The 72,089-nt window shown below is 34.4% G+C and overlaps 1 protein-coding gene across 4 annotated transcripts; it reads right to left on the minus strand.

Annotated features, from left to right (window-relative positions):
- Window positions 1-11,018: 11,018 nt before the first annotated feature.
- Window positions 11,019-39,918, minus strand: LOC101245038 (protein ESMERALDA 1-like). Of its 4 annotated transcripts, none has more exons than XM_004235040.5 (10): window positions 39,512-39,916; window positions 36,125-36,194; window positions 34,880-34,947; window positions 34,660-34,748; window positions 26,437-26,634; window positions 13,127-13,331; window positions 12,854-13,021; window positions 12,422-12,589; window positions 12,155-12,345; window positions 11,019-11,757 (listed from the first exon to the last, which is right to left on the minus strand). In XM_004235040.5, exons 1-10 carry the CDS (start codon window positions 39,848-39,850, stop codon window positions 11,595-11,597), a joined length of 1,659 nt encoding a protein of 552 aa, XP_004235088.1. In that variant the 5' UTR covers window positions 39,851-39,916; the 3' UTR covers window positions 11,019-11,594. The 4 variants fall into 4 exon arrangements, 3 of the variants coding, with proteins under 3 accessions (XP_004235088.1, XP_069151075.1, XP_019068435.1); XM_069294974.1 differs by having other exon boundaries at window positions 39,445-39,579; XR_003246000.2 differs by having other exon boundaries at window positions 11,286-11,757; window positions 12,155-12,331; window positions 39,512-39,918.
- Between the last annotated feature and the right edge of the window lie 32,171 nt (window positions 39,919-72,089).

The raw sequence follows: 72,089 nt of genomic DNA on the forward strand, positions 1-72,089 counted from the left end.
CATACACGTTTACTTTTTTAGGCAGACGTTTTGTACATTCGTTCCAACTCACTCTTCAGTTAGTTACTTTATTTGTTTGCATTTAATTATTATTTTTATTATTTAGTGAGTAATTAGTCTTTAGTGTCTACTTATTTAGTTATTTATTTGCTTCCATTACATTTTCTTATTATATATAATTTACTCATTTTCATATTTTAATATGAATTTCGATTAATAAAAGGTGGGCAAAGGTACAACAACTATATATGATTTGGTCACTAATTTATTTACCTCAAATTCCAAGAAAAAAAAATTAGTAACTCTTTTAAATCTAAAAATAGATAAGTTGCACAAGCAAGAATAAATACGAAAGTTTTAACGCATGTTGATGAAACTGTTTTTAATATTGATAGTAAAATTAGATTAGATCCTTATCATGAATCTTTACAAAGAAGGTTTGGTAATTTTGATGAAGAAGTAGAACATCATAATGTTAATGATGATATTGATACTCTTGATTATGATTATGAAGAAATAAATCCAACTACGACTATTATTCTAACTCCCACTCCTAGTCCCGCTCTCAATCCCGCTCCTAATTTTGTCCCTTTCGTTGTCCTATTCCTGTTTCTCATGTACAACCTAGGCCTAAGGTAGAACGTGCTAAAAATCAGTTGTGCGACAATTTATGACTCAAAGTGAAAATAAAACACAAGCTATTTGTAATAAATATAAGCATAGAATGAATCATAAAACTGTGAAAAAACAAGGTAAGACGGGGCTTTGAGTAATTATTTAATGGAATGTTGTAAAAATCAATTTTTGCATGCTAAAGATGTAGCAGAAACTAAAAAGAATTGTATCACCCTTCCAAGTGCGGTTGTAGAAGTAGGGTGCTCTAATATGGTCAACGCAATTAAATCCTTCTAATGTTCTGGCCCTAGTAAACAACACACATATAGTAGAGAAAAAGATCTTGAAAATTAGATAAAATGAATATTGTTATTGGCTTGCCTTTTAGTTTTGCTGAAAATCCCAATTTTATTAATTATATTCAAATTATGCATAATCCACATTTTAAAGGGTTTACAAGAAACTCAATTAAGAAGGCTATCTTCGATTATCAAGCTCAACATTTCAATATCTTCACTTTTTATTTTACTATAATACTTGTAAAAATAGTTATTACTTTTGATATGGATCGTAGTTTAAATGGTAATTATTATTCCACTATTACTGCGCATTGCATTGATGAAAAATTGAATTATGCAAAAAAAAAAGTTTAGGTTAAAAATATTGTGAGATGCAAAAAATCAGTAGTTACAATAACTAATATTATTGTAGATGTTTTACAAAACTATGAAATTTGCGATTAAATAATTAGCGTCACCTTAGATAATGCTTCAATAATACATATGTTGTTGAAATACTAAAATCGACTCTTTGCCCTATTTATATTGATGGTTTTCATAGTAGTTGTATTGCACACATATACAATTTGATTATTAGAGATGCTATAGTAATGTATAATGATGGTTACATAAGATGTGAAATCGTATGTCATTTTATTTTTCAATGTCAAAGTAAGTCTAGACATAGACAACTGAAAATCTTTGTCAAGAATTTAATCTTTCACCTACAAAATTTTAAAAATCAATATACTTGATGAAATTCTCTATTTGAAATGCTTCAAGTTGTTTATGAATATAGAAACCTTACAAATGGTTGGAATGTTCATAATTCAAATGTGAACTATAGACTTGATGCAAATGATTGGAATGATGTAAAAGCACTTATAGAATTCTTAAAAGTTTTTTAGCTACAAGATAAATTTCTGGACTTTATAATCCAACTATTTGCTTTGTTTTACCAAATACTTGTGCTATTTGTAGTGAATTTTGTGAATTCAAAAATAAAACAAGATTTAAAGATTATGTTAAGAAGATGATAGAAAAACTTTAAAAATATTTTTTAATTTCTCAAATTTATTTAACCGCTTGTTTGTTAAACTCATTTTTACAAAAATGTAGGTGCATCACGAATGGTTAAAAAAATATATTTCAATATAGATATTCAAGATTTTGAAACACCTAGTTGTCAAGAAGTTAATGATAGTATAAAAACTGAAGCTAGAAAATTTTATGACTTGTATAATTCTAATAGAAGAAATGTAGTACGTAATGAAGAGTTGAAAAGTTCTAGGTGTAGATATAATGAAGATGATCTTGATGATATGTTCGATGATTATCGTGAACTTTATCATAATAATAAAAATGATTTTGATGCATATATTAATGAAAATACGATACTATTAAGCATTCACAAGGTTTAACTAATCTTCTAGATTGGTAGAGCAATCGCAGTAAGGGATTTCCAAAACTTCAATCGATGGTTCGAGATGTGTTAGCTATTCAAGCATCTTCAGTAGCTTCGAAATGTATTGTTAGTGCAACAAAGTTTCAAATTAGAGAGCATAGATATTCATTAGCAACAGATAGCTCGAAAATATCAGTACTATTTAGAGATTAGATTATGGCGAGAGAAGGAGTTATGGGCTTCCAAGTTTTCCTACAAAATTTGAAAATGATATTTTATGAAATGATGCAAGATTTTAGTGACAACGACATTGATGCATTGGAGGAACTAGCCGATCAATCAACTCCAGATCATATTATTAGAGAAATGTTAAATGATTTAAGAAAAGAATTGGTAGCATAAACTATCAGCATGAGTATGATAATTCAAGGTCTAATTAAACAAAATCCTTCCAAGAAGGTGGTTGTGTAGATTAAGGTCCTCTAATACTCTACTAATATTTTATAACTCAAATTGTACCCTTTTATTAATATTAGTAAAACTATAGGCTATTCAATTTTTAATTTTATTATTGTCTTCAATTTTAATACAAAATTTTTTTTAATTATATTTTAAATTTTCAAATGAAAAAGTTATAAAACATAAACTTTTAAACTTCTAAAGTTTGATATTTGAACTTTTAACTTTTAAAGTTTGAAATTTAAACTATTAAAGGTTGAAATTTAAAATTTTAACTTTTAAAGTTTGAAATTTGAATTCTTGAACTTTTAAAGTGTGAATTAAAATTTTATATTTTGAAATTTAATCTTTTAAAGTTGACATTTAAATTTTAAACTTTAAATGTTCAAATATAAACTTTTAATTTAAATTTTAAACTTTAAAATTATAAATGTTTTAATAATTGATTAGTGTTCCTAATGTTTCAATTTTGATAATTAAATTTTATTTTTTAAAAATTAGCAGTAATCTTGTTTACCGGTTCGGGACGGAATACACATATTTTTTCAAAACTATCGGTTCTGGTCCTTTTCTGCCAATTGGACCCCGGTTCCAGTCTGATTTTGGTCAATGTTAGTCCAGTAGGTCCGTTACTGGCATCGCTACCAGACTTAGGTATTTATGATCCCTAAGGTATATTTTAATCTTTTTTATACATAAATTGTTTTTTTTACTTTTTTTAATAGGGGGACTTTCACATATAGTCACGCAAAAATTGCTTAATTACGCTCCATACCTGTAGTTTGATAATTATAATTTTTAGCTATATATTACGGGAAGAAAACTTGTAATGACCCGGGAGTACCCCCTAGGAGTTACATGACGTACTTGACCTCTTGGAGGTCTTATACAAGCCTCTTAGCTTTTACTCATCACATAGGTATGAAAAGTAGTGCGGAATTAAAAATTTTCACAATAACAAGGAAAACTCTATAATAAAAAGAAGAACTAAGTCTCATCATCACAAGTCATCTTAGACACATCTTATTCTCATAGGGTCACGGTCCTTACATAGAAAAGAAACTCATGTCTAATACAAAATCTTTAGTAGAAAAAGTTAGAAATAACATCCACATCCTCGAACATATGAGGACGTAGCAAGAGCTTGAGAGACAATCTACTTCCCAAGCTTCAACTCTAAGATCCTCACTTCCTTCCACCTAAACTTGTAGAAATAGAGAAGAATATGGAGTTAGTAAAATTAAGCACTAAATATGGTGATTATGCAAAAACATGCTTTAAAAATGGCATTTTAGTTGAAATATGCATTTCATGCTATTTTGTCAAATCTTCATGAACCAAGTGTAAAGAGATTACAAGTCAATCATTAATCATACAAGGTAATACTGCCATAATTGTCAACATAATACCATATTCATTAAGTAACTTATTAACCATTTAGACCCTCTATCCAAAGTTATCCTAAGACCAACCTAGGTAAGACATGAAGAGACCACTCATAGAACCTCTTCAAACACACCTAAGTGTTCCTTAAGACTACCAAAGATAAGGATATTTCCTTTCCATCACAACTCAACAGAACAACATTCATTCCTAGAGATACTAGAGGAAACATTCATGCATTTAAGAATTTCACATAAAGACCATCCCCTGGGATAACTCCAAGTTACACTAGTACAATATGAAAGTAGCATTTCATCCTACTACTCCCACTTAGTGCTCCTTTGGAACCACCCTAGACTAGGCATATCACATTCAACAAGTCACATAACCTTCATTAACATAAGACATAAGACTCACATGCTTCATCAACATTAGACATAAATTCAGCTTACTTCATTAACATCACATAGAAACTCAATCATTCATTGACATTACAAGAACACACCAAAACTCCCTCCAAATGTGTACTTGTGCAACGCATAGAGAGTGTATCATTCCACCATCTAACCTAAGTAGTACACTTAGGAAGACCTAGTTCATTATATTCATTTGTGGGTGCTAGCTTTAATTGACATAGACCATGGATCTTAACATGGAATATGGTCATTAACCCTTACCGGATGAGGGATCCCCACTTGCTAAGGTAGGGATATTCTTTTATCCTTTACATAGATCACCACTGGCTAGTCCTATGCGGGCGCATAGTTAAGGGATAAGGAGATTGCTTCTAAGTACTACATCTCAAGAGGTTACTTTTGGATACTACATCTCTACTCACGAAGATTATCCACCCCTTTCTCAAATAATCTCGATGCTAAGAATTAATCGCCACGGAGTTTTTGACTTTCATTATATTCATTAGCTATAGGTTAAAGAATTAAGAGTAAGTACTACATCTCAACTCACGAAGAGTACTCATCCCAATCTATCATTCATTTTGAAATTTCTTAGAAATATTGATGTTGTTAATAGACACTATATCTCTACTCACGAAGGGTGTTCACCCTCTCCCCCCCCCCCCCCCCTTCCCCGTTCATTTATTGGAGTTCTATTGAGAAAACCTTTCAATAGACTCACATTCATTACATTTTCATTAGATTCATTCACTCATTGTGTGTGTACATGTGATAAAGTATTACATAACCACTATCATTCAAGACATTGTAATCTAAACATGATCATACTTCATTCATCCACACACAATCATACTTCTCATTCACATCATACTTCAATTATTCATACTATCTTCAAGACTCACATGCATAACTTCATATCACATCTCTATACATAAGCATGATGAAATTACTTTACTTCACATTCGATGCCTTGAAAGTCATAACCACAATACACATACATCTTCATATACATAAGCTAAACAACACCACCATAAGTGGACCATACCACACAAGATCAATTCAATAAGACTTAGAACAATTAGGTATTTTACCCTTCATCCAAGTCATGATCACTTTTTCTCAATTCTCCAACAATTCGTCATAATTGGGCAATAATGATAGATAACCATAATACAACATAGTATAAACACAATTCTAACAATATTCAATCACATTCATGAAATCAACTTCATAAGCTAATTCAGAGAATTAGGATGATCATGGATCTATGAATTTTTATCATAAAACCATCAATTAATATTGAAAATATCATAATTCATCTATTTAAACATTTTAATGCAAGAACCCATGATTAGAATTCGAATAGGAATTTTAGGATTTTTGATTTCCTTTGAAAAGCCTTTGAATTGGCTACTTAAATGATAGAAGAATCAAGTATGAAATCATCATACCTTATTCGTAAAGAGCCCATGAAAATTAGGATTGAAAAATTGAAGAATTGACCTTGAGCTTCAATGTTTATCAATACAGGTTTTGGAGAGAGATAATGAAGAGATTTTGGTTTTCAACTTGAGGGTTTTGTTTTGATTGATGAAGTGGAGTAAAAGTGACTAAAAAAATTTATAATAAATTTCCAAAGTACCCAAAACACCCCTACACAATTTGTACTTCTTTAATTAAGTCTAACTTGACTTTAAAATGACGCGACCAAATCTGAGACGTGGTTGCGCATCGCGGAAACACTTCCAATTATTGCTTCTAGAATTTAATTTGAGGCAGAACGGTTTGTGAAAATCCCGCATCGCAATGAAACTTTTTTCCTTTTAAGTGTTGGAGACGCGACGCGATATGGGCCTCAAAAACCGACTGCCTGCACGCTGCCTTGGCAACCCACTTTCCCAAGGCTTGGGTTCTCCTCAAAGACCTTTTTGTTGGTCCTTGAGGAGTCGTGCCCACATGTTTTGACCGTAAACTCAATTATTAAGACACTAGAGTCACCTCCACTGATGTTAGACTCTAAACGACACATAAAAACACATAGAGCATATAAGGACACACTAGCACATAGAAGTAGTTTTCGGACATCTTGGTCGTCCTTTGACGTTTGACTAGGAAACTCTTTGAAACTGACTTCAAAGGTTGAATTTCATTATTTTAACAAGTTATTAACTCAAGGAACTCATGTGAAGCTCTATCTTGTCCTATTTAATTTTTAGTATGTAACAAAAGTAGCGAGCGAGATTGGAGAGGGAGGAGAGAAGCGAGCAAGAAAGGGCAAAGAGTGGAGAAAGACGAATTGTATATGTATATATGTCGAATTATATATGTATATCTGTCAAATAATTATATATATGTAACTAGTATACATATGTATTGTATATCTGGAGAATGAAATTAAGAGAGGGAGGAGAGAGACGAGAGGACAAAGAGCGAAAAGAAACGAAATGTATATGTATATCTGTCAGATTATTGTGTGTGAGCATGCGCAAGAGCGTGTGTGTGTGTGTGTGTGTGCAAGAGCGTGCGTGTGTGTGCCCGCGCATGTGTGTGCGCATGTGTTAAAGATGACAACTGACGTAATTAAAGCTAAAATCAAGTTGCGGGATGTAATTAATTCTAACTATAACTATATTAGCTTATTAACTACTATATGTTTGCTTTTCCGCATAATTTTTCCTTTTTATTATCATTATTTGAGTTTCTTATTTTTCTTTTTTGTCTTTCTTTAAAAGAAAAGATTCAAAAGTAACTTTTTCATAACTATATTATAATTTAAAACATCTTTTTCGGTTATACTATAATTTACTTCTTGTATTTATAAAAAAATGGGGCATTTATAATAAATCATACAAGAAAATTAGCGAACATAAAGAATTTGATCATCAAAATAATAAAGTTAAATTAGTCTTTGTAACAAAAAAGTAAAAAAAAAAAAAAGAAGATAAATCACATAAATATACTATATTATAAAAAAATTTACGATTTATATCAATATAATTTTTAATTAAATATAAAAAAAATTTAAGAATTAGAAAATTTGTACATTTAATCTTCCTTCTCTCTTTCTCTAACCTTTTTCTCTTTCTCCTCTTGTTTCTTTCTATCTCAATCTCTCTTCCTCCTCTCTTTTATAATTCTTTTTCTTTCTTTTTTTAAATAGTTATTTTTAAATTAATTTTCTCATATTTCACTATTTTTATTCAAAAACACGACAAGAAAAGGAATAGAAAAAATAGAAAATTGTACAATATCATGTTCTCAAATAGGAATTTTAAAATTTTAAAATTATAGAAAAAAGAGTTCGTCATCGATGGTCATTATAAAGATTCAATTTTACGAATTTGTGATTAGTTTGGATAGGTTGTTCCTATAAATAAGTGAAATATCGTTTGGAGTTTATATATCAATTTTTAGAGTGTTTGGTTAAGTTTATGATTGATTTTAGGAGAAAAATAAGATTGAAACTCGAAAAAGGTGAATTGTATGGAATGGTATCGCGATTGTATTAATGTTGTATTAGATATATTTCATAACTGTATTAAAATTATATTAAAATCATGAGCAATACATTTGTAATACATACTACAAACTTCAATCCTTTTTTAGTGATCTCAACCAAAATAAATCAACACATTTGTAATACAGTTGTAATGCACATTGCAAACATCACTCATGTTCTTAGTGATACAAATTAAAATAATTTATAAGACACATAATACATGTTTTATTCGTGAATAATACAAGTTTAGTTCATATATAGATTATTGTCTTATCTTTCATTAGTTACGTTTTTCATTTATTATTATTTTTCTCTTCTAATTCAATTTTAATATTGTGTAATACACCATTAATGCAAATTTAATTCATTTTGTAGTTTATTATTTATTATTTCTAGATTACTTGTTTAATTCATTATTGGTATAAGTTTAATTCACTCTATAGGTCATTGTCTTGTGTTTCGTTAGTTACATTTTTTTTTATCTATGCTTAGTTCAACTTTAATTTAATATTCATGTATGGACCTTTTAATACAAGTTAATTCATTTTGCAGTTTATTAATTGATTTGTTATGATTGAATTACGTCTTTAATATATTATTGATACAAGTTTTATTCAATTTACAAATCACATAATGCTCTTTCTTTTGCTATATTTTGCATTCGTGTTTGATTCGTTTCTAATTCAACTTTGATATGTGTGTAATACATTTTTTTATTTCAAGTTTAATTCATTTAAAAATTTATTATGTTCCTTCATTTGTTACAATAAGATTGAGTAATTTCCCTAGATAGTCACCCATGTTTGGAAAATTACCTAGGAATATCACTTATGTTTGTTTTAGGACGATAATATCACCCAACTTTGCCTATTTTCCTCAAAATATACTTGACACAAGAAAATACATTATTTCTCTCTTACTAGGATGTCATGTCACATTTTTAAATTTATTACTAATATTTTTCTAATTCTTTTAAAGAACCGGAGAAAGCCACATATTTTCTTGAGGAATCAGAGGAGCTCATATGACAGTCTTAATGTAACTTTTTTTACTGGGTATAATATGTGAGTTTGTCTATTTTTATTTTTTTTTAAAAAGAAGTTATATATACTCTATATATAATAGGAGAAGTAAAAAGTGTCACATGTCAGCACCACAAATATTCAAGAATTTTAATTTTTCAAAAAGCATTTTAAATATGTTCTAAAAATACAATTAAAAAAACAGGAATTTTAAATAGAAAATATAAGTTCTTTTGTTAGAAAAAACTGTAACGGCAAAAAATTGATGATTTTTAAATGCCTCTAATTTCAATTTTAAAGGAAAAAATGAAGTTGAACTATTTTTATATAAAAACAGTTATGACTATTACGGGAAAAAATGAAATATTTTTAAATGCTTCAAATTTCAATTTTTAAGGTAAAAAATTTAAGCTGAAAGTTGAATTATTTTATAAAAAAAAATTGTAATTTTTATTTATATTTATCATACTTTCACTGATTTTAGAGAATGCTCCAATAAGATGGAATGTAGAAATATCTATCTAAGTAGGAGAAGAAAAAGTGCACAATAAAAAAACTATAAGTATTATTTAAAAAATAAATGAAAAAACTTATAGCAAAAAATAATAATTATCATTAAACTTTTAAAAACTTTTTTAAAAAATAGTTAAACAGTTCATTAGTAATTAGTTATAAAAATAGGATACTTTTTTTCATTCATTTTTAAAATTTATCTTTATATATCTAAAAACAAAACATTTTCAAAAAAATATAAATAGAAAACAATTGTTTTTTAAAAAAAAAAACATATACATAACATTTAAATAGGTTTAAAGCATATTTTTTAAATAATAAATAAATAAATAATGTGACATGGCATCCTAATAAGAGAGAGATAATGTATTTTATGTCAAATATAATTTGATAAAATTAGGTAAGATCGGTTGATATTGTAGTCCTAAAACATGCATAAGTGATATTCTTATATAATTTCCCAAACATGGGTAACTATCTAGATTAATTACTCCAATAAGATTACATGTCTAATTAATTAGTTATCTTAGTGATAAAAGCAAACATAATCTATAAGATACATATGATATAAGTTTTATTCATGGATAATATGAGTTTAATTTAGTTTATAGATCGTTATCTTGTCTTTTGTTAGTTACAATTTTCATTCGTTCTAAACTCTCTTCTAATTCAACTTTAATATTGTGTAATACAATTTTAAAACAATTTAATTTATTTTACAATTTTTTTGATTTGTTTATTAATATTGGATTACTTATTGAATTCATTATTAAATACATGTTTAATTTATTCTATAGATCATTGTGTGTAATACATTTTTTATTCAATTTTAATGTGTGAAATACATTTTTAATTCAAGTTTAATTCATTTTTCAATTTAGTATGTCTCTTCATTTGTTACGATTAAGTTATTTAATTAATTAATTATTGATACTAATTTTATTCATTCTACGAATTATTGACTACTCTACAAAAGAAAGTAAATAAAGAAATAGAAGGAAAAAAGTAACAGAAAGAGGGGGAGTGCGCATCAAAAAGAAAGCAAAACAGAAAAAAAAAAGTAAGAGGGGAAGAGCAACAAAAAGAAAAGTACGAGAGAGAATAATTAAAAAGTTGGCAGAGAAAAAAGAGAAAGAGAGAGAGAAATATAATTATAAAATATATAATATTATTTTATATTGCTATAAATGATAAATAATTAAAGAGTATATCTAATATAAGTAATTATTTTTAAAAAAAGGATTCGCTCAAATAATTAAACCAAAAAAATACATGTAAAGAAGATTGAATATACCCATATTGTATAAAAATAATTGACTCTCGTTAGAGAAGAAGGACGTATATGATTCATTTATATAACAGTAGCAATATATATAAATCACGTTCATAACGAGAAATATATTTACTCTAAATGATGAAATTCAGAAGTATGTCAAATCATTTTTGCAAAAATAAATAATCATCTAATAAGAAAATTCAAGATTGATTTTGTTTTAATATACAGATTTCATCTCAAGGTGTTGTGGGGGTGGTCATAAATGTCGCAAAAAGTGGAGATAAATATCAAGAGAGAGACTTGACTAATGTTTGCAAAGAAAGGTATCCAAAATTAAAAATTGGAAAACCCGCCTTTTCTCTATTTCATCCTGTTGCGTTACTCTAATACTACAGCCTCTCAACTAATATACAACATCCTTTCTCATAAAACTAGTCTTGAATTAATATGTATCCAGTATCAAACCCAGCAATCAATATCATTTCTTTCCTTTACTCGGATTATCATGTACAATGTCACTCTAACTGGTATCCAGAAAATCAAAAATTGACGAGCAATTGAAGAAAATCTCTCAACAAGGCTTGCTCTAGGATCCAGTATGGGGCCTTCTCCAGTGTTGGGGGGGTGGGGTGGGGTGGGGGGGGTGTGTGAACATAGAATGGCAAGGTTAGGAGCTTAAAACCATACAGACAATGTGAACTGAAACACCACCGAATATATTCCCAGAATCATGTCGCTAAGGATGATTTCAGAACTTCCGTCTTGTTACTGCGGCGCATGCAATCTGGGCAAGGGACTGAATATAGAGAATCAGATGGTCTTTTGATCTCAATTCCTTTTGAATCACTATGTGCTCGTACATTTAGCATTTGCCGCTTGAAGCTTTTCCACCTAGAAACAGCAGCAAGGGTAAATAAGTCAACAAAATCAAATAAAACCAGCAACAAAGACTGCTGTCCACAAAAAGAACAGCCTAATGTGACTCACTGGCATCCGGCATGTAGAACAAAATGAGCTTTTCAATGAGAGGACACAGAGCAAACCAAAGCGATTAAATGGAAACTGTATCTCTCAAAATCAAACTAAAACAACTGACAGTAGTGTTTCGATTGAATCAACAAATAAAAACTACAAGAGTTACAGTTTCCCTGCTCAAGGAGCTTTAATACTCTAATAAACTCTTTTACAACCCAAATGAAATTCAGAAACACATTCAATTTTCTTTATAGACAGTCCAAATGACAAGTATTATCTTAATAAGAATCATGGAAATATATCAAAGACTTACCCAATATTTGGGTTATCATATAACAAAGCTAACTTCCTCTTGTCTGGCCTAATTGTCCTCGAGTGTCCACCATACAAGAATCTTCTATGACCCAACAAAAAGTGGGGGAAATTTCCTCCTTGAGTTGTCACAAATACTTCACTATGAAGACAAACAGTATAGTCTATAGCAGCCATCCTGGAAGAGTAATTCTAGAAGCAATAACTTGAGTCAATTGAGAAAAAAGTAAAACTGAACACAGGGAGAAGGCAGTCAAACAATTTAGACCTGAAATGGGGCGAGTTCTTCGTAGGATGTTAGCATCTCCTTCGTTTGTAAAAGTGGAAACATCTCTAATAGTGGTTTCATGTGGCGCTCAGAGTCGTAGATCTTTCCAGAAGCTAAATAAATGGATGTGCTTTTACCAAACCCCATCCCTCTTAACATCAATCCAACCTAACAGAAGTGTGGGAAGAAACTTAGCCACAAAAAGATGAGGCACCAAGGAAAGGAAAGCTTGACACATGAAATGAAAGAGCTAATCGGAGAATGATTAAAGCTGGAACAATCTAGTATAAGTATGCAAGTCATATGTTCCTCTAATTATGTAGAATATCAAACTTCCCCCCTATGTGAAGAGTTTAGTCAACTGAGTTATCAATAGGAAACAGAATAAGGAAGTCAACTGAATATCTAGCGAATGAGACAAAAAAATATTACCTCTAATGGTGTTAAGGGACACTTTCCATTGATCCTGATTGCTCCAGGATGAATCACTTTACCACGTTTTGTGAATTTTCCCCTCCATCCTCTCTCTCTTGCAGCATCCATATCTATTTTTTCTTTATCTCCACCATCATATATACAACAAGAGAAAGCAACCATATCCTGCACGAAAAAGTGATCAAGACAAATTACCCTTGGAAGTCTTTGCTATCAGATGAACTACATAAAGTATGCATACTCATCAGTTTGCACTACTTGAAAACTAACCTCCTCAAAGCGAAGATGCACAGATATATACTTCCCACTATTATTTGCACTTCGTTCTTTCATTCTTGCAACCAATGTTTGTCCTAAACTCAAAATGGGGTTTGAAAATCTAAGGGCTTCATAGTTTGCCAGACACCTAAGCCGCTGAACTGCTGGAGGAGCATCGAATGACAAACGATTAGCAAACGGGGATATCCTGATGATCCTGCACTTAACACAAACAAAACATTCAATCAAAGAAAAAAAAAAGAGAAATAATGGAGTGGTGGTCACCCAAACAAGGCTTGAAATAGATGTGACAGAATCTAGTAAAATACAAATTAAATAATGTAGTGCATGAGTAACAACTAAACTATATTTAGAAAGGTGAAACTTGGAACGACGGACGACCAAGGGCAAACATTTAAATATACTCATTATTCAAGGGTAAACTGAATCATGTATGACTGATTTTTTAGCAAACCATGAAGTCCTATTTCCTTCCCATTCCAGATTGTTCTCTGTATCTGTCTCTTCCCTCTTCTTCTTCGCCAATATCTCCAAACCCCAACTTCTAATCATGGATCCAAACATCAACAAGTACCCTCTCAAGAGTGAACCAAGAATGATCGAGAACTTACTAATTTCACTTGATAATATTCCAATTGCAATCATAACCCTACAAGTATCCATTATCTCTTGCTTACGACTAAAGCCGTCTCTTTCATTCATAGAGCTTTCAGAATATCAAGAAATACTCACTTTTCTTCATCCTTTCAAATGTCATACAAGTACAGGCATCCTCCTCTCTTTTTTCTCCTAAATATTCCTTTTTTTTTCACTTTACATCTTCTGCATTATTTTATTTACTATTTATTGCCTTTTCAACTTCTCTTTAAAACTCTCATTTTTTGTGGCCGAATTTCATGGTTGTTGAAGTTGAAGGATACATTAAACAATTAGCTAAAACAGATAATGGTTGTAATTCCACTTGCTTTAGAATTGTTTTTCAAATTTTAAAATCTGTCATTCAGATTTCTGTCCGTGTCCAATTTGATTGCTTTGTTGTTTTTTTTCATTTTCAGCCACAAAAAAAAAAACACTACTCGTTTCCGTTCTAGTCAATTTCTTCCATGTCCATTATTTGGAAATCGGACCTATTTGTGAAATGTGGAGGTATATTCTAGTAATTTGGTGTTATTACTTGAGTTCTTGAATTAATTTTAATGTCGACTCATTAATAAGTTCAGTGAGAGCTATGTTCAGCAATAGGCCAATGCCTAATGTCAATTGCCTTTTCATTATTCATTAAAATTCTTTAACTGTGCTCACTCCACGCGTGACCTAGAAACATCCTTTCTTCTCCAAAACAGAAGTAGAATCTTCGGCTATTCTCCAAAGCAGAACCTTCTAATCTCCTTCTTCAACTTTCAAGAATACATAGGAACTATGTTGCTCGGACTCTTCACAAATGTCAACGGGTGCATGTTGGATTCTCCAAAAATAGTGTATTTTTGGAGAATCCGAAATGGGTGCGGCATCGAAGTGAAGAGTCCGGGCAACTTAGCTTAGGAATGACCTCTTTCTGCACCAACATAACTGTGAGCTCTAATTGATACGTGGTAGCTCAGAATCGGGTTACGCAAAGCATCCATGTTTCCAATCTACCAATTTGACTCACAAGGACGATTCAATATTGCAGCCCTTCCAATATTGATTCAATGCACAAGGTAAGTAGTTTAATCTGTTGGTTGATTATAGTATGTTACATGCTATGTCTAACGTATTAAACCTATGTCTAGAAACATAGACTCTCATCTCTTTTCCCTCTTTTAGATCTCCTTATTCACTTTCTATTTCACCACTCTAAATGAGTATTGTCTTAGCGGAGTGAAATAAAGATCAAATTTAGTAGCTAGAATTAATGATTTTTTTATGATGAAGTAGCCAAATTTATCTTCTTTGGAAGTAGCTGATTTTAAACTTACCTACGTATCACAAATACTCATTTGTATTTCACATAACAAGGTTAAGCAAAAGCTATTGTTTTAGGTATTGTTCCTCAATTCAAGGTAATCAATCTAGAAATTTGTTTGTTTTTTTTTTGTTAAATTATAGTTATATTAAGTTGCAATGGCTAATTTGAGTAAATCTCGGCTTGTAGAATAGGATGTCACATAGTAAATTTACATGTGGTGGGCCAGGAGAAAATTTTGTAGAAGAAACAATAAGAATTTGTTTATTTAAAAAAAAATATGGCATAGGAAGTTTCTATTCAAGATTTCATTTTTCATGAAGAGTTAACTATGCAATAAACTCTCTATTGATCGTAAAAAAAAACAACAGATCCACTGTAATCCAATGAGTGGAGTCTAGAGGGTAGTGTAATTCAAACTAATAGTAATTCCACAATTCAATATCCAGGGGCCTTTTATTTGATGTGTTGTAGAACTCATAATTAGTAAGATCCGGAGCACCTATTATGTAGAGTGAGGTAGCAACCAAGGTAGGTATGAAAAAACTTCCTGTCATTCTTGTCGTATTAGATTAAAAATCAGAACCATCACGAGGCATCAACTTATAGAACGATGGCTAGGGTGATGATGTTGGATGAGTCGGGAATTTTAACTCATTTAGGGGTTGTTGCTTAATCAATTAGTGTCCTCAATGCTTATTTTGAGTTCATAACTGATGTTAAATTGTTTATATGCAGCCATGGAGGCTTAAGAACAAGGCAGGGACACTACACTGTGCAAAGAAGCGAAAAAGTTGGAAAAGCTGAAGAAAAGCAAGGCTGGAGCTCGCAAAAGTCACTCGGCGACTCACTAAGTGAGCTTCTAACTCGCCAAAAGATCCAGCCGAACCAAAGTGCAGCTTGGCGATGCGCCGAATGGAACGGAGAGCTTGATCCAACTCGCGTAAATGATCAGAACAATTGGAGAATGAAGTCAAGTCCATTCAGCAACATCTATCGGTTCACCAACTGAGAAGTCAAGAATTCGAAAGCTGAAGCAGTTGTTTGGCGGTGAAGCTTGCCCATCGGCGGGTCGCCGAGTATTCCAAAGGTCATGATTAGTCTAGTCGATGGAGCCATGACATGGCATTTTGGAAGTTTTTGGCAACATATAAATTGGTTTTTGGAGAGAGAAAAGAGGATCTTACACAGATTTTTTCCAGATTTTACATATTTTACAGTACTGAACATTCTTGGAGAGGGTTTTGAACTTAGATATTGAGGTTTTAAAGTTTTAGTCTTAATTTTGGAATGAGCATTGGAGATTTTGAAAATCCTATGGATTATCTTTCTGGTAACTATTTCATGCTTTTTTGTTATGCTTGGCTAAACCCTTTCCCTTAGGGCTGTGACTATGTAATCGAATACACAAATTAGCTTTTCGGAATTGTTAATAGTTTGATTTAATGTTGCTTTGAAATGGGTTCAGTTATTTACTCGCATTTTCATTTATGAACTGAGATAGCAAATTTAGTTCTAGCTTTAGCTCTCTATGCTTGCTTGTGAAAGTTGTTTAGAGTGGAGTTTATGATTGATAGTTGTATTGGCTCTTATCTTTACAACCCGATAAAGTGGGTTAAATTAAGGCTTTGGGTTGCTTTGCATTGTTAAGTTTGTCAAGGTTGGAAAGAACTTGCTTGAAACATAATAGCTAACTAGTAAAATTACCCGCGCTTCACGCACGAATTTAACATCACAAAATTTATAAAATAATACTTTAAATATATCAGTCAATAAAACTAAAGCACTATATTATCTTATATACAAGATTACGCGGTAACAAACATTAATAATGTAACAGAAAATGAAACTTATTATCTCATCATTTTTTTAGACAAGGGTAACTTATCTTTATCATTTATCCTTAATAACATAAGTATAAATTAATGACAGTAAAAACACACACCAAGATCTGTAACATAAGCAATAGTGTCAGTGAGCTACTCAACAGGAACAAAGTACACAAATATTTAGTTGTGAAGAAGAAGAAGAAGAAGAAGAAGAAAGGTTAAGAATTTTCGTTATTTTAAAATGAGAGGAAATCTTTCTATTTATAGACAAAAAAAGGTAGCTAACACAAATGTTTATTATGCCTTATCGGAAAGGTTACAACTATTTGAAAAGGTTGCAACCCTTCGTAAAGATCACAAGCTTTCATAAAAGTCAAAAATTTTCATAAAAGTTGCAACTCTTCATTAAAGTTGAAACTTTTCATGATAGTCGCAACTCTTCATAAGAATCGCAACTCTTCACAAAAGTCGCAACTTTTCGCAAAAGTCCGAACTTTTCGTAAAAGTCATAACCCTTCATTAAAGTCACAAATTTCCATAAAAGTCACAACTTTTCATGAAAGGGGAAGACTAGTTTCGGAAATAAATAAATTTAAAAGGGACATCTGATTTGTGGGGGCGCCATATAGGTTGACCTAAGTTTCTCTTTTATATATATATGATTGAAAAATGGTTGTCACAATTACAACACAACCTACCCATTGAGATTCAACAATTTAAAGTGATTAGTTATTATCCATCAAGCGAAATTAGTAATCGATTGTGCATAATTCTAGGTCTCCTCTCTATTTGTTAAAACCCGCGTTAGTTGTCCTCATTAACAATTAAACTCTCTTGATATTGATAATTGAAGCCTATCGATTTACATTATGTTATGTGTTATTTAATTCCATTCTACAAGAAGTTAGAGCACTTCCATACTTCACATTTGGATTCTCTTCAGTATCATTCATCGTGGAATCGGCCCCAACTCACCAGCGGGTTTATACTTGTTAGCAACTGCCTACACTTTGAATTATAAGGGCTGTAGTTGGGCGTTATCAAATTTCCTTTGTGATATGATGAGAAATAATGAAGACACATGTAATGCTAACTTTGAAGGAATTAATATGTCTTCTATAGAATGTTTCACCTAGTCAATTACCTCATGAACAAATAATATTAGGCTTATATTGGTGCATTCAAAATCATTACGACTGTGTTATCAAAGGCGTGCTTAAGCCCTGAAGCGAGGCTCAAAACGCGTTGAGCGCTTCCCCTCGCTTTATGTGAGCTTCAATGTCCTCATCAAAGGTTCTATGACAAGCTTTCCTTGCCAATGAGCCTTTTATGAAGAAGTAAAACTAAATAATTGATATTTCACTTAACCATAATTTTTTTCTCAATTTCTTTGGTAATATATCTGTCATTCATGTTTATAATTATTAGTCTTGGACTAAACATATATATTTGTTTTCTTTTCTCTCTTTGCGCCTTATTTCATTAAAGCCCACACTTTATTTGTGCTCAAAGCCCCCATGGACCTTAGAGCTTTTTTGTGCTTTTCGCCTTTGATGACACTGATTAGAGCTATGTTCACATAGAATTTTAACTCTATGTTGATATAGAAACTTACGTGGCAATTTGAGATTACAACGACAACATATAGAGTGTAATCCACCAGTGGAAAAGAATAAGTCTATAACTCAATATTTTTTTATAGGCCATTGTCTTAAAGAGACTAATATGGTAGCAAATAATCTTTACTAACTTGGGCATTCATAACGTATCAAAATCTTATTCTAATGGACCAGTTTCCTCGCCTAAAGATACTAGAATTCCATTTATAATGACAAATTGGACCTACCATTTTTCAGAATTTGACGAAAAATAAAGAACACTTTTGCTTGGATAATAATTAGAATATCGATGTTGTAAATATGTTTTTGTACAATCTTATGCCTTATGATGTGGAGGAGTCCTCCTGACTCCATTTTGCCATTCAAGTATAAACTATGCCTTGGTAGATATTTGTGTTGATTTACTCACTTTTGGGAGATTCAAAGTAAAAAGAGGTAAATCTGTTTGATATTCACGTAGGGTTGAGATGTTGCATGCAATATTACTATGCACAAGATGTATTATGTATATGTTGTCTCTGAAGTGTGGCCATAATCTTCTAATGGTCATCCAAACACTGCATCCAAAAGTGCCCAAAAACCTCTTCAGTTGTCCATTGATTAAATAAACCATATTTGCCTGCAATAAATCTTCTCCATAAGGCACTGTCTTCAGTACAGAATTTCCATAACCATTTTTCAAGTAGACAACTGTTCTCGAGATTCAAGTTCTTCAGACCTAAGCGTCCTCGGATTCTATTGAGTGTGAGTGTATCCCACTTTACCAGGTTATAGCCTCCTATTTCCTTGTTATCCTGACATAGAAAAGTTCTCCTTAGTCTTAATTTTCTTCTCAACGTTCTTGGGGACTGGCATAAGTTCATCATGTAAGTAGGCAGGTGCTGTCTAGTTTCTCACGTCTCTTCAACACCACATTTAACACTTCGAGCTCTTTGTTTTTTGCTCCCAAAGGCAGTCCCCAGGTATTTTGTTGGTAGTGCATCTACTAGGCTACCCAATGCTTCAGCTAGCCCAAACATATTGTCAACATTATTGATAGGGAAGAGATGACTCTTCAACCAGATGACATGGAGGCCTGAAATACCCTGAAATATAGAGAGTATAGCTCTTAAATGTATATATTCGTCTCCTCTGCCTCACAGAATATACGAGCATCATCAGCATAAAATAAGTGTGTGATCTCTCCAGTTCCTCCCCTCTCCCTGCCTGTGCACTAAAACCTCTCCTCATCCATTTGTCTTTGCCTTCCTGAACATATGATTCAGTCCCTCCATGGCTATTAAGAATAGAAATGGAGACATAGGATCTCCCTGTCCGAGACCCCTTTGGGACTGAAAGAAACCTTCAACGTTGCCATTTATGATGAGGGAAAAATTCACCTTCAGTTGTATTATTTATGTACTATATTAGTGGTCAGATTATTGATATAAATGGCATTGCCTTTGTAATTAAAAAGTTCTTCATATCATTAGAAGTATTTGCTTTCTAAGTTTTCAATAAACTAGACCATTTTTAAAGGACAAGTAAAATAAAGATGCAGTAGCTTATATTACAGCTATAAAGTTCAATTTTCTACACGAAAGTTGATTTCAGTATAGTTATTAAATCATAAATGGATGAAAATTATGTGTTATTAGTAGAGCATTGCTCGAATGAACTGAAGTTGAAAAGATGTCTTCACAAAAGCTCAACTACTGACAATCATGTTGCAATAACTATTCATTCCAATAGGATTAGAAGCATCATGGTTATTGTGCCAATAACATGAACATCATTGATATTAACCGACTGCTATATGCTTTCATTTATCATCTTATCGATTGTATTCAAGTTTACTAGCTAAATTCAAATACATTGGTATTAAGCTGGAAGCATTTTGAAAATTAGATGGAAGTGTCCATCCTATTTTTCAGCTTTTTCTATGTCACATACATTGTAAGTTTAACACCCTGAAAATTTCTAAGTCAAGAATCGGACCATTCTCCGTTGTGTACCAAGTGATCCTAAATTTTCTTAGGTATTAAGGGCATTAGCCAATAGGTGTAACACCTCGAGTTTCAAAAAGGACTAAAGAGAATAAGTTGTTTGAGTCACCCATCTGTTTCTAGTTTTGAGTCAACTTCAATCGACCATATCTTTTAGCACATAAAGAGTTAGGTAGTCAATGACCTATCAAATTTAAGGTCTTCGGGTCCTCTTTCCAATGCCACCAAGTTTGCCTCAATCAGAGTTCTTAGTAAAAAGTTATGACTGATTTACTAGACGTTCTAACCTGACAGCAGTTCCGCGATGGCTCTGCATTACGGAGTGAATACAGACCTCACTGGCCGCTGGAAAAAATCCCAACTTCCAACTCTTTTTATTTATTTCTTTAAGGGTATTTTAGTCCTAAAACCCTTAGGAAGTCATCTAAATTACCCTAAACGTGTAGAGAATCAGCTTTCATAACCAAACCCTCTCATTCACTCCTAAATTTCTAGCCTTAAGAACTTCAAGAAACACTAAGGCTAGGGTTCATCCAAGATATTCCTTCAATTTTCTTCAAGAACATTATTCCTCCAGGTATGTAAGCTTCTCATAGTGTTGGGTTTGTTTGCCCTCATGCCAATAATGAAATTTCATTCGTGAATTCGTTCTTGAAATCTTTTGTTTTGAGATTCTTGAGAAGTTCTAAAGTTTTAGCTTCTATTCTTTAACAAATGGATGTTTTGAGTTCTTGAGGTAAGGGTCTTGCGAATGAGTGGTGCTTTTTGTAGAATTAGAGTGAGATTTCAATGAAATTGCATTGGGTTTATGAATTAAAGTGAGTTTGGGTGAAGAAGAAAAAAAAGACGGTCAAATATTTGCGTCCAGCTCCGCGTCACAGAGACGCTTGAAAGTTCCATCTTCAGTCGAACACCCCCTCTCCGCGTCCAGAGAGGATACGGAGCCTTCTGTCTTGAAAGACTTTTTGCAAGCAAAAATTTAATGACCTCCACGTCACGTCAATGATCCTTTGAATCGTATCTTCTTTCTCTTCTTGATATTAACTCTTAAAGTCTTGTTGATCCTTGAGAGATCCTACTTATCCTAATCACATCTCGTAATTTACATTTCAAATTAAAGTAAAGTTAAGATATAAGTTCAAGAGGTCCTTTTGAGTCATTTTTAGAAGTCTTTTGCATTGAACTATAGATTTGAGCGAAGTCTTGAGTAAATGAGTATGAAAATGAGAAGAGTTGTATTCATGAGTTTTTATATTGTAATTGAGATCCTTGGGTTGAGTCGTTCATGTTCATGATTTCGCATGAACCCTATGAATTGAGTATTCTTGAGACGAGTAGTATCATTGAGTTCTTGAGTCCTGAGTTTTCTATAATGTTTTTGAGATCCTTGAGTCGATTCGTTCATATTTATATTTGAAAGCCAATCATTGTGTTTTAAAGTAAGTTTTGAGAAAAAGTTTAAAGCAACAGTTTTGATTAAAGTTTAAGGGAACTAAGTATTCCCAATCAATTTTACATTGAGAAAAGAGAAATTTTGATTTCTAAAAAGAGTTTATGAGTTCAAAGATATTTTAGAGCAGTTACCTCTTTAAAAAGGATAGTTTGAGCAATTATCTCAAACTAGAGAAAGTGTATGTTTTACAAATTTGAGCATGAGTATATATTATTGCGAGTAGTATTTAAACCGACATGGGGATGAGTTTAGACAACAAGTTCCTCATAAACCATGTATGCTAACATGGTACAAGATCATACTTTTTAGATGAATCCAAAGTGCCTTCCGGCAGAGCTTAGTGGATCCACTTAGTTGAGGTGTTTTATACCCCCGAGAAGGTATTAACCGTTCTGACAGACTGGGTGAAACGTTATATTATCACATTTCTCATAATGATAGTTGTTGGTTAGAGAATCTCCCAAATAAGAGTATATAGTATGTCATTGCATTTTTATACATTTTAAGTTGGTATCTACTGTTTTGAGTTTATTGCATTTTATATACATCCTTGCGTTAGTATTTGTTTATTTTGAAGCTTTAAACATTTTATCTTTTGTTATTGCTTTCATATTGGAGTTGAGTTGAGGTGAATATGGTCCTTCCCATGATATCACTTCAGTTACCTATGTTTCAATTTCTCCTGATATACTCGTATATTCAATGTACTGATGTCATTCGACCTACATCCTTTTATACTGCAAATTCAGGTGTTCAAAATTACCAACAGGTGCATTCATTGAGATCATTCTACATGCCATTTAGCTTTTGGTGAGCCTCGTTTGTTCTGGAGGACTTCACATTTACTTTCAGTTTAGTTGTTTTGAGATGTCATGGCTCTTGTCTAATAACCATGTGTAATAGTACAAGCTCCATAGATAGTTAAGTTGAAGAGTCTTTCAATATGATTTTTTTAGTTGTTTTACAAACTTTAAGTAATTCTATTGAGTATTTTCCAGCCTTTCTGAAGTTGAGTATTTGAGTTTAATGAATTTGATTCAGCTTTAAATCTTTTATTGTTCGAATTAGCTTTCCGCTCAGAGTAAGCCAGGATGAGGATTCGCTTGGGACCAACAATGGTTCTTGATTGTCGGTCATGTCCGGGTGTAGGCTCGAGTCATGTGGTATTAGAGCATAGAGTTTAAGTGTCCTAGGGTGTACGAAGTCGTGTCTATATGGTCTTGTTTATGGTTGTGAGGGTCCCACTTCTATAAATGAGGTATTGCAGACATATAAGAAAAGTTTTCCTTTTCCATACTCTAAATCGTACAATAGAATTATGTCATAAGGAACTTATTCTACTCTTGCATTCGTATATCCATTCGACTATCCCTCATACAAAGGTGGTGGTAAAGCAAAGTCAGATCCTTATCGACGAGACTGAAGAGAGGCCTAAGAGAAGCTTGTAATGAGCCTAAGTGTTGAGATTCAAAAGAATACACTCTTATTCATATGAATTGTGCGTTCGAGCTAAAAGCAAGATGTACTCCTAGACTCTATTCTCTAAACCTTGTTTCAACTACCCTCATGAGAAAGTGTGTTTTAGAGCTTAGGTAGTACTTTCACCCGAAAAGATAATATGAGTTACGATGTCATAAGCAGCAGAAGTAAAAGTGCCCAGAGTTAGAAAACTTCATGTAGAGGTATCGTAATCTAAGAAAAGGAGATAGCGATGAGGCAAATTATGTTGTTGCAGTCATGCAACCAATAAGTTATTAATGAGGAGTTTTCTTTTATGGGTAGACTAAGTGATGAGTTTGTGTAGATTTCATGATAAAGGGTGAGTAAGAGTTACTAGTATGGATGAGTTAAGAGTACTTTAACTAGAATGGAGTTTATGATGAGGTGTCATTGTGTTAGTAACAACCAAGTGTACGTGTTGAATAGAAGAGCAGGAGTATTCATGAGGTGATAGCTCTAAGCTAGACTTATGATTTTCAAAAAGAGAGCCCCATAGTATTTAGAGGATTATCGAACCAATTAAGAAATGTTGTATAGTAAGTGAGTAAATAGTATTTAAGTTGTGAAGTGGAATGTGACAGTAATATGTAAGTATGTAGACCGAGAGATAAAGATTTACTACTCATCATGAGGTCTTAGTGGGTGAGTCTCTTAATTTAATCTAGTGGCCGGAAGTAAGTACAGTATGTGAGCAATTATATTGATATTTGTCTTTAGTACTAGACAATAAGCTTGAATTTAAGATGAGTGTCATGATAAAAATGATGGCAACATGAGGGTGATGAAGTAAGTCTTGAGGTCTGATTTGGTAGACTCGACATAGTGTAGGTGAGGGAGTAAGATGTAACCTGCAATGAATAGGATTGGTACAAGTGTGAGATTCTGACTTTTAGATGAGAGAAATGAAGTATGACAAAGTCACTGGATTAACAAGAGTATAAGAGGTGTACCCGAGATTGTAAGTAGTCAGATGAGGTTATAATTAAGTTTATTGTTTTCATGTATGCCTAGATAGCATAATTGAGTTGTTAATATGGAATATGCTAACGCATTATTTTTTTCCTTAGGAGTTAGATGACGTGGCCTTATAAGCCAATGAAAAGAAGTTAAAGAGAAGCATCTTAGAAAGGGGTCGTAGAAGGAACATCAGCACCTGCATATGGAGAGTTCAGTCGACATGGAATCAGCCTTTCTTGAGTGTTAAGAGTAAATTGAATGTACACTACTTTAGAGATGATGGAATAGATTCATAGCTTTAAAGTATCGGCTTCATACCTAAGGGGGAGATGATAAGATGAGAAATCAGGTCAAGTGTTGAGAATGAGATAGTGATGTCTTCGGAAAGAGTTAAAGTGGCATGTTGAGAATCAGCCTTACCGATTGTTGTTGGATTTGGCTTTGCCTATTGAGGGTTATGGTAAGACGCCATCATGATCCGATTTCGGACTGTGACACGGATGCACCATAATTGATGACCCAATGACTGATAGAAGAAGATTGAGAAACACAAGCAACAGTGTTACTGGTCTGAACAACATAAGCTCTCTCAGAGGATGTCTACTTACGTATCTTATGCCAAAGGAACTTAATATATTCAGGTACAGAAACCATCCAACCATTCAAAGTACTGGATCAAATTTTCTCGAAGTTATTCAAGAGAATCAACATAAGTAATCAAGAGCAAGGAACCCAGGAACTGCTTATTTTAATGGACAGAAGAGGGAAGAAATTTTAAAGCTGAATCCGGTGAACCATACGCTTCAGTTGAACCCCAAGTGTAAGGAAGAGGTGTCGCCAGAAAATCTAGATTGATTGAAATAGTGACTTGGTCGCACCGAGTTCACATAAAATACCTGGGGTGGACTCCAAAAAGATAAAAGACTCAAAGGACAGAATCTGAAGTCCAGAGAGTGCCAAATGAGGGAAATATGCTGGAAGAGACAATTGAAATCGCCAAAGTAGGATTCCGGTGAACTGAAATCACATAAAATTATACTGGTGGGATTGGTATAATTGGCCGATCCCCAAGGAGATCTGCTTCAAAGGGTGGCTAGAAAAGGCATCATGCGCCCAGCACGCATCTCTAATGCATCACCGGGGTCTATACTGCTAATGATGTGTGGTGGCTCCCATATGGACTTGGATGGTCTGGCTTTGCTCGCCGGAGTATCGGGGACATAGTGGTGGTGCTGAACTTTGCACAGAACTCATGAAGATAATGATGTGACCTGACAGTAGACGGAGGGCAACTTTCACAATGGTAAATGCATAGTGACGATATTCTCTTTTGTGAAGTTGCTGGTAAATTTGCAGTGAGCAATCACCACGAACTCTGATACCATGTGAAAGAATAAGAAAGGAAGAAAAACTTGGTTTTCTTCCCTTCAATACAATGGGTGTTTCAATAGCAACCTTTACATATCTTAAACCGAAAGACGAATCAATAATTTCCTAACAACAAGAAAATCAGCGTAAAGTTGATGCAGGAGTGGAAATCAAGGGGGGGGGGGGTTACCAAAAAAAGAGGCACACAGTTCATTATAATTAGACTAACTAGTTTGGCAAACTAATTATGTGACAATTTCCAAAATTGATGCCAAGCCATATAACCTTTTATTTTTGGTGTAACAATGTACTCCCCATAATGGTGGAGGATATTACTCACTTTGGAGATAGCTTAGGATGAGTATAGGTAATAGATGTTTTTGGTTTTGATAACTTTAAACTCCTGATGTAATTACTACTGAAATACACTAGTGGTGTATTTTGTCTATAAAATGTTAACTTTCTAAAAATTTCCAAACTAGGAATTATAACGAGTTTTAGGTATTTAGCACTGACAGCTTTTACCACGGAGAAGTGATCTCTTGTAGGTGTGAGTTATTTGTTAGTACTATTACTTAATGGAAGCAGTTCAAACAAGGAGGGAATAGGAGAGACAAAGAAAGCAAAAGAGATAGAGAAGCTCACTGTTCTTCAACCATCTTAGGAAGAACTGTCCCCCGGTAGTACGAAATAGAGGACAATGCCTTGATCCTGAAGTTGTACACATTGGTCATATTGTGATCAAACCGTTCCATAATAAGACCAGGAACCTTGTCTACCACCCTTACATCATTTGCTAGGGTTTTAACAAAAAATTCTTCATCATAAATATCGCTGAATTTGCTGCACAGACAAAATAAAACATTTTAATTTTTGGTAATAAAAAAAGGAAAAGGTATGATCCCCCACGCCAAACAAACAAAAAAAGGCTAAAGCATTCTAGGGATAATTTTGAAGACCTCACTTTAGGTTTTTCATTCCGTGACACTGACATTCCTTGTGGTTGACAAAATTATGTGTACCTCCCTTATTTTAATATTTTGTAACAATTTGTTTAACCTATTTATGTTTATTGTTAAAAGAAATACTATGTCCTCTTTACCATTTTAACATAATATTCTTCTAAGTAATCAATATTATAAAAATAACTTAGTTAGCTAAGTCTATAAGAGATTCCCGTCCATAAATTTACCAACTCATATTTTCTGGCAATAACCAGAATGATTTATCATCCCTCAATTCTTATTCTCTAGAAATCACACTGTAAGAAACGACAAAAACAATATGATCAATAAAACACAATGAGTTTTTCAAAATTGAAAGGACCAATAGAAGATTAAATGATAGGCATATAAATTACATAGAATTGAACTTTGGGTCATGACACCTACATGGAACAACCAGTTCCACTAATCATCCGAGAAACCTAAATATCCATTAATAGTTTAGCTGCTGCTTTGTATCACCTGGTTGATATGGGTCAAGAGATCTCAGGTCCTTATCCTGTACAGTATATATAGTGTAACGTTCTAGGACAAACACAAAACAAATGCTTTTCTTCAGCCAGCTCTTCTGCGAGGAAGGATAAGCTGGTGTTCCAGCATATGGCCATACTGCTTTTAGTGTTATTGTGTGAGATATTGAAAGAAGGATGAGCTGGTGTTCAAGCATATGGCTGATAAGGTTTTGGGTAATAGGTTGTCGTAGCTAGAGACTTGTTATGCTACCAGAAGTACATGTTATATTTGTAAATACTTTCCCCAAATACATTTATGACTCCACTCATGTCACTTTACTAAGATAAGTGTAGGTAAGTGAGAATTGCGCTTTTGAGGAAGTTGCCATAACTATCTACTACGGAAGACTACATAAGAGTACAAGTGGGACATGCATGGTGAGAGTTCATATTTTGACAGTTCAAAAAGTTATGGCCACGTTTGCGAACGAACGTTATTTTAATTGGGGGAGAATGTAATAACCCATATATTAAGGGTTATTTGATAATTTATATATAAGAAAAAGAATTAAGAAGGAAAAAGAAAGTAGGCTAAGCCCGGAATGGGGGAAGGAAAAAAAGAAGATATGGAGCTATAAATAATAAATGTGAGAAAATCAGAAATTGGCATAAGCAGAACGCAGGAAAAGATAAAGAAGAAAACGCAAGTAGGATGTTAGAAAAGGCCAAACATCTACATTGGCTAGAGATTTATGGTGAACAATGGTTCTAGTCGAACAATTTCCATATCACATCTCTTGTTTGCTGACAACACACTGATCTTCTGTGAAGCTGAGAAATCCCAAGTGCGGTACCTTAAACTCACTCTTATGCTTTTTGAAGCCATGTCAAGACTCCACATTAACATCTCTAAAAGCATTAACTACCCTGTTAATGAGGTCCCTAACATGGAGAATTTTGCAGCATCATGTGTTGCTCAATGGGATCTTTCTCCACAACTTATTTGGGGTTACCATTGGGTGCTAGTTACAAATCAGTTGGGGCTTGGAGTGGTATTGTGGAAAAGTTTGAAAGAAGATTGGCTTCCTGGCAGCAACAATATCTCTCACTAAGGGGCAGGGTAACACTCATCAACAGTGTCTTGGATAGTGTTCCCACATATTTTATGTCCCTCTTCCTCGTGCCAGCTAAGGTGCAAAATCATCTTGACAAGACTAGGAGAGACTTCCTCTGGGAAGCTAATAGTAAGGACCACAAATTCCACCTTGTGAAATGGGCCAAAGTCACCATGCCAAAGCAGTTTGGAGGCTTTGGGATTAAAGACCTGGCATTACATAACAAGTGTATCCTTATGAAGTGGCACTGGAGGTACAATCAGGAGACAACTGGTCTATGGAAGGAGGTGATCCAACCAAAATTTGGTAGCACTTGTCACTGGTGCTCTAATGAAGTCACAACTCCTTATGGTACAGGGGTCCGGAAAGCTATAAGGAAGTTGTGGGAGGTCTTCTAAAGCAATGTTGCTTTCAAGGTGGGAAGTGGGGAGCACATCCAGTTTTGGAAAGACACTTGGTTGGGAAACATCCTCATATGAACGTATTCCAAGAATATTTCAGATTGCCTCCAATCCAGACTCAACCATCTCTCAGTGGTGGGAAGATAATACTTGGAATATGACTGAGGAGAAATCTAAATGACTGGGAGTTGGAAGAATTCATGGCACTCATGACCTACATCCAGACCAGCTCAGTCCACAGCCAAAGCAAGGATAGACTCACTTGGGGAAGCAACAAAGATGGCTCCTATTCAGTCAGAGAAGGCTACGTACATCTAAGTTTAAGGAAGACACTTATTGATCTGTGGCCCTGGAAACTTATCTTGAGAACTATGATGCCACCAAAAGTGATATGTTTCAGCTGGATTAGTCTTATAGTTCTTGCTTGACACAAGATAATCTTATGAGGAGGAAATTTTGTTTAGCCAACAGATGCTACATGTGCTCATGCAACCCAGAATCTACCACTCACTTGTTTCTTCGTTGCATTGTTGCCACAGATCTTTGGAACATGTTCTTTTCTCTCTTTGGTATGACTTGGGCCATGCCAGGCACTTTGAGAGAGGCTTTTGTGAGTTGGAGTTCCTGGAAAGTAGGGAAGTCCATCAAAAAGATCTGGTCCTTGGTTCCCACTTGTATTTTGTGGTGTTTATGGATAGAGAGGAACAAAACATGTTTTGATTGCATCCCAACTCCCATTTCCTCTCTCAAGGCTAGTTGTTTGATTAGTCTTTTTAGTTGGGTAAACTACTCCTCTGTAATTACTGTTGATTCTTCCCTAGAATTTATTAGCTCCATAGATGTATGTTGATAGTTGTGATAGCTTTTTTGCCTTCCTGGAAGCTGATAATCTCTTTGTAATGCTCGCATCTTCTTGATGCTTATTGCTGATGATATCCTTCTTATTTCAAAAAAAAAAAACCACAAGTAAGAGAAAAGAAAAGAAAGGGAGAAAAATAGGGATTTTCGACTCAACACATAAAGGTAATGATCCAATCTATTAGATAAGTTTATTGTGTGATTATGAGTAGATTGTTTAGGTAGAATCATGGAGAAATTATGAGGAAGTGAGAGTTCATTTCTAGGGTTCTTCAACCTAAATCACAGATTTGAAAGGGCAACCGCTATCCAATTTCGATTTTGATTAGAGTTCTGGAATTATCTAGCCGAGGAGAATTATTGGTGTTCATGGTTCTGGATTTCTGACATGTCATGTGGCAGCCTAGAATGCTTGCCAACTCATGAATCTGAGGACGTGATAGGGAACATCCTGTTTTGCCCAGTTGACCCTCAATCCCGCAATAGCTTCAAATACTACCAGCCTCAGTCTGATGTAGGTGATTCTTTAGCAACTGACTCACAAAAAATTGACCGTCATCTGCATAATAATGTAAATGACAAATTTCCCTTCCTGCCCATCTTTGCACCAATTCGAAATCAAATCCCCGATTCACTTATTTTGTAACGCAATTCTCATTATGCTATCAATACCTTCTATTGCCAAAATAAAAAAATAAAGGGGATAGAAGATTACCCTGTCTCAAAAAGAGACCCCCTTCTGATGGGAAAAAACACTGGTTCACCATTTACTAGAACAGAAAACGTGACTGTTTAAATACAAAACTCAATCCAACTCAACCACTTGTTGCCAAAACCCATTTGTCTAAGGATGATGATAAGAATTTCAAATTTACATGGTCATAAACTTTTTGAATATCAAGTTACATGGTCATAAACTTTTTGAATATCAAGTTTGAACACAACACCAGGCTCTACTTCTCTCATTCTTGAATCTACAGTCATTGGCTATAAGTGCAGCATTCATGATCTGTCTCCCTTTTATGAAGCCATCTGATGTTTGTAGACCAACATGTTCTCCACCTCCTTCAATATTTCAGAGAGCAATTTGACAATGATTTTATATACTCCACCTATCAGACTTATAAGTATGTACTCTTTCAGAACAGCAACACCTAGTTTTGTTTGGATAAAGACCATGAGGGCGGCAGTGAAACTTTTTTCAAAAACCTAGTTGGAATGAAAGAATTTAGTAGTTTTTGTGATATCTTCGTATAGCATTTCCCAGAAGGATTGAAAGAACAGCATTGGAAAGCCATTTGGTCTAGGAGCCTTCTGCACACAATTGATACAATCTAGAACCTCATCCTCCTCAAATTGTCTTTGTAGCCATGCCTGTTCTTCACTAGGGATTACTGGTATTTTATGAAGCTGCAACATGTCTCCAAGCTTCAGCTCCTTGTACAGATTCTGGTAGTAATTCTAAGGCCTAAGCATTCTTCTTGATCACCTCAGGGTCAATAAACAAGCTCCCATCTATTTCCAATCAATGGAACTAAATCTCTTATGAGATGTAGCAATTGTGTGAAAAATTTGTGATGTTGTCACCATATTTTATCGGCATAGTACATAAATATGCCCTTTAACTTGGCTTCGAATTACATTTATGCCCTTCAACTTTGAGTGTGCACAAGTAGACACTTAAACTTGTATAAACTTGAACAAAATAAACACATATGTCCTACATGTCATTTTTTGTCCTACGTGGTGTCCTACGTGTATTTTGTCATGTAGGACTCATGTTTATTTATTTAAAAATTGGATAGTTAAAGTGTCTATTGCCAAGTTTAGGGTCCAATATATGTATTATGCCTATTTTATCCATTGCATCTTGTATCTCTGCTTTCATGCTATCTCCTTGCTAGTAGTATTAGTATTATCTTTAGTATTTTTATTATTTTACTATTTGTATTCCTCATTCTTATTTTTGTATTATTACTTCTCTTATGCCTCTATTTTTTAGAGGCAACTATAATGTTGTTATTACAACTTATGTCTTCACAAATGTTATATTTTTTGCATTCCTTAAGCTTAGGGTCTCTCAAACTTGCAATGTAGGGTTAAGGTCTATGTGTGCTCCACCCTCCCCATACCCAACTTGTGGGACTATGCTAGGTAAGTTGTTGTATATACTGGCCCATAGCATCTAGCTTCAATTTTTTTGTGTCTTCATCACTTCCGACAAAAGACCCCACAAAGATTCCTGACTGTATTGAATGTGTTTAGAGTCTGATACACTCATATTACACCTCCTAAGTATAACAAGGTCATTGTCAAATATAGAACCCAACTTGTTTGGGGTCGAATCCCACCAGGAATAAGGCAAGAACTATGTCGTATGCAATTATTTACTATTAGATTCTTATTTCCAAAAGAATGGAGGGGGAGGGGGGAATTGGGAGAATTTGGATGCTTTCCCTATCAATTTTTTTTTTTGAAACTGACTTTCTGTATCAGTTCGTAACTAGTAACTTTCACTGATATTAGTTAAGAGGAGAATTTATAAAGAGCAAACACAGGATTGTGTTCACCAGTGACTCTTTGCTTTAAGCGGGTTAATACAAAATTTCACTTTGCAATGGCAGTATACCAGCTCATCAAACTCATGTTACACGTAACTGCTTCTCAACCAATTAGATGCATGTAACTTTTATCCTCACAAACTAAAAGTGTTCTACTCGAATCAATGATAATTACTCCGAGTTGGTTAATCTTACTACAACATCAACCATTAAACGAGTTCAACATACTGAATCCTCGCTATTAACTTTTTTTCCCAGGGTTTACACTTTTTACTCAAACAAGTCAAAGCTAGGGCAGGTTCTAATGTTTGCAACCATTAGAAGGCAATTAATATAAAAGAATAAATAAGATACACAATCACAACACACAGTTCATTTCGTAAAAGCCTATTTTAGGTTGTCATCGTGGATTCCATAGCTCTTGATTGTGGGGTTTAGCAACTCAAGATAATTCAAGTAAGGAAGATACTTGCATTCATTCAATAAGGATTCACTTTCAAAAGTTAAGGCAATCACAAGCTTTGATTTCAAATACCAATGAAAATATCAACAAAACTCATTCAAGAGTAAGCAATGTTCTTAGATTAAAACAAGAAGATCCTAGGAAATTTGAATTTAAAAATAAGGAAGTTGGCCCTTTGAAGTCTGCGAAGTTTTGTCTGACAACCCGTCACACTCACAGGTGTGACGGTCCGTCACCTTCTCTGTCATCTAAAATAAAGAACTACTTTGGTCGACCCTAAGTAATGGTCCGGACAATCCGTCGCATGTGATGGTCTGTCAGGTGGACCATGACTGAGCCTATTTTTGCACCCGTCTGTTGGCCGCTGACATTGGTCTTGACGGCCCGCGTGGGTCTGTCAGTCCTATCATCAAGGCTGTCTTTGTCAACACTTATCTTCCTTTCCTACTTTGACTGATCTCCTATCTAACACAGTAGAAAAACTATTAAAAGACACTATTGTTGCTTAAGAACTAGCATTAACTCATAGTTAAAAGCATCAAATGTGTCGTCTAATGCTGGTACATCAGAGTCCAAGCTGAACCAAAACACCAAAAACATTGGTCCCTCAACGCTGCTCCTCCATTACTGTCAGTTCTGACGCATTGAAAAGAGACCACCGTTGAAGAGAGACGTCTTCCATTCTAGTAACAGTCTCATACGTGAACTCGAACAACCTCGTGCCTAGATTGGATTTAAAAAGGAACTGCTTATGATTCATCGACATCACTTTCATAGTAGAACATATATTCCATGTACTAATGAACTATCTTGAATTGCATTTGAGTTGGGATTGTGATGGAAGGGGTCATTTAGGCATCCAATGACAATGAATTTAATTGCTAGTACTTGTGAGTTCTCCACCAGAATCAATCTTTGCATTTTCTGGTCATTAAGAGAGCTCGCCTGACTCTACATATGATTTAAGCTAGTAAATCTGGGATTGCCCCAGCCTTTGTTGTGTATTGCCGCTGGAATGATGGCTGCATTTTTTTGATCACCCAGCTATGTTTCGATTCTAACAAATTGTCCAAAGCTGTTACAGCTTTGATAGATTTGCAAGTGTATGAGTTAATATTTTTCCCCAAAAACTGTAAACAGTGTCTCTAGTCTCTACCCTTCGAAGCATTGTAAAGGTTATCGCATACCCATCTCAGATTAGTTTTATCCAATGTTAATTTTGCTCGTGAATCACCTATTGCGCTCAATTAGAGAACCATCTATCACAATCAGCACTAGTATTAATATGTTATAAAGGATTTCGCCCCAAAAACGAAGATCATACGATCTTCCGTTAATGGAGAAAATAAAAGGGTTCATAAGCCCTTTTAAAGATGAGGTGACTTTCTTGTGGTAGTAATTGTGAATGAGCAAGTAGCCATCGGAAAAGGTGAATGGCGATGAGAACAAAAAATATAAGGTATAATAGGGCCAAGGCCCATTTCCAAAGTCGGAGCAAAAAGTGAACTTATCTAGTTCTTTCACTTGGAAGTCTTTTAACATTAATCATAATAAGGTCAAGAATTGTTACAAAAAAAATAAGATAAGAGATGTAAGTGAAACAAGCATAACCACCGCCACCCCACCACCCACAAAAAAAAGGGATCAATCAAAGTATGTCCACCAAGACACGGAGCAATCACCAACTCAATGAAAAGAAAGATACAAATTCAGAGTTCATTTTAGTTGAACGGCGCATGAACATGAGAGGACTGGGTAATAAAGCCGGTTTGTTCTCTTAATGATTTAATCAATTAAAGTTGCCAAATTTTTTATGTCATAGTCAGGTTTAATGCATTTCACTGATCTACACAATTATATGACATAACCAAGAGTTTTCTACCAGTAACAGCTAACCATGAGATGTTACCAGGCTTTACACACTTCCTGAGTGGTACATTGTTTATATGTATATCTATGAAATAATAAAATCATTGAACCCTGAAAGTATAGATCAATAGAAGAGAAAATCAACCTTGGATCCCTCCAAATGCTGTGAAAGTGGAAATGTGGAATGATAAGGGTCGCGTTAAGATAACCTGCCACAGCAACAGCATTGCATATCTAGAAAGCACAAAAGCAACCAGAGGTAGGCATCTCAGTCACTGAAATGAAACTTCAGCATTTCAAGAATAATCATCTTAGAAAATTCATTTGGGTATGTTGTTATAATCATCTTAGAACAGAGTACTTACTGATGTTCTTTGCTGATTCAGACCACCATTTGCCTCGATGTAAATGTACCCATTTGATTCAGGTAAACCTAAAGATATTTGATACAAGTTTAGTTGACACTCTAACAAAGATTCAATATAGATTTACTGTAGCATCTATAAAATACTGAAAACATAAATGATTATCCCAAAAATTGTACCAGCATACAAGATACCACTTTTTTCTGAAGGTAACATTGTGTATATTCATGGGTTGCACTAAACCATATTTACGGCTAGTCAAAAAGTAAGAAAACTGAATCTGAATCCTAACAGGTGCCTAGGATATCTATAATGGATTTAGTGTCCTCTAAATACATTTGCTTGCACCAGAAACAAAAAAGCCTGATACAGTTTAGTTGGATCTTTTGAATATCACAGCTCTTGCTCTCAAAACATCTAGCATTTCTTTCTTTCCAAACACTCCACCAAATAATGGCTGGGACAATCCTCCATCTATCTCTATCTGCAGCTCCCACAGATGATTGACTGTCTCAAGCTCTTCCCCACATAAATAGTATCTAGAACACATGGAGAACTTCCTACTCTTGAGATTTTATGTGTTATAATCAATGAACATGGCAAAGTAATGAAATCCGATAGTAGAATTGATCTAACCAGGAACCCAAACATCTAATTGAACCAAAGTGAAAGGAGACTTTGTCTAATTAGCAGGACACCTAAGGGAGAGAAAAACGGATATACTTACCAAGTCAACATCACTTACACTCCAAACTAAACAAGTAAGACAAACTATGTACAGATATTTGAAGAAAAATTAGGATATGCTAACCGTCTTTGAAATATAAAGGTGAACAAACAATAAGAAAAGTTGCAGACGATTTAGCCAGGATAAGGTAAGTCAGTGTAATTCACACACATCACCAGTAATCTGTCCCATATTGTGTGTGACAGCATAGTCATACCACTTCACCTACTCCTACATAAACCCAAGTACTACTGAACCTCTCATTCTCCTCCATCAAGTCATGAATTATGATTTTTCTTTGACCACTTTGAGGACTCAGTCAAAGGGTGAAAACAGTAGTCTCCGGTTCTAACAGAAGTAGGGAAAAGTTATAAGATTATGCATTTGCACATTTGTAGAACATACAGCAGTAACCTGAATGCTACGACTTTGTGGAAAAAAATCCAACAGGGGAAAAAGGAAAGAGTACTTGAGCATAAAAACCATGAGCTAGAGAAGTCAGTCCTCAGATTTTCTACCTCTTGAAGACTTGTCAATGCATGGTCTCCATTCACCACCTTTATAGGAGTTTCTCCATATTGTCGATATCTGCATGTATTGAGTACTTCATGTTAGCAGCATTTCGAAAAATGATACACAAATTTACCTTACAAGGCCATCATGACAGTACCAAATATTACGTGGTCAAGCCCTATTCAGTAAAATTATAATATTCCATTATGCATTCATGAAAGGAGGTAAAGCTACAAAGGAGACATGAAACAAATGTAACTATTGGACATCAGCAGCCTGGTTTTATTAGTGCGAAATTAGGTCTTAGGCCTAGCTCACACCCCAAAAGCTAGCTTAAAGGGAGGAAGGAGGATTGTTCAAGCCTTATAAAGAGTCCACTCATTAACCACCAATGTGGGACTCTTGTCATTCTTTAACATCCCACTTCACGCCTAGTGCTTAGCATATGGTACGTGGCAATTTTGATTTTGGGGGCCAGCATTGGGTAAGATGGGCCATGCTCTGATACCTTGTGAAATTAATTTTTAGACCTAACTCAAACCCCAAAAGCTAGTTCAATGGAAGGAGGATTACCCAAGTCTTATAACCACCAATGTGGAACTTTTGTCATTCTTTAACAATTAGGACATAAGTTGGCTCCCTATTTCAACTCAAATGATTAAGAAAATATACCAACCATCATTATGCCCTTCGTCATACTTTCCCTCCAAAGAACTACCTTCCCAAAATTCTCAATTATTAATAATTAGTTGTCATAAGTTTAACTCAAATCAACTGCTAAAGAAAGGGCATTGATCTTGTCACTCATAGGTATTCTTAACAACTATCAGCCCTTCGAAGACGCCATATGAAATGTAATACACAACCGAGCTCCATGTATCACTAAAGTTGGAAATAGAGAACACTCATTCAATTTAAACAAACTCTGCTGCATCGCATTTTTAACTTTTGGACTCAATGCTGCCAAAATATCATACACAAGTGTAGCATGCCTGGTTCTCGATATTTCCAAGAGAAACCAATTTTGCCTGCATGAGTTCTCACAACTAAACCAATTTTACAAGTTTCTAAGAGTTATGAATACCATTCTGGCTAAAGGCAATCACTGATTATCACATTTTATCACCGTGAGAAATATAGGATAAGAAAATTATTGAATTGTGTATCTACATTGCACAAAGACTAGGATTGAATACACATATTCCTATTCTAACAAACCCCTCAAGCTGGTGCATGCAAATCATATGCACCTAGCTTGTTACATATGTAATAAGGATCGATGAGGGACTTGATGAAGATATCCACAACCTAATTACTTGACTTCACAAATTATGTAACAATATCACCTAAGAGAAACTTTTCTCTAACAAAGTGAACAACCAATATCAATATGCTTAGTTCTCTCATAAGACACTGCATTTGATGCGATATGAAGGGTCCACTTGATTATTATACACAAGTTCCATCAGATCAATTTTGTCAAATTTTGGCTCTCAACAACTATTTGATCCAAATTAGCTCACAAGTTACTACAAACATTGCTCGATATTCTTCTTCTTCACTCGCTCAAGCAACCACACTCTGTTTGTTACTATTCCACTATATCATATCTCCTCCTACAAAAACACAAAATTAAGATGTCGAACATCCATTTGAACGTGATTTTGCCCACATCGTTTGTATATCCACTGATATGTTCATGGCCTTAATCCTCGAAGAGTAGTCCTTTACGGGGTGTTGCCTTTATATATCACCAAATATGAACAATTGCATCCCAATGACTATCACAAGGGGAAGTCATAACGCGACTTGCAACACTCCCAGAAAAAGAGATGTCAAGTCAAGTCACAGTAAGGTTCCGGCTACTCCAGCCACTGTTTCAAACAAATCTTAGCCTTTTCTAGCCACTTTTTCAACATTTTTTTCTAGCAGGGTCGCCTAGTCATTCCAACCCAGACATAATTTTTTCCACTTTTCGATGACCACATCTAATTTTTTTTTGGATTCCAACAAATTGTTTTCCAGATTTTAAGCTAGGATACAGAAGCCTGATTTCACAAGATATTTTTCGGGATTGATATTTGGCTCCAAAAATACAGGAATGAGAAGTTCAAGCCCTGTGATCACTCCAGAATATTAATGGGAAGCTCAAACTATTTAGCTTGGGATTCCTCAATTGAGTTGTGGTGCAGGGTCAAGGTGTCCAAGACCACCTAACAACCAATGCTTGTATGGTAGATGAAAAGGCAAAGGTTGGTGAGGAAGATGCAAAAGCCAAACCACAATGGGAGAAGGTTGATGCTCTGTTACCACGTGAGAAACATAGGAGAGAAATATTATTGAATTGTATATCTATGTTTTTACACAGGCCACAACGACCCTATTTATAGACCGTACAATTAAATCCTTTAACTAGTAGGACAACTATATAATTTTCATATTCCTATTCAAGGTGAGATTGTATATGTCTATTCCTATTCTAACAATCACAAAGTAAGGTGCATTATATGAGCTCCCACCTTAAACTAGTAGCCAAAAAGTTTGACAGCCTTGCAGCATTATCAAGGGGACAAGCCAGTGGCCTATAAACACCAATGTGCTTAAGCCCCAACCTCATGTATCCAATCAGAAAATTAATCATATGATTCCTTCATCAACTTTTGGTTCTCACATTCAAACAACCATTAACCAAACCAACAGTTAATGTAGATAGGAGAACGGCTAGGACAGAAAATGTGCTTCAACCAAGTTTTGATCCAATGCATATATCTCCTCCTTCTAGTAGTAATGCAGGAGGACCTTGGCTTATCAGCTCTCAATTTCCAGCTCCAAACATAAGTGCAGAACTTTTATCCAAGGATGAGATGTATTATATGTACCTCAAAGCTTTAACTGGAGGTTGTTTGGCAAGAAACAAACCCTTAAAGAGTAAACTTTTTGAAGTTCAATTTAGTGTGCCAGTTACACTGCCATTGTCCCTGTTGGTTTATTAGTTAACACTACTAATATGTTATAAATCATCTAATTGTGTTTCTATAGCTTTTTTCCTCTTCGTTCCTGCTCTGATTAGAGATGAGTCAGTAGGTATCAGTTCGAAACTAATTGGGTTAAGCTATATAAATCTCCAATAGATGGTTATTCAAAGACTATTTTTACACTTACTATCAAGCTATTGCAACACTCTACGTTGATCTTCTATCTTCTAAATGCTAAAGGAAACTAAAACCGGATATGGTCCAGAATAAAGAAGAAATCAAATTCAGATGTAGAGGAAAGAACTCCAATTCAAGCCAATTAATTCTGAAGAAAGAGGAAGGAAACTTACACATAATAGGTAATTTAGAAAGAAAATGCAATTTTTTACAAAATAAATGAAATTGAGAAAAGCTAACCGCATCAGCATTGGAATTATCGGAGTCCATTTGAGGTCTAAGATTAGCATAAAGTTGCGGGCTACGGTAAACAGAGCCAGGTGGTGCATAATGAGGAGGTGGAAGGCTGTGAAAGTCGAGAGTATTGATGTAAAAAAGGACTGCAGAGATGTAAATCAATGGGGCAAAGAGAAAAATGCCTTGTCTACGAAGAAGAAGAGAGAGAAAACGGGAAGCAAGATGTTGGGGAAGGGTTTTAGGGGCGGGAAAACGTGGAGCGGGTTTGGAACGGAGGCGGGGGGATGATGGTGCTGATGGGCTGCTCTGTCCACTACTCGGTACCCTATTGTATGCATGCATCTCTTTTCACTTTCACTTTCACATCCTACACACACAACTTCCTCGTTCCTTTCTCCTTTTACTTCCTCTATTTACATTTATTACTATTTGCCTTGTAATAAATTGAAGGAAATAGTTAGGACAAACTTAATAAATATTGCAATAAACATTTTCAATTGAATTTAAAGCTGAATAAATACTAGGCTTTTACGAGGAAAAAACAATTTCATTACCTTAACTAAAACTAAAAAGTCACGATTGTGGAGTTCTAAATTAACTCCTACTATTTCATAAAGTTACCTTTTCACATATTACGTAATATATTTAAATACATTTAATTTAAATATTATATAAAAGATATTATTATTATTATTATTACATATATTGTTATGGCATCATTAAGTTTTCTTGTTCAAAAATTATTCATTAATCAATCATATTATAAGAGTATATGTATATTGTTGTGGTATCATTAAGGTTTTCTATTTAGAAATTATTTATTAGTCAATCATACTATAAGAGTATATGTATATTATTGTGGCATCATTAAGATTTTGTGTTCAGAAATTACTCATTAGTCAATGATATTATAAGAGTATATGTAAGTTGTTGTGGTATCATTAAGGTTTCTAGTTCATAAATTATTCATTAGTTAATGATACTATGAGAGTGTATATATATACGCTTGTGGTATCATTGAGGTTACTTGTCCAAAAATTACTCATTAGTCAATGATACTAGAAGAGTATATGTATATTATTGTGGTATTAAGGTTTCTTGTTAAGTAATTACTCATTAGTCAATGATAACTACAATCTATCTCTCGTTTGTTTGTAATTACAGTAATCCTTAAAAAATAACACAAACTGGATACATTAATATGTAGCTCGAATACATTAAAAGTTTCTAGAATACATTATAACATAAAACCAAATACATAATATATAGCTCAGATACATTAAAAACTAGCTCGGAGACATTATAAAATAAATCGGATACATAATATGTAATTTGGATACATTAAATGTTGGCTTAAATACATTAATATGTAGCTCAAATACATTCAATAAATAAGGAATTTTAGATTGAAATGATAATTTGTGAATACAAGTATAAGTAATCTATCTGATTCGAAAGGTTAATTAGGCAATACAAGTATAGTTAAATATATTAATACAATATTTTTATAAGCAAATATCTTAGTTAACACCAAGTCTCAAGTATTACAGGAAATTTGACCAAAATGATATTAACGTTTGTTGGCTTTTTCAATTTTCGATACATCCGAATACTTACACGCTTTGATACCTATAAATTCTATTATTTTTCATTTTCTTGTTTCTGGGTTGTCCAGTGTATCAATCTTTTGTTTAAAATCAATACGGTCATACTATTTTGCTTAATAACAATGTATCCATTTATCAAATTGTCGTGTTCATATGCTACATTGTTGTACTTAACCCTTTTTGATATTGTAACATCCCACCATAGAATGAGCAAAATATAGAAAGAACTAATTTGGAAAGACCCAATTGGAGATTCGTTTAAGTTAAGCTTAAGATGTGAACTTTGAGTCAACTTCAAATAGTCATAACTTTCTGTTTATGATGAGTTAGGTGGCCCAAAAGATATGAAATTTAAGGCATTGAAATCATTTTTCCAATGCCATGTTGCTAAATTTCGAGTTCAGATGAGGGAGATATGTCTGATTGAAAGTATGCATGTTAAGTTGAGAAAAGTTACCCGAAATAATGAGAGGTATTTTGCTCTTTTCCTTATCCCTTCAGATTCAAGTGTTTTTAGTAAGGTTTTAGAGGTCTAAACTAATTTAGTTCAAATTTGTAATTCCAAAGTTTTAGAAAGAGTTCAAGAAAAGAAAAAAGGAGAAAACAGAAAATGGTTTAAGGCGTCCATCGAAATATCTTGCTACGAGAGTTGTTTCTTCAAGGGTTTGATCCCTAAGAGGTATCTGAGTTCTCATTGTGTTGGTTTCGTTCACACATACGCCAATTATGCTATTTTAATGCAATTTCTTCTTGAGGTTGAAGGATTGGTGTTCTTGATGAGTTTTCTTTAATCATTCTTAATCTTGATTGTTGGGGTTTTGTGAATTCTTGAGATGAATGTTAGTGATTTGAGGGTTATTTTGAGTATATTATCGTGTACTTAAGTTGGGTATTTGAATATAAATGAGTTAATATTAGGGTCAGAAAACGAGACAGAAAATTTGTTGGGGAATATGGGCAGTGGTTGGCGCAGTGCGCCAGAACATGTTCATGTAGTTCAAGGGTTGGCGCCTTGCGCCACATAGTGCACCAAGGTCGCCTTCCTCCACCCATTCTCCGTAATTTGACCCGTTGAGTTCTTTTAAGGGGTACCTTTACTCTTTATTGATTTCAGTTACTCTAAACTACAACTAAACATCAAAAATCATTCATAACGTGAATCATAACCCTTGAATTCATAACCCTCGAACCAAATCAGTTTAGGCCCCTAAAACCTTACTAAAAACACTTAAATGTGATGGAAAAAAGAAAAGACCAAAATAACCCTCATAATTTTGGGTAACTTTCATTAACTGGACAAGTAGACTTCAAAAGGGGCATATCTCCCTCATTTGAACTTGAATATTAGGAAACTCAATGGTGTTTGAAAGAGGATTCCAAGACTTTTAATTTAATATCTTATGGGTCACCTAACTCATCCTCATCTAGTACTAAAAGTTAAGACCATTTGACGTTTACTCAAAACTCACATCTTAAGCTTAACTTGAAGAAATATCAAATTTGGTTCTTTTCCAAATTAGTTATTTATACATTTAACTCTTTCTAAGGTGGGAGGTTACAATATCAATTCATTAAATTGTATAATCACTTATATCCATGATATATTAATACTTTAAATTTTATAAATAGCAATACCAATTTGAATTTGTCATGACTAGGGGTGGCATAAATACCAAAAAATCAAACCGAACCTAACTAATTTGGTTCTTTGGTTTTGGTTTTTCAGTTCAATGTCAATGTTATTTTTTCAAATTGTTTGTTCTTCAGTTCGGTGTTTGGTGTAAGAGTCTCAAAACTTTGGTGCACCAAAAAACCAAACTTTTATTTTAAAAAATTAAAAGTTAAAAATTAAAATATTTTTTTATATGTATGTATGTGTGTGTGTGTGTGTATATATATATATATATATATATATATATATATATATATATATATATATATATATATATATATTAAATTCAATCAACAATTAAATCATTCACGGACAAATCAAAGTAACAACAAAATGTACAATTCAATAGTTAACTTGAAATATTAATTTCCAAGAGAAACTCAAACATATTTCTACCAATATACATTATGTAAAGGAACCATTTTCATACTTTTTTCTCTCGATAAATTGTTAGAGGCACAATGTTCTTGATAAAGACAAATATAGTCTTTTAGTTAGTATAATAAGTGTTCCATGGCAATACGCATCATTTCATAATATAGTTTTAAATTTCTAATTATCGTATACTTTATCCTTATTTTATTTTTCATTTACACCGGAAAACCAATTTAAAAACACAAAAATTAAACCGAATCGAAATTAAAAAACTGAAGCAAAGTAGAAAAAACTGAACCGAACCGAATTAGTTTGGTTTAATATACAGTGCACCCTTTTTTTAAAAGAGAAAACAAAAACCAAACCAAAAGTTTGATAAAATCGAACCAAAGAACCAAACGTCCACCCCTAGTCACGACCCAAGGGTACCCTTAGATATAACATGATGTATAGAACCTCGAAGGACTCCATTCAAGCCACTTATCTTTCATAACATTAGAAATAGAACAACAAGGTAAAACATATTTCCAAGACTAAAAAGTTATTTCATAAAAGAAAGTGGAAGTCTAGACACTTTGTCTCATCATAGTCATATATTACAATAGTGAATGAATAGGGCCTAGCCCATACAACATGTTCAAAAGGGAAAGTACATGAAAGAAACTAGACATATGAAAATATGTCCTCGGACCATAAAGACTCACGAAGCTCAGGAAAACATTCAAATTCAAGCTCTAGCCACAAGAATTTTCACCTCAAGTGCCAGACACTACACTTGAGAAAAATGTAGGTAATAGTAGGTGTTGGGGCAAAAATAGGTATTAGTACTAAGTATGATTGTCATGCATAAAAACACTTGAAACATACAAAAATGGACATTTCATTTCAAAGCATGCAATTTGCCAAGTTAAACATCATATAAAAGATTAGAAGTCATAAGTCATAATCATGGACAAGTCAACATCATCTTTAGAACTTTTGAACTCATGTACCATACCTTTTGAAGTAACCTTGTTTTATTATTCGTGTTCTTATTGTGGGAGAAGAGTCTTAACCGACATGAGACCACATGATTTATAACATGATCACCGGGTGTTACCCACTGTCACATCCCAAGACCACACCCTAGAAGTTAGGGTACAATCTTGGATTGTAACCGGCGTACTCGACCTCTCGGAGGCCTTATACAAGTCCTTTCATATCATTCAGCGCATAAACATAGTGAAAAGTAGTGTGAAATTAAAACTTTTCACAAAACATAATATATTCTTCAAAATCTCTATCATATGAAAGTAATAGGATATACTAAGTCTCAATCTCATCATCTTAAGACACAAGAATACTTAGGACACGACCCATACTTCAAAATATGAATATAGAAATACTTAGTCTATTACAATACTTTGAATGAAAACATAAAAGACATATATGTCCTCGAGTTAAGTGAGGACATACTTCAACTTCTTCTTGAACGATCTTCTAAGTCCAAGTCTTCACTTCAAAGCTCTTCACCTACCAAGAACTATATACATAAAAGCATGGAATTAGTACAACCACATGTACTAAGTATGACATTATGCATAAAAATCATGACAACAAACATTTATTGGAAATATGCATCTTTTCATTTTAAAAAAATCATATTATAATCATAATAATAACATTTAACAACTTAAGAACACATAAAGAAATAATTAAACCAATTAGCACATTTTTGGAGTCACTTTATAGTGAACGCACTTCACTTTACAGTGAAATAATTCACTATTACAGTGAAGTTCTTCCCCTTTGCTTTGGACATCTCCTAGCATGTAATTCTCCCACTTAGAGCTATCCTAAGACTCACTTAAGCAACATAAAGAGAGACCGCCCATATACCTTTTCTAGGCATGCCTAAATGATCCTCAAGACTACTTATAATGAGTCACATACACACTTCAAGGCATCAAATATATCAACATATAGACAATATGACTTTCTCCTTCCAAAGTCTATCAAAAGACCTACTTAAGTAAATCAAAAAGATAACGTCCATAGTGACCTCTTCAAGATTACCTAAATAGTCCTTAACACTACCAAAGGCTTAGATCATGTCCACAAAATCAACCAACTTCCCTAACTAGAGTCATCCTCAAGACTTCCAAAGATAAGACATGAATAGATCATCCTTTATGCCCTCTTCACAGTTAAGAAAAGGAATCCTTAAGTCACTTTAGATTAGGTACTCATTAATTTACATACTCCTTAGCATAATGTCATTAGTTCATTAGTTCATTAGTTCATTAAGACTCATACATCACAAAAAGAACAATCAAGTGATAGTCTTGAACAAGGCCTAGGAACTCCAAATAACACCTTCAAAGTCTATTGTGCAATGTCTAGATAACGTCCCATACCACCACCTAAACCTCATAAATTTATTGAATGCTAATAGGTATTCCCATGATAGCAAGACATGGAATCCGGAGTTCTATCCTACTCTGATGAGGTTGTTCTACTTGCTAATGGTAGAACTTGGACACATCCCATGTAGGCACATGGTTAAGGAATACGAAGGTCTTCTTTGTATTCTAGTCTCATACTTAACTAGAACTACTTCCTTTACCATACTCACTCGGTTCTAGACTTAGTTCTCATAGATAAATTCTCATTAAGGTTCATATAAAAGGGTTCCATAACTAGTTCATAACCCAATCACATATACGCTACCAAAGAAGGTCCACTAGGGATACCTTACAATGGGGACAAGAAGCTTATGATGACTTTCATAAGGATTAATATGATGCCTTTCCAGACAACTAACCTTAAGTCCATCATTCCTTTACTGTGAAGGATACCATTACGCCTTACAACTTCAACAATCTTAACCTTAACGTTAAGTCAAGGTTTTCACATAAAAAACTCTCATAACATCATTTAAGGTCACATGTCATTCATACATTTAAGACTAAGAGTTCTAACACTCTAATTCAAGATATCCCATATTCATAATCATATATACATCAAGCAAGGGACACAAGTCAGCCAAGATAAGATACCACATACTTCACTTTTAACACATAATGTAAGTCATTCTAGAATAACATAGGAAACAATCTAACATCCTCAAGTCATCCTATATACTATCATAACATCATCAATATAATCCACATAGACTCATATACCCAAGTAGGAATAACGAAGACTCAACCCTAACACTATACTCATAATGTCAAAGTCATAGTCTAACATGATCACCTAAGACAACATGAATAGAAGAATACATATATGACTTCACATGTAGATAGATGTTGTCATGCCTCACATAATCAAACTACACAAATAGTAATATTACTTCAAGTAGTTGCCAATAGTCCATAATCATCATATTGCATAAAGTAACGCCGACAAGGCCACATCAATTGAAAGTAAAATACATAACACCGCAACCATAAGTGGACCATACCAACAGTAATAGAATTCAAGTATAAACAACATCAAAAAAGGTGAAATAGGGCAGCATAACCCCACATCATCCTCAACACTACAATTCAAAGTTAACTTACTCAATTCGATAACACAAGACCCTTACCTAAGGCCAAAACCAACAATTCAACATAAAAACTACAATAATAAATGAACTAGGTTAACTCAATGTAACTTAATAAATCTAACACAACCTAGATATCAATTTATTACAATTATTGTATCATTAAAAAGCCCATAGGAAACTACATAAGAATTCATCAACATTAGATCAATATCAAGTAACCCAAAACTTAGTCAAAATCTAGGGTTCATCCAATTCATGAGTTCATATGTAATTTAGATTGAAATCATCAATACAATATCAATTAGATCATAATTTAATGTTTAGAAATCATTTACGCAAGAACCCATGGTAAAATCATGAAATTGGACAATTCAACTTTAGAAAACATTTTGAGAGTTGGGATCCTTGATGAAACAAGTTTAAAGGATTAAAAGCCATACCTAAAGGATGATAATTCTTCATTTTGATGAAGAACTTACACTAAAAACTTCACCTCCAAGTTGTTCCTTGATTTTGACTTCAATGGAGACTTTGAGATTTCTTAAGAGATTTTGGGGTTTTGATTTGGGTGAATGAAATATTCCAAGTGTTAAACACCTATATACTTGTTTAAAATACCCAATATAACCTTAATAAACCGCCAATACATCCATTTAGAAGTGGGGTGAATTTACATTTTCACCCCTAACTTAACAGCAGACTTGCACAGGAAAACAACCGTCACCGATGATTGCCCTCGACGGGACGTCACCCATCGACGGGTCGTGCTGGCAACCGTCGGTGGGTTCAGAGACTTTCCAAGTCTCTCTTCCTTCTCCCAGGACAAGTCCCAATTGATGACACCCATTGACAGGGCGTCAACAGGCCTACGAGCCGTCAACTGCTCCATCGTTTGGGGTCTGCTTGCAACAACCTTGCCAACAGTTTTGGGTCCTTCCTCAAGGACCCTTGGATGGTCCTTGGGGATGTTTTCCCGGATGCTTCCAACCCAAATACGCCACTCTATGAGTTTAACACCTCTCACATGAATTGCATCCAAAATGAACACGTAAAGCTCGACAAAACACGCCTAGACACATAAGGTCACTTCAAGGCATATATTTTGAACGTCATGGACGTTATTGGTCGTTTGATGTCCAAACTCCACGAAACTTGACACACTTCATATAAATGCTATAATATCTCATTTAAGAACCTTAAAACCTCATGAATCACACATAAGCACATAGAACTACATATGAGGCACATAGATGACTTAGTCGTCGATCGTCTTGGTCGTCCCTTGATGTTTGACTTACAACACACCTAATACTTTAGCTACTTCCTTTAAACCATATATTAAACATATTTAGGACCTTATACCATAAAGTACAACATGTTAGGCTCTATTTAACCTGAGTCATTTTCGGGGTCTGACAATCTCCCCCATTTGGACACCATTCGTCCTCGAATGACACTTGCCACTCTCCGAACACTTCCAAGATTAGAGACTCAACTAGCATCACATAACCAAACCGTACAACAAATAACCAAGAATAAAACATCAATTTCACATAGTCAAGAGATTCACAGCACAACAAGAAACTAGAAAACAATTCTATAATTCATTATGCTACAAAATTCACATGCTTCATTCCAAATAGTAAAAACTCATTTCATCTTTAATATCATACTTATATACATAAGTTCTAACCACATTACAACAATTTTAGACCAAATAATCAAATAGTCTTTTTTCACAAAATATTACAGTGAAATGTTTTTAAGGTTATAGTGATTCTACCAAATTTTTAAAAAATCCAAATTTTAGGCAATTCATAAAATACACAACGCAAGAAGTTAATGAAATTCAATTTCAACCAAACTCCTAAACATCATGCACAAGCAACAATTTCAAGGGCTTCTATCCCATCTACAAACCATACTCCCCCACTTAGAAGTAAATCATATCACAACAAAAGAAAAAGAACTTACCAACGTCATCATCACTTTCCTTCTCATCCGGCTTCTCCATTCTAGAACGGAGTGCATAGAAACGCCTCTGTGTTAAGGCATCATCCTTTGGAACACTATAGAAACTTGCTTACCCTCTCTTCCTCTAGAATCATAGGACAATCTCTCACTTTTTGCCCATCTTTACCACAACCAAAGCAACTCCCGGTACCCAATAGACACTCAACATAATGTTTCTTGCCACACTTTGCACAAGTAGGCTACCCATCCTTGGAACCACCTCCTTTCTCAACCTTGAACTTAGCACTCCTAGATTCTCCTTGAGGTTGAACCTTCTTTTTAAACCTAGTTTGCTCTTGATCATTACCACCACTCCTTTTAAAGCTTCTAGCCATCCTCCTAAGTTTAAACTCTTCAATTGATTACGCATACACCATGAGTCTAGCTAGGGTCATATCATCATGCAACATAGCGGTACACCATTCTTCCACCACTAAGTCGGCTACCCCCGGTCACAAAATGACTCATTTCATCTCTTGGATTGGACAAAAGAGAAGGGTCATACCTACACAATGTTGAGAATTTCAAAGAGTATTCCTCAATACTCATATTGCCTTGTTTGAGATTGATAAACTCCTTTACCTTAATTTCTCTCCTCTCACGGGGAAAGTACATACCAAGAAAATCTTCCTCAAATTCTTCCCACTTCTTCCGGCCTATTATCCTTTCATTGAGTATACCATATTTGAAAAACATCTCTCAATTGATACGAAGCCAACTCGCCTTCTCCGTTAATGTAACTCCCCATAGCACTCAAAACTTTGTACACTCCATCAAGAAAATCTTGGGGATCTTCATTTACCTTACAGATAAGAAAGACAAGAGGATTCATCCTCACAAAATCTCTCAACCTAGATGTCATAGTGCTCTCAACAATCCTAAGCATCATATTCAAATTAGCTTGCATAGTCACGGCTCGGGCTATATCAATCAAAGCCTCTCTAATCTCCCTATTAGACATCTATGGAACCTCAATACCTCCTTCCACATTAGGAATAGGATCACCTTGGGGAGAAACTTGAGCATCTTGAGCACCTTGGACTCGTTGCCCATCTTGAGGAACTTGCCAAACTTGCTAAACTTGAGGAGGAATCTCCTGATTCACCCTCTCCTCTTCCAACCTTCTAGCGGCCATCCTTCTAGTATTCATCTCGTAGAAAATACAAGGAAACTCATAAGAAGCATAATCATAAAATTTACTCTACCGCACGACATAGGAGTAGAAAAGAAGGCAAACTCTATCGTTCTATATCCTCTCGCCCACATATGTGTCGCAACTCACACCGCTGGTTAAGACTCTACTAGACATGACTTGATGAGACTTTTCAATTCCTATGACTGCTTTCACCAACCTATGCTCTGGTACCAAGCTTGTCACATCCCAAGACCAATCCCTAGAAGTAAGGGTAGAAGATCTAATTGTAACTGGCGTACTTGACTTCTCATAGGTCTTACACAAGCCCTTTCATATCATTCATCGCATAAACATAGTGAAAAATAGTGAGGAATTAAAACTTTTCACAAAGCATAATATAGTCTTCAAAATCTCTTTCATATAAAAGTAATAGGAAATACTAAAGGCTCAATCTCATCATCTTAAGACACAAGAATACTTGGGACACGACCCATACTTCAAAAAACGAATATAGAAATACTTAGTCTATTACAATACTTTGAATGAAAACATAAAAGACATATATGTTCTCGAGTCAAGTGAGGACATACTTCAACATCTTCTTGAACGATCTTCTAAGTCCAAATCTTCACTTCCAAGCTCTTCATCTACCAAGCACAATATAGATAAAAGCATGGAGTTAGTACAACCACATGTACTAAGTATGACATTATGCATAAAAATCATGAAAATGGACATTTAATAGAACTATGCATCTTTTCATTTAAAAATCATATTATAATCATATTTAAAAACTTAAGAGCACATAAAGAAACAACTAAACCAATTAGCACATTTTTGGAGTCACTTTACAGTGAACGTAATTAATTGTACAATGAATCAATTCACTATGACAGTGAAGTTCTTCCCCTTTGCTTTGGACATCTCCTAGCATGTAATTCTCCCACTTAAAGCTATCCTAAGACTCACTTAAGCAACACAAAGAGAGACCGCCCATAGACCCTCTCTAGGCATGCCTAGATGATCCTCAAGACTACTTATAATGAGTCACATACACACTTCAAGACATCAAACATATCAACATATAAACAATATGACTTTTTCCTTCCAAAGGCTATCAAAGACCTACTTAAGTAAATCAAGAAGATAACATCCATAGTGACAACTTTATGATTACCTAAATAGTCCTTAAGACTACCTAAAGATTATATCATGTCCATAAAATCAACCAACTTCCCTAACTAGAGTCATCCTCAAGACTTCCAAAGATAAGACATGAAGAGATCATCCTTTATGACCTCTTCACACTTTAGCTAACGAATGCTTAAGTCACTTTAGATTAGGTACTCATTTACTTACACACTCCTTAACATAAGTCATTTGTTCTTTAGTTCATTAAGACTCATATATCACAGAAAGGACATTCAAGTAATGGTCTTGGACAAGACCTAAAAACTCAAAATAACACCTTCAAAGTCTATTGTGCAATGTCTAGATAGCGTCCCATACCTCCACCTACACCTCATAAACTTCTCAAATGATAACAGGTATTCCATATGATGAGAATAGGCAATAACTGACATAGACCATGATAGAAAGGCATGGAATCTGGAGTTCTATCCTACTGTGATGAGGTTGTTCTACTTGCAAATTGTAGAACTTGGACACATCCCATGTAGGCACATGGTTAAGAAATATGAAGGGCTTCTTTGTATTCTAGTCTCACACTTAACTAGAACTACTTACCTTACCATACTCACTTGGTGCTAGCCTTCTCACAGATTAATTCTCATTAAGGTTCATATAAAAGGGTTCCATAACTAGTTCATAACCCAATCACATTTACCCTACCAAAGAAGGTCCACTAGGGCTACCTCACAATGACGACAAGAAGCTCATGATGACTTTCTTAAGGATTAATATGATGTCGTTCCAGCCAACTAACCTTAAGTCCATCATTCCTTTACTTTGAAGGATTCCATTACGGCTTACAACTTCAACAATCTTAACCTTAACCTTAAGTCAAGGTTTTCACATAAAAGACTCTCATAACATCATCTAAGGTCACATGTCATTCATAAATTCAAGACTAAGAGTTATAACACCCTAATTCGAGATATCCCATATTCATAATCATATGTACATCAATCAAGGGACACAAGTCAACCAAGACAACATACCACATACTTTACTTTTAACTCATAATGTAAGTCATTCTAGAATCACATAGGAAACAATCTAACATCTTCAAGTCATCCTATCTACTATCATAACATCATCAATATACTCCACATAGACTCATATAGCCATGTAGGAATAACCAAGACTCAACCCTAACACTATACTCATTATGTCAAAGTCATAATATAACATGATTCCCTAAGACAACATGAATAAAAGAATACATATATGACTTCACATGTGGATAGATGTTGTCATGCTTTACATAATCTAACTACACAAATAGTCATATTACTTCAAGTAGTTTCCAATAGTCCATATCATCATATTGCATAAAGTAACGCCGACAAGGCCACATCAATTGCAAGTAAAACACATAACACCACCATCATAAGTGGACCATACCAACAGTAATAGAATTCAAGTATAAACAACATCAAAAAAAGTTAAATAGGTCAGCATACCCCCACATCATCCTCAAAAAATCAATTCAAAGTCAACTTACTCAATTCAATAACACAAGACCCTTACCTAAGGCCATAACCAACAATTCAACATAAAAAACTACAATAATCAATGAACTAGGTTAATTCAATGTAACTTCACCAATCTAACACAACCTAGATATCAATTTATTACAATTATTACATCATTAGAAAGTCCATAAGAAACTACATAAGAATTCATCAACATTAGATCAATATCAATCAACCCAAAACTTAGTCAAAATCTAGGGTTTATCCAATTCATGAGTTAATAGGTAATTTAGGTTGAAATCATAAATACAATATCAATTAGATCATAATTTAATGCTTAGAAATCATTTGTTCAAGAACCCATGGTAGAATCATGAAATTTAACAATTCAACTTTAGAAAACATTTTGAGAGTTAGGCTCCTTGATGAAACACGTTTCAAGGATCAAAAGCCATACCTCAAGGATGATAATTCTTCACTTTGATGAAGAATTTCCACTCAAAATGTCACCTCCAATCTGTTCCTTGATTTTGACTTCAGTGGAGACTTTGAGATGTCTTAAGGGATTTTGGGGTTTAGATTTGGGTGAATGAAATATTCTAAGTGTTAAACACTTATATACTTGTTTAAAATATCCAATATATCCTTAATAAACCGCCAATAAATCCATTTATTAATGGGGTGAATTTACATTTTCATCCCTAACTTGACAGCAAACCTGCGCAGGAAAACAACCCTCACTGATGACTGCCCTTGACGAGAAGTCACCCCACTGACGCGCCGTGCTGGCAACCGTCGATAGGTTCAAAGACTTTACAAGTCTCTCTTACTTCCCCCAGTCCAAGCCCCATCGACGACACCCATTGACGGGGCGTCAACAGGCCTACGAGCCGTCGACTTCTCCGTCGTTTGGGGTCTGCCTAGTACAGCCTTGCCAACAGTTTTGGGTCCTTCCTCAAGGACCCTTGGATGGTCCTTGGAGATGTTTTCCCGGACGTTTCCAACCCAAATACAATATTATATGAGTTTAACATATCTCACATGAATTTCATCAAAAACGAACACGTAAAACTCGACGAAACATGCCTAGACACAAGGTCACTTCAAGGCATATCTTTCTAACGTCATGGACGTTCTTGGTCGTTTGACCTCCAAACTCCACGAAACTTGACAAAATGCCTATACATGGTATAATAACTCATTTAAGAACCTGAAAACCTCAGGAATCACACATAATCACATAGAACCACATATGAGGCACATAAGTGACTTAGTTGTCGAACATCTTGGTCGTCCCTTGACGTTTGACTTCCAACACACTTACTTTTGATACTTCCATATATTAAACATATTTAGGATATTATACCATCAAGACCAACATTTTATGCTCTAGTTAACCTAAGTCTGTTTTGGTGTCTTACACCCACAACAAAAATGGACGTCCCACTTGCCTAAGGTAAAACCATGGTTTGTTAGCTTAGGTAGATCCACTAGCTAAATAACCTATGGGGGAACATAGTAATGGGATACAGAAACTGCTACTAGAAACCCAGACTCAACTAACATAGAAGGTATCTATCTCAGACATAATGGAAAGCCCAGACCAAACTGATGTAAAACACTTTGATCTCATTCAATATTAACTCAGTATAAATCTCACAGAGTACTTGTTAAGTGTTACATAATTTGTGTCTCATGTAAGTAAGTCCTTGACAACCAATCCAAGTTAGTACATTAGGATAGATCATTATATCATGCGTGAGAAAACCTTTCACCGTACATGTCTATGTGTAAATATTCGATTTAATTAGGTGAGAAAACCTTTTAAATAGAAGATATACGTGACCAAATTTTCCTGTTAAGAAGAAGACCTCTCTTCTTCTTCATTCTCAAGTAGAATGCATCAACAAAACTTCCTTCCTTATGGATCGTTGTGGCATGACCGAATTTCTTTGCTTTGAACCTAGAATCTTCATTATGTGAGAAAACCTTTCATATCATGTTCATTATGTGTTCATGAGAATGTCTTTTCAATCATCACAACAACATTAGCATAATCATTGACACTTTACTCTCAAAGTGTCCTTAAAGTATTTACATAAAGTTCATATATACATAATATCATACTTACTCTTACAAGGTTCGTAACCCACTTTCAATCATCTCATTTACAATTCAAGCATTTGACATGGATTTCATTATAATTCATGTGATTTTATCACTTCATGCATCAATTCATAAAATTATCCTTTCATTAACAACGACCCACATTATAAGATCACAATTAAGTAATATGAGGATTTCATTAGGGTAATACCATAAAAACATAGAAAATCATCAATTCATTCTGATAATAACATAAGACTTTGGAATCAAACCCTAACAATTGAGGATTTCTATCTTTTAAAATTGGAAATTTTTAGAGGAATCCATGGATGAAAAACTACAATACCTTAATCACAATTCCTGAAGAAATTGATTTGAAATAGCTTGCTTTTGAAGCCCCATCTTGAATCTCCTTCTCCTTCTTCATCTTCTTCTTCTTCAAGGTTTTAGAGAGAGAATATTTTAAGAGAATGAACTTTGAGAAATATTTTGGGTTTTGGAAAATATGACTTTGGGTGATTTTAGAGTTAAAATAGTTTATATAGTGGTCCTAGACTTAGGCAAAATCACTCCACTTCAATTGTATTAAAATCAAAAAAACCCAACTAAGCCTCAATTTTAAGTCAGTTCCCGAGGTATCACGTGGGGCACGTGGTCCGTCAAGGGTCACACGACTCTTTATGGTGTCCATGGTCCCTTGACCAGTGTTATGCCACTACACCCTAAAACCTCTAAAACCCATGACAAGACCACGACCACTACCACTACCACGAGCCATGAAGTGTCTCGTATAGAGGAGGCCAACTTGGGGCAGTCTTGGGGGCTTATTGACTGACCACCACGGGTGGAACCACGGGGAGGGGTTGACACCATTGGACGTGAAGTTCCTCGTGGGAAGGTGGGCAGTGCTTTTGGAAAGTTGGGAGTTCTTCGCCCCTTCTCTTGGCTCTTGTCCTTTCTCCTTGGCTCTTGCCCCTTGTCCTTAGCTTGTTGCCTTCACACTTAGCCCTAGTTAGTCTACTAAACTACTAGGTGTCACATAATTTGTACAATTAATACATTTTCCTTATTTAGTTCACTGTAATTAAAATTGCATAAATGTTTAAAATAGAATTTTTTTTTACAAAAATACAACTATAATAATACAAAAATTGTAGTCATTTTTTGTAAATAGCATACTTAAAGTTTTTGAACTTTAATAACCCTATAAATATAGTCATTTTTGTAATTTGCTCTACATAGTTTATGAAGATTATCGTTTTCAACAATCCAGACTCGGATGCAACATGTAAGATTAAATACTTTGATACACATCATAATATTGAACACGATAATCTTACATAGAGATCGTTAGGGGCATACACCTGATGCGGAAGGCATCATCAAAAAGAAAAGTAAAAGCTTAGTCATAAATTGGTTTCTACCTTCTTGTCATAGCCTTACATTACGACAACTGTCAGTGATGGAAGTAATATAGAGAATATGTGGTAACCCTAATGGGTGTGGAGGAAGGACCAATATAGGTTAAGCACCATCAAGTAATCAATGCACAGATGAAATTTATTTTTTAGTAAATATTATTTATGGTATTACTTGGGTCATAAGTAAACTTGGGCCATAAGTAAGTATTTTTCTTACATGATAGTCATGTCTCAACAATCAAAAAAGTCTGTATATCCAATTGAATCGAATATTTATTAATGGAAAGAGTATTGTAAAATGAAAACATCAAGGACTCACGATCGTAGGTTTTGTAGTTGTGCATGTTCAAAGGTAAATAATTAAGTTGTTCACTTCAAAATGTATGGATGTTCACTTGTTTCCTTATTTTTAATTTCATAATAAAAGAAATCGTTGTCTCCTTCGATCTTAGTAGTTATTTACTATGATTGTAAGAAATAGTAAAATTTATTTTATAATTTTTTTTAATTTTTTAATACTTTTATTATTGAAAAAAAAATCAAAATTTTATTTATTAAAAATACTTCATAATACACTTAAAATTGAGACATTATATACTTCATGTGAGAATTAAATAAAAATAATGATAGTTCACCCACTTGTGGGTGAACTACCTTTTTAATGTGGGATATTTTTTTCGATTTTTGGGTGACTGACAGAGTTACATTTATTTGTGACGAACATCATAAATGAGTGCAATGTCCATATTGGTTTGTATTTTTAGACAGGTTCTCCTTGGTTTGTAGTTCTTTAACAAAAACCATTTTGAGGTTGAACTCCATGTCACAAAGTGTTTGGATTGTATGTTTATCTTTATATAGTTAATTTTTGTCAAAGATTTTTTTATGATTTAAAACTAATTTTAATGTCTTACTTCCACATTAATTATTTTATTTTTAAATATGTTGGATAGTAGTTTGGTCACTTATCTATAAGAGAAGGTAGGTGTCATGATTTGACTTGTGGCTTTTGGATTGTGATAGATGAACATTATTTTTAACAACTTACTTGAGAATCTTATATTATCATAAAATGATACTTAGCTTGTCTTATTCTTATGTATGAGAACACGAGAATCTTATATTCTCATAAAATGGATAATTATTTAATTTTTTATTAAAAAATTAAAAGGTCTAAAAACACAAGAGAGAAGTATTAAAATATTTTTAAATTTGATGTCAATTATTAGTTTTATCTCGAAATTGTTGATAATCTTAAAAACACTCATTTAATTGAATGTCTGAATATAAACACACCTCCAATCTTGCAACATGAGTAAAATACAATCTGAATTTTTGTCAAGTTTAAGAGTATTTTCAACACTTGTCTCATCTTTTTATGGAGAATTTCATGCTACTACAAGTATTTCAGATCAATTTATATGTCATGTTGCAGATTGAGGGTATCTAAATTTAGTTAGTTAAAAAAAATATTTTTTAGACTACAAACTAATAATTTGCATCAAATTGGAAGGCATTTTTAATATTTCTCTGAAAAACACAATGATGACATTTTGACAAGGAATAGTATACCTCTGACCTAAGTTGTTAACCTTAATCTGGTTATGATTGTTAGGCAAAAATTGAAGTAAGATGTCTTACATGTTATAAATTCATTGAACTAAGTTGTGTATTCCCTAGGTTTAATGAACCTTTTTGCATAAGAATGTATCTATTTATTATGATAATTAATATGGTGACTTTTAAATGATTTATCAACCTATAAATAGGGTTGTCCATTATATAAAAAAAACATCCATGAGAGACAAGAATACATTTGAATAAGATGATCTCTATATTCTACTCAGTATATCTTTTTTCTATATTATTTGCAATATATTGCTTATATGTTATAATGTATTATCAGAACGAGACTCTATCCAATTGAGATTGAGTTTTGGTTTTTTGTTAGCTCATGTTTTGGTTGATCTCGTTATGAGAATCAAGAAAGAAAAATGATAACTACTAGAATCAACTTATAATATGCATAAAATAATATATATATATATATATATATATATATATATATATATATATATATATATATATATATATATATATATTCTAGAATCTTTTTTTTGTTTAGAATACAATAGTGTTCGGTCACTAACATTTAAAGGAACCAAAGACTTATACTACTACTGGTTGAATATGATATGCTCGACAAAATTCCTTAAATGAAATACGGTATAAAGTTTTAATTGCATGAGTTTGAATATTATTTTGAAAGACTCAAAGGGTGAGTCATGTTGTAATTTGGTCTATTATATGGTTGGTTAAGGGTAAGATGAGAAATACAAGTCGTATCGCACAAAAAGATTAAGACAACACATTAAAAATCTGGATGCACTACAGTAAAAAATTGAGGATAGGACGGTAGATCCATGTGCTATTGCACCAAGAGGGTGAGACATCAATTTGAGTTTTTATGCGCCATGATAAAGATTGGATTCACGTTAGTCTTTTTTTGCAGGATTTGCTTCACTTCTCAATTAGACACTTCTACCTGCTCACTTGTCTGGGATGATAAGTTGTAGCCTCCTTGTGTCTCAACGCGATATTTTGCCTGTAGATTTCGCACTTAATTGTTAATAAAGTGCATACCTCCATCAGTTATCATGTCTTTAGGAGTTCCAAACCTGGTGAAAATGTGATTCACGATAAACTTTACTACTACCTTCACATCATTGGTAGGTAGATCAAGTGCTTCAACCCACTTGAATACATAGTCCACTGTCACCAAGATGTATTGATTTTCATTTGAAGATGGGAACAGTCCCATGAAGTCTATCTCATATACATCAAAGATTTCAAGTTCAATGATGTTGCTAAATGGAATATCATGGATTCTCAAAATTATGCCCATCCGCTGACATTGGTCACAACCCTTCATAAACATTGCGACATCTTTAAATAAAGCAGGCCAAAAGAAACTAGATTACAATACCTTATACGTTGTGCGCTTGCCTCTGTGGTGTCCACCATATGGTGAAGAGTGACAACTCTCCAACACTTGGAATGCCTCATGTTCATATATACACCTTCACACTATTTTGTTAGGTCCTTGCTTGAATAGGAAAGGCTCGTCCCATTTAAAAATTGTACCTCACACTTCAGCCTTTGTTTTTGATGTGTTGAATCCCAAATGGAAATAAACCACTCACTAAAAAGTTCACAATGTCAACATACCAAGGTACTTGAGCAAGGACTAAGGAAAATAATTGCTCATCGGGGAAATTTTCGCGAATATGTCCTTCATCCCTCAAATGAGATGAGTCCTCCAATCTAGAATATCTCAGTCCCCTTCTAGTCTCTAATATCTAGATCAAACTCTTGCAAGATTAGTATCCACCTAATTATCCTTTGCTCATTCTTCTTGTTAAACAAATACTTTATTACACCATGATTAGTGTAAACAACAACCTTGGGGCCTACCAAGTACAACCTGAACTTATCGAAAGCAAAGGCCAATGCAAACATCTCCATCTATGTGCCAGTATAATAAGATAGAGCTACGTCAAGTTTCTTGCTAGCATAATAGATGGAGTGAAACATCTTCTTCTTATGCCTTCCTAGCACTGCACCAATCATTGTATCACTGGCATCACACATGAGCTCGAATGGAAGTTCACAATTAAGATTTATCAAAATAGGAGTTTGTATCAACCTCTTCTTTAACATCTCAAATGAGTGCAAACAACTTTCATCAAATACAAAAATCACCTTTTCTTCCAATAGGCTGCACATGGATCTTGCAGTCTTAGAAAAATACTTGATGAATTTTCTAAGAACCCAGCATGTCCCAGAAAACTTCTCAGTCCCTTCACATAGATGGGTGGTGGAATTTCTCAGTGACCTCCACCTTGTTTCTATCAACTTTTACCCCATTCCTTGAAATTTTCTGCCCCTGTACAATCTGTTCTCAAACTAAGAATTGGCATTTCTCCCAGTTCAATGCCAAATTTGTCTCTTCACAACTCTCTAGGACCCTATCAAAATTAGTCAAATAAAGGTCAAAAGACTTACCAAACACCAAAAAGTCATCCATAAACACCTCAAAAAAATCCTCCAGCATATCATGAATGATTTCCATCATGCATATGTGGAATGTCGCTGGTGCATTGAATAATTCATATGGCATACATTTGAATGCATAGGTTCCAAACAGACAAGTTAATATAATCTTCTGCTAGTCCTTTGGTGTAATAACAATCTGATTATACCCGAAGTAGCCATCCAGGAAGTTGTAATATTCTTGCCCTGCTAGTCTATCCAACATTTGATCAATGAATTGCACGAGATAATGATTATTCCCTGTGACATCATTCAACTTACACTAGTCTATTCATATACGTTACCAAGGTACTGCTTTTGTAGCTATTAATTCATTCTTTTCATTTCTGATCACCGTTATTTCACCCTTCTTGGGCACACATGGTACCAAAATCATCTATTTACTGTCATAGATGGGGTACACAATCCCTATATCTAACTACCCAATCACCTCTTTTCTTACCACATCCTTCATCACTGAATTCAATCTCTATTGATGTTGTGCACTCGGCTTATGCTTTTCCTCCATGTAAATCTTGTGCATACACGATGCCGGATTGATCTTTCAAATGTTAAATATTTTCCATCCTACAACTGCTTTTCTCTTCTTCAATATACTCAATGTCGCTTCCACCTGTGATTCATATAACGTTGCAAAAAAAATAACCGGTAAGGTCTTATATTCACCTAAAAATGCAAACCTGAGGTGAGATGGCAATTTTTTAAGCTCGAACTTTGATGTTTTTTCGATGGAAGGTTCAGGTGGAGGACCCAATACTCTTTTCAAAGGCTTCTAGTGATCTCTTGATGTTCCCACTCTTGACACATCCAAAAACTGTACCATTTCCCGTGCTTTAGTGAACACCATAGATATGTTCTCCCACTAACATATGCTTCAACGGGTCGTTGGATGCAACATATTAGGCCTATACTTCAAGATCTATCATCATTATTGCAGACAAATCTTCATACACGACTACGAGTTGCAGCGCCTTGTAAACATCGAACATCTCTATTTTGTCATGTGCGCATATAGTAAGTTGACCAACTACTAAATATATCATAGCACGCCCTATAGCCAATAAAGGTTTTTTAAGATGAATTAAACCTCATGATATCTCTCAAAATTCAATACAACAAAATCTATTGGGAATATTAAAGATCTCACTTGCACTAAGACATCCTCTACACGACTCTCTAGTCTAGCAACGGATGTATTTGCCAATAAAAGATAAATGGTGGTTGTTTTAGGACTACCCAACCCTAAATTATTATACAATGGTGATGTAAAATCTAGTTTATACTAGATCCTAGGTCACATAATCCTCGCACATGGATGCTCTTCCCCATAGTGATCTAAACCGTAAAGCTACCAAAATCTTTCAATTTGGTGGGTAACTTATTCTGGATTCGAGAGTTGTACTCTTCAGTAAGTGCTACAGTTTCATATTCCATCAGCCTCTGCTTTTTTCCACGATCTCCTTCGCATACTTCACATACTTGGTATACCTGCAAAAAATCTACCAATGGTAGATTAATATGAATTTTCTGTGAAAGAGAGAGAAACTTATCAAAATATTCGTCGTCCTTCTATTTTTAAACTTTTGAGGGAATGGAGGAGCTGGTTTTACTATTGGTTGACACTTTCTTCTTTTGGAACAATCTCATTCTCTTTAGGTTCACTCTCCTTGCTAACAGATTCAACATTTCTTTTCTTTCTATGGGAAGTAAGATGAATATTTCTAACACTAGTAGCTAATTGAGCTTGATGAGCTATTATCTTCTTCAGCCTCTCCTCCACGCTCATTTTATTTGGTTGCTTAGTGGGTTGCTCCCGTTGTATTGTTGATACCCATGTGCATTTCCCTGAGGTCTATATTGATTTTGGCTATTGGCTTGATTTTAATTGCCTCACTAGGAAAAATTTGGATGATTCCGCCAACTAGGATTCTAGGAGTTCCCATAGATCTGATGTCCTCGTTCACATTGTGCATTCTCTACAAGTTTTACAAAATCTTGATTTGTACTACAAAAGTTTACAAAGTATGGGTTTGTACCACATACCTCTGAACTATGATTACCTGAGCTAGTTGTTTTCTGAGTGATGGATTGTTGAAGTGAGGGCTCATCATATTTGGTATTGCAACAATATGTGTTGTTGAGGTAGTCGATGCATCTACCTCTAACATTCGGGGTTTCGTTGTGAAATATTGTTCATCAGGGTGAATAACTTAGCATAAGTCTTTTCTAAATCCTGTCTAATTGTAGCTAAATCATGTAAAATCTTGGTGTTAGGCTCCAATCCTTTAATGAAGGTATAGACCAACACCTCATTTTCTTGATGGTGATGCGGACAACTCATCAGCATCGATTTTAACCTGTCCCAAGCCTTGTACAAGTTCTCTTCTCCTTTCTGATGGAAACTAATTATGTCTCTCTTTAGCTTAGTTGCTTCCCATATGCAAAAAATCTAATAAGGAACTTTTATGGAAGATCGTCACATGAGGTAATAGATTTAGCGGGATCATAATTTAACCATCTTTTTGCTTCCCCCAATAGAGAAAAAGGGAATAAAATGATCCGTATGTAATCTGAATTCACTCTAGCTGGAGTATAAGTATCACTATTCTCGAGAATGTTCTGGATATGGATTATTGGATCCTCATGCGATAGACAAGTGAGTTGTCCATTTATGTGCAATAGTTGCACCATACTTTGCTTCAGTTCAAATCTTCCACCAGCTTTAGGTTTCTGAATGCATGAAGCCATATTGGTGGTACGTGAGATTACCACGTCTCTTACTTTCATATCAACCATTAGTGTAGGCTCTTTTCTCTCCACACTTGCTATAAGAGTTGTTGGTTCACTTGAAACAAAAAGGGTTGTGTAAGTGATTCATCTTTTCCTATTTCAGTAATGAAAGAATCTTTTTAATTCAACTATAGGCTGTACCAAGTCCTGATCATTTTCTAGTTTGAAAATTCAATACAACCTCCAAAATTAATTTCTAAGATCAAGTTGTCGACACTTTATTTTTAACTTCAGAAAATAGACAAATCATATGCGTTTTAACTCTAAAGTCCCGACAGCATCGCATAAAACTTGTTGCTCCCAAATCGCACACGCAGGTGTATGTGGTCATTCAAACATATAAGTAGCTCTTATTAAGAACCAGGTTTTGTACCCACAGAGACTTACGATTAGAATGAGTTGATTTTTCTAATACTTTCAATTAAACACAAGCTCTCTAGAGATTACACTATTATTGTGATTTAATAATCTATATTTTGAACAAAAACTAAATTAATGAGATTAAATTTCTAAGGTTTCAAATAATGATTGGATAAGGTCTAGGGTTGTAGCTTAATTCAATAATCATGCATATTATCTTGTCAAATGGATATTCATCAACTATGAATCATTGATCACAGGTTTAAATATATGATAATAGACTCTTGAACTCTAATCGCCTACGATAAATGGAAACCTAACTATATCATTGATATGGGATAGGTTGGATCAAGTATCGAGCATTATAATTTCTTCTTGTGTATTGACCAAGCAAGATTTCTAGGCATATACCTATGAAAAATACAAATCAATTCTAATTCTTAAAAGAAAATCATGCTCCTCATGTCTCACGTTCCATCCTCGTATTCCTTTCGTGAGTACAATTCAAATAATATATTTATGTCAATAGTGATCATGCATGAAATATGAAAACAATAACATAAGAGAGATTCAGATGATAATTAATGACAATCCATACAAACTCAATTCGTTACAATTATCATATAGACACAACCCTAGAGCTAGAGAGACTAGTTACTCATGATAGAAATTTCAGACAAACAAAGTTTAAATTTCACAAATAGATCAAAAGTAGAAGAGTTTAGGAAAGAACCCTAAAACGGATAAAATGGCTCTCAAAATCTTTGTTCTGACCGAGTTGGGCTGGGCGTCCATGTCACAGAACCTTTCTCTAGCCAAGAATCCCATTATTGATCGAATCGGGGCGGATCTAAAATACAGAAAAAGAATATTTAATAAAATAAAATATTAGTCTATTTAAATTAAAGTCGAAACGGACAAAAACTGGCAAGTGGTAGCGCGATTCGTAAAGATTGATCAGTTTTAGTTTGAAGATATTTACTCTCCTCCGCGACATGGACTTGACATGGACCGTTTTGCCTCAAATTAGATTTTGCGAAGAAATTTAAGTATCCCTCTCCGCGACACGATGAGGACTTGGATCATTCTGTACTAAATTGCTAATTCATACCCAAGAATCAAATTCCTATCCGTAACATGGACATGACACAAATCTACCTTGACTTTATTTGTTAATTTTTATTTTTTGCTACTTTTCGTGTGGGATTCTTTCGCACTTCCTAAAGACTGTTTTAGTGCTCATCTTTTAATTCAAGCTTACCTACACAACTAATCATGTTGGCTAACATATATACAATAAAAAAACTCGGCACTACTAACAACTTACATTCCAAACATAGCCAAAATGCGTGTGTTATTATGTTCCTTGACATATAAATTTACCTTAGATCAATTGTCATATGTGCTTTTAACTTACGAATTGATTTTTGTAAGGTTGTTTGTTTGAATTGTTAAATTATGAGCATAATTCCAAACTAAAAAATAATATTGATAATGCTGGTTTGTTTAGGAGAAATTATATGCTTCTAATTATATCTAAATCATGAGTATGAGAACAAAATTCCCAAATAAGATTTGGTATGAGATGGATTTATTTAAAATGTAGCAATAGATCGATGCATCAAGCCAACACAGTTTCCCCATCATAATTGGTTCAGGGTCATGAATCAAATATTCTTTATCTAAAATTTGATGTGCAATATCTGATTTAGTTACTTCACCAAGCACAAAGATGGATCGCCAAGTGAGGTTGGGGTGAATTTTTGATTTTCTAACATTAGGGGGATATATTATTGATAGTTGAAAATTATGAGATGAATTATCTAGATCCTCATAAAAATATAGTTCTAAGTTCAAGAGATAATTCATTTGCATAATGCTTGTTAGATTAATTTGTTTAACCCTATGTTACATTTGGCTGCAAATTCTCCAATTAGAAGCCCTTAAGGAACAAAGTCTATGGTATATATGAAGTGTGATAGACCAATCTATTACAAATTGAAAACTTCTTAAGATAGCAGGGGAGCTAATAATCAAGATGATCATGAAAACGAGGCAAGTGATTTTTATAAGGAGCACGATGACATAGCACTTCATATGACATTGACAAAGGTTCCAGTACTTGAAATGTTGAAATATGAAGAGATATCGATAAGTTTTGTCATATTGGAATTGAGTCAAAATACCTTCGATGGTATCTTTAATATTAAATAGTGCTCAATGTTACAAATGTGACAAGGATCTTGAATTCAAATATGTCATATAATGTGGACAAACACATGATTGGCCAAATATAATGCACAATTCAAGTATACTTTGAAAAATGATGTTATGGACTTATAGTTCATGGATCAAGGTATAGTGTTAGTGGGATACAAATAAATTATTACATGATTATAACCGTATGATATAAAATACGGCTTGTGCCTTGGAGAAAGGGTTTTGGTAAGATTCTTGACATTATTAAGTGACGATATATTCTCCCGTGGTGGATGCACTGATGCTTGTTTAAGTTTGACAATATATGAAATGCTTGAATACGTGTAATGAATTATTGTCATGTCTGGATAGACGATGAAGGTTATATGAAAATTCTCGAAGGATTTAAAATATTCCATTGAGTATACCAATAGTTGTGAGATTTTTCAACATAAAGAAAGATCAATTAATCTCATGAAAATGATTGAAAATAATCATGTATTAGTGCAATGGGTGCACATACAGATTATTGATTATGTAGATGCCAGGATCTATGTGATTTTTTAAAAATGGGCATTTTCACAACCATGTATGAAAATAATGATCCATGTATAGCACGATTGAAAGGAGGGTACATCAAATAAGACTTGATAAATTACGTTTCACCAAAGTTCTTCTTCACACATGATTTTTGACAAAATAGTGAGATAGAACTTCACAAGATCTGTTCAAGTGATACTCTTACAGATTTATTCAGGAAGGCATAATCAATATTAACATTTTAGAATTTGAGATATAATACTCGAATGCGTCATTGATGAGTCTAAAATTTTGACTAATTTAAAGCCTTGTTTGTATAGAATTAGTGTACTCAATTTATTATTTTGTACCAATAACTCATGTAAAATCCTTGATTTTCAAGTTTATGTATTGAGAAAAAAATCAAGGAATCTAACAGGAAAAAATGAACAAACAAGCTAAAGAAATGAAAAAAAGAGAGCTGAAAATCACCAAGAGCTCTCGGCGTGTTGCCGAGTGGCCAATCTGACCTCCTAAAGTTCCAGTGTGCCAAGCCCCGAGGGAATAAAACAAGTTTGAGAGAGAAAACAGTAGTCAGTACATCGGAGAGTAATTTCATGAAGTAGTAATTGACCTCCCAAAGTTACAAAACCTTGAGGATGCTGAATACCAAGACAGAAGTGTGACGAAAGTGGCCGAAGGGCAGCTCACCTAGCGGTTTGGCAAGCCTGACTTACTTCGCCGAGTGACTCTTAGTAGAACAATTTTGGCGACTATAAATACATTTTTGAACATTTAGTTTAGAATTGAAATCCTATCTGAGATAATTTATTTTTGAGTTTTGAACTGGGAGAAGGGTTTTCTCTAGTTTTTTTCTATGCTTTTAAGAAATGAAGTTTTTACTTTTGTGAAATTAGAATTGAGTCTTTCTGATTCTTTGAATTGGAGAATTTTAAGAACGAATCTACTCTTATTAATTGATGGATAATCAATTTGTTAATAACTCTTACCTTTTTACGATGTCTAGCTAAAATCCCAATTATTGGGCTGTGATTATGTGATTGTGGGTTGATTTAGTTTATTGCTTATTGTTAGTTTAATGCTATTTAGAAGTGTGTTTAATCATTAATTATGGTTTAATTTAAGAAATGTAGTTATAGATTTTGTTCGAACTTTGTGTTCTTGGCTTGCTCAAGCGAGAGTTTTTAGAACTACATTTTTTTATTTATGGTGAGTGGATATTGGGTTGACCTGGGTTCAACTCGAGAAAGTGAATCCTAAACACAATCCCACACATTTATTCTATAGAATTACTAGACTATGGTGTGGGCTGCTCGTATTTTTCATGGTTGTTGATGGTTGAGAGAAATCAACTGGATTTGAGGTAAATTATTTGAGAGAAAGTTTATCTCCTCTCTAGCCCTAGATTACTCACTAATATCTAGCTATTTACTAATAGTTGAAATTACCATTTGTCTACATTAGCCTGCAATCGAATCACATCCCAAGAATCCATCTCACTATTTGTTAAGTTTTATTATTTACATTGTTTGTAGTTGATAATCAAAACTAGAACCCCCATTTGACATTCCTGTCACACCCTGATTTGAATGGTGCTTTTTTTATTCGATAATTTTTTATGACTGATTTGAACATGTTCATACTTCCAAATCAAATCTTATATACATACCGCTTCCTTTTGGATTTGATGCCAACTCAGCTAGTGGGTTATATACTGATTAGCGATTATTGAAGCTTAGAATCAGATGAAGTGTTTTGAAACGTTGTTAGCCGGGGAGTGGTGTTGTTTGAAATTCTTTTGGTGAAGTTGAATTATTTTCCTCTTTAGTCATAGTTGAGTCTACTCACTTTTATTTTTTCTTTGTGTGTTGTTGTTTAATACAGAGGAAATGAGTGTCAACGGAAGCAATGGGAACTAAGAGGGTCACTAATATGACATAGACAATCTCAATGATGTCAATGAGCTGAATGTTAATGATCATAATTTGCAGCTGTTACAATCAAAAAGGTTATTTGGTGGGTTGCAGCTCTTATAAGAAATTTTTGATGTTTACCGGTCATTCTCCTTTAAGAACATATGTCAGGAGTTGGTGTGGCTGAGGTTGTTCTGATTTTCTCTAATGGAAGAAACGTGCAAATGGTTCGCTGAGTTGTCTAGAGATTCTATCACTTCGTGGGATAAGCTTATTACGATATTTTAACTGTGATTCTTTACCCTTTCGAAGATGACGACTCTTCGGGACAACATCAAAAGTTTAAAGTATTTAGAGGGTAAGCCAATCCGTGAGACTTGGCTAAAATTTAAGAAGTTGGTTCTACAGTACAAAACTCATGGATTGCTTGACAATATTTTGTTGCAATACTTTTACTGATACCTTGATTCGGTGAACAAGGGAGTAGCTGATCCACTTTCTTTGGGAGATTTAATGCAAGAACCTTACATTATCGCACCCCAAGTTTTCGATGGCATAACCAAGATTTACCGAGCATGGTATCCCCGTGATGATCAGGTCTCCCGTCTAACTATTTAATTGAGCAAAGAACATATTGAAAAGAGGGACCAAAATATGGCAAAGATGATGACCCAACTTGACATTTTAGCCAAGAATGCCATTAGAGCTGGTGCTAGAAGTGTAAATGTTGTGGGTTTTGGGTGTGTTAACCCCGATAAGGCCAAATTTGAAGCCTTTTACAATGAGTAAGTACACTTGTTATCCAACCAAGGAGGTGGTTAGCGTGCAAACTACCCAAGGTAGGGTAGTAACCAAGGTTGGAATAGGGATGAGGGGTGGACAGATCATGATAGAGAGTGGAAGAATTGTTACCCCACTTGTAAAGAAAGAGATATAAAGAAGGATAGATATGTTCCTCCTTATGAACGTTAAAAGCTCAAAGATTGTGGTTGGGCTAAAGATATGCTCTTTTGTATTCTCAACAAGGTGGAAAGTTTCCATAAAATTTTGAAAGATGTAAAGAAAGATGTATCAAAACCTTAACCAGATAGTGACCTCTCATTATGTCTTTATCAAATAGTTGGACACCCAAATGGGTCAAATTTCTTCTCATTTGAACTTGACACAACAAGGGTTTTTCGAGTGATACTATGACAAACCCTAAGAATAAAGTTTGAGTGGGGACTTGCGTTGTGCTACGACGTTAGATAAGGCACTACTTGGGAGGATATAAAAGTTTTTATTGGTTTAATTTTGTTTTTGGAATTATCCTATGTTGCTTGTGTAGGTTTAAGTGTAGAATGTGTTTGAAAAGTTCATATTGGCGAGCAAAATATCCAGTTGATAAATTGCCAAAGAGGTCAGAAAGCTCGACTTAGACCTGCATTGGACTTAGTTATCACGTTAAATTTAACTTGGCGAGCCCATGAATAAGTTGGAACATCGCCGAATAGGCCGGTGAAATCATCTTTGTTCTCCATTTGGCCCACAAGTCAACTTGATATCCTGTCAAACTCAGTGAGGTAAGTAACCACTCGACGTGTCACCGAGAAAAAGCAACATCGCCTAAAGGGCGCGAATTTATGTGTGATGGGCCTCTCTATAATCATGAATGTGTGATTGTCAGCCTATTTTAATTTTGACATTTTTATTAAATTGTTGATTTCCCAAATTACGTGCTTTGAAATTGATTTTAATCTTGTGGGTTTTGCTTAATTGTTGTTGAGTCAAGTTGAGTGAAGTCTGAGTAACCCAAAATGTTCTAGATGACATGTGAAGTCCAATGATGGAGTGCTTGACGTCATTTTTATGAGCTAACATCGTCAAATTACTAATTTTGGCCAAACTGGGGAAGTCTAAGTACCTCGGTGGAATAAGTATGGGCTTAATTGAGATTGTGTGTGGTTTTATTTTGTTTTTGAGGGATGTGAGTTTGATTTTTGATATTGGGGTTGAGAATACGCATATTGGGTAGTTTGGCCAGCTTGGTTGAGCTCGCCAAACAACTCGTCAGTTCGTTGAAATCCCTTTTGATCGCCTTTAATTTCATGCTTTAGTTGATTTTGATTTTGTAACTTTCGACGAGAAACCTGAGTTTTCCGATGCACTTGGCGACTCTTCGAAAGTCTTATTTGATCGCTCTTCATGCGCCCTTAACCCCTAATTTGTATTTGGATAAGAGGCCTTTCACATCACCAACATACAATTTTCTGGGAAACTTTGGAGCTAGTCCATTTGGCAAGCCCAATCTTGTTCTCCGAAGTATTTCAGTGACTCACCGATCGATTCGGCAAGTCTGTCCACAACCTAAATTTTGAATTTTTTCTTGAGCAGTTTATAACATTTTTCAAGGTGTGTTGTAGATATGGCTTTACCAAAACAACATGTCGAGACATGTTGGCCTCTAAGAGGGCAAAGGAATTACCATAAATGAGGATGCAACTACATCCAAGTCAAAGGCAACAAAACCTCCTACCACAAGTGGGAAGGGCAAAAATAAAGGCAAGGCACCTTCTTGTGCGTTACCAGAGGTCAACTCCAAAAGTAATGGAATATAGGCCACTCACCTCACTACTTTTGAGGGTGAGGCGAGCACCAGGATCCTTATGCTGCCTTTTTTAGCCCGAGGATGATGAACTATATTATCCAAGAGAGTTGAGTTGCAATCCAAAAGGTTGAATAATCCATATAGGATAAGGAATACCCAGGCCATTGTTTCTCCTCATGTCTCAGACTAGGATGTGGTCCATGCACCACGTGCACAGGTTCCTCATCCTCGGTCAATGAACTAATTAAAGGCTAAAGGGCATGAAGGTAAAGTGTGATATCAATTACATAAATGGGTAGTAGAATGGACTACCAATATTGTTGATGACTACCAATACATGATCAATACCAAGTCTCTTGAGACTATGAAGGAATAGTTGGCTCCTTTGTTGTTGGATTGCAAACCTAAGTGGGTCGAGGTTGGAGTGTCGATTTAGAAAAAGGACTTTAATGTGGCACAGAGTTACTATTTTGGTTTCATGAGCAACACCATTATGCCATCTCAGAATGATCTATATTCCTTCACACAAAAACGGCGTCTTGGGTGTATCATTTCAGGGAAGCGCATTTATTTGGGTATGATCCTTGGCCAAGATATGATCACGAGGGCCAACCAGCACCAAACCTCTCTCCCTTTTCCAGTACTGATCACCAACTTGTTCATAAGATCTCGAGTAACTTTAAATTCGAAAAAGAATGTGGAAGTGACTCTCACATTTTGTACTGACATTCGGCGTATTAAGGATAAGTGTCTAAAAAAAAGGCCGAGAAGAAAATGGAAGCCCCATGGACTCCTTCGAGGTTATTAATACATTACCTGTAGAAGTAGTTTTACCTACTTTGGCCCCTAGGCCTTCAAGTGTATCTACTGTTGTTTCTTCTGTGACTCCTAGCCCCTCTACGAATCTTATACCTCCTAGGTATGCTACTTCTTCCCGACCCCCACTCACCCAGGATGTACTACTACAAATAGGGTAGCTAGTCTATTTGGAGGATAGGCGTGCCTCCAGGCTTGAGGCCACATTTTCTGGGATGATTGAGAGAGACCTTATTGCTGCTATGACACCTCTTAGTGTGTCTATTGATTCCTTTGAAGAAAGGATAACGATGTATTAGTGAGGCCAGAGGTCCACTGATGAGGTGATGACCTTGAAGGCCGTGATTGCTGAGCTAAGTCATGATGTAGACCAGCTGAAGTCCGCAGATATGTCCATAATTTTTGGGACTATAGAGATTACCAACACGCCAGTTGATATAGATGTGCCTCCGCTATCATCATAGATGAGGTTTGAGTTGATGAGGTGGTTGTTGTTGAGTCTAAGCCTGAGGTTAATGAGGAGCATCTTGGTGTGCATAAGAGGCTACTTTTGAGGGCCTTACAGATATCGGGGAGGTTACAGTAGATTCACCCATGTATATTATATTGAGAGACATCACCATGGCTGAGTCTAGTGGTTCATTGGTGAAGTGACACCGAGCACTGATGCCTCGCCCTTTTTTACCTCTCCCACTATCATTTTTATTGATTTTTTTTATTATTTTTTGCATTTGGGAACAACTTC

This window comes from Solanum lycopersicum, chromosome 3 (genome assembly GCF_036512215.1).
Source record: "Solanum lycopersicum chromosome 3, SLM_r2.1".
NCBI lineage: Eukaryota > Viridiplantae > Streptophyta > Magnoliopsida > Solanales > Solanaceae > Solanum > Solanum lycopersicum.

Excerpts from the sequence above, each read along its gene's own strand:
- LOC101245038 (XM_004235040.5), bottom strand. The coding sequence starts at position 39,850 with ATGCATGCATACAATAGGGTACCGAGTAGTGGACAGAGCAGCCCATCA. Across the intron at positions 34,749-34,879 it reads TGAATCAGCAAAGAACATCA|ATATGCAATGCTGTTGCTGT; the intron begins GTAAGTACTCTG and ends TGTGCTTTCTAG. Across the intron at positions 11,758-12,154 it reads TATGATAACCCAAATATTGG|GTGGAAAAGCTTCAAGCGGC; the intron begins GTAAGTCTTTGA and ends TGCTGTTTCTAG.